This window comes from Acanthochromis polyacanthus, chromosome 4, assembly GCF_021347895.1.
Source record: "Acanthochromis polyacanthus isolate Apoly-LR-REF ecotype Palm Island chromosome 4, KAUST_Apoly_ChrSc, whole genome shotgun sequence".
NCBI lineage: Eukaryota > Metazoa > Chordata > Actinopteri > Pomacentridae > Acanthochromis > Acanthochromis polyacanthus.
Genome location: NC_067116.1, coordinates 37,963,677 through 38,024,838, shown reverse-complemented (window position 1 = coordinate 38,024,838; position 61,162 = coordinate 37,963,677). Strand labels below are relative to the sequence as shown.

The following is a 61,162-nucleotide window of genomic DNA, read 5'->3' as shown; positions in this document are numbered from 1 at the left end:
TAATTATTTTCTGAGGTGATAATAAATATTACAAATGAATACAAAAATATTCAATTTTCCTAACTGCATCCACTTTCCCTCATTAGTTTCTGTCAGATTTGTGAGGCTGTTCTGTCATCATGCATGGCCACTCTGGGGTTCAATTGTTAATAACTGACCAATTCAAGTGGCCACTTCTGGGAATTGTAATGGCCGCTCTTCAAAGAGGCCTGACCTGACACGAGGACATGAAGGTGTCAGAGGTCACACATGAAGACCAACAGGGAGCCAATGTTTGTCCTTTGCTCTGTCAAGCCCCCAAATTAGCACCTAAGTGCTGCAGTTAATTGTAATAAGTTGTTTTGTGTGTGTGAGAGATAGTGGAGCGCTGTGGTGCTCTCAGGCCCCATTATGAACCATTTAAAATAGTCATATTTAAATAAATACATAGCACAAAACGAGATATATTGGGGAGCCATTTCACAAATTGGAATTATTCAGATAAATATGATTGTTGCAAAAATAATTGTGGTTCATGCTCACCTTGACTCAAATGCAAAGAAATTTTAGGAAAATACAATATTTGAGTACTGCACTAATGCAACTCTCATCTGAAAAGACTTTTTTTTGTAACATTATACATCTGTTGATATATTTAAAAGAAAATAAAATTGGTTTTCTTAATCAAATGCTGCTTCAGCACCAAAATGATGGTTATAGGAGGCTAAAAAGTATTCATCATGCTTGAAGATTTATATCAAACATCACAATAAAGGCTTTGTTCTAAATTAATAGTAATTTTGCACCTGCAAGAGAGAACTGAATATTCAGCTTGGCAGCAAGAGTGTGAGTGGCAGTAATAGCTTCCTGCATTAAGAAATATGACATGACCACACACACAACCAAGTGTGCTGCACATGCATTCAGCAGAAATCATCAGTGGAGTTACAGCAGGTAAGATGTCAAACCAGACAGCTCCAATAAAGATGCTGGAAGCAGTGCAGCAAATTTCAAACATCTACAGGTGGAGGCAAGGGAAAAACAACTGCAAACCAACAAGTCTCCCTTCCATGAACAGAGGAAGCAATAGCAAAAAATTTAATTGTTTTCAACTAGACACGATTTCAATGTAATGTCACAAAATATTATTTAAACTCTACAAGAGCTCCAAAAACTCACATTTCAGCAGCTGCTTCTGGTCCTCAGCCTGTGGAGGAGGAGGAGATGTTGGTCCATTCCCCGCCATGTGCAAACAGAGTGATGGTCTTCCTGCTTTCCTGGTTTAATTGGGAACAGGCTGAAGTTTATGCTAATGAGCGCTGACATCAGTACTGGCAGCCTCCGCTCCATAAAAGCGGGGAGCAAAGGGCCAAAGTCGCGCCTCTTTTCCCAGGCAGCTCCCGTCGGTCAAGTTCAAGCGCAGCGCCGGAGCCATTCAGAACATGTGAATGAAGAGAAGAGTGGGGGAGGAAGAGGCCTTCAGATTCATTTGAAAACGTGGAATCTGCTGGAATGCGCTGAGCAGACGATCAATTCGAATATATCAGATTTAGTGAGCTCACGTTATTAATGATGCGGTTTTATTGCAATTTAGCCAAATGAAGAAAAGTGCGCACATTTTCACAAGCATCTGAGGTTCACCATCTAAAAAGCAAGCAACAATACTTCAAATACATTGTCGAGGTAGAGGCCTTCTTAGATGGACAGGTTTCCTTTTCTACTTGCAGGGTTGACAAAACAGTTAAATTATTCTATTTTCATGACTCAAAAAGGCGAGGTAAAAATCAAACGTATCTGCTTTATTAAATCAAGAAGACAGAAGTGCAGATCTGATTAAAACGGGGGAGCCCGTATTTTAAAAGAAGCTATGGCTAATAATAAATACATGTAGTGTCATTTAACATATTTGTTCTTGTTGCACACATAAGTGAAAGAAAATAATGTAAAATACAGTCTGATGGGCCAAAATGCGCTTGCGTATCCCTCGTGCGCCCTCGTAGCCATCTGTGCCAGTGGATGATCCGCGGAATCATCTATGCCACCAGAAACACAAGCGCCCAGTGAAAGAGAATCAGCGCTGTGCATTTGCGTAATTACAGTCCAAGTGTGTAATCAGTCATGTCTCCCAAATCCAGAAACTGTGTGAGGACGAACCAGAGGAGCAGCTTAACGCACATGGACCTAATCTGGAAAACAGACCAGCACATACAGTCAGTGGATACAGTACATATATGAGGCCACATGCATGGTACAGATACAATAGGTGTGCAGCTTGTGCATAATAAACCAATTTATGGGAGAAATGCACTTCTATTGTGGTACACAGAGGAAAGATACATCTGTAGATTTGACATCTTGTGCAAATATTTATGACTTCAAAGCAAAAAAAAAACCAAACAAACACGGCAGACATTCAGACATGCAACAACCATAAATAACGCCTAAATTCTATTTAGCAGCTTCCTTTGTTAGGGTCTTGTGCAGGCAGTTGCATTGAAGAACAAATTGTTAATTTTAATAGCAAAAAATGTGTTTTTTCCCCAATTTGGAAAAAAAGACCAACATGAAACCAAGGTTTACTTGAAGCCATAAATTTGGGTTTAAGTGATGCAAAAATGTCAGTTGTGCCTTTTTTTTTTTCTTTTTTTTTAACAGTAGAAACCTTAAGCTGCTACAGTATGTCAAATTCTTATTGTCAATGGAATGTAACCAGCAAGACTTCCAACATGATGAACACATGCAATTTGGTTGCTGAGAAGCAAAAACAGAAGCATCTGACTGTATCTCGTTTGTGTACAGCACAGGAGGATCCCTTTATGCATTGCCTTCGTAGACTCCTGTGTTCTTTCCTGCAACCCTCCATAATACACGAGTCTGGTAATTAACAGTCATGAGTCCCGCTCCTCTTTTAAATAAATCCCTGTGACAAAGCAGATCTGGCCCTCCATAGCTGGTTCCCACAGCTTCAACCCTCCACCCAACACACTGCAGAGGAGGCAGCAGTTAGGGGAGAGACAAAAAGGGGAAAAGAGCGGGGAAAATGAAGGGAGACGAGAAGAGAGGGGGGATAAAAACAAGAGGGGAGTTTCTTTTGACGGGGCACCATTGCAATATTTGCATATATTCAAATCAGCCGATGAATGGCATGCATGAGAGCGAACAAAGACGAGCCAATGGGAGGCCTGTGTCCCTGCTGTGGGCTCAGAAGCAGCCGCCGGTATCCCAGCAGCACCCTGGGCGAAACACAAGGAAGTGGTGTGGGAACCAAGAGGCCCCCTGAGCTGTGCAAAAGGGAGGCGAGCCACTTGTAGCCCGTAGTGAATTAGCATTTTATTTGTGTCCATTTTCCTCAGTAATTTCTGCCCCGGCACTTCAGCCACAGATGGCTAACATGGCAGAGGGATTAGCATTTGTGTCAGAGATGATAATGATGGAAGTGTTTTTCCAGACCCAGACAGAGACGTTCCTTCTCCCGGTGCTGACTGACGTTTAATGTGGGAGATGATGGGCAAATGTACAGAATACTTCAGTCATTTCTGCATCTGTTTGCAATCAAAGGAAAATGCTTGCGTTGGAAAAGCACACGAGAGGATAAAGCTATAGCAGATAGCCACATGCAAAAAGGTTATAAATTACAAGAGAGGGAAAGGAGCAAGAGACAGAGAATCAGACATTTCTTAAAACGCTGACATGCAAAACTCAAATTCTAATTACAACCTGACTGCTCCATTTCCTCACAATCCCACAAACTAATTGCCTCAAGGTGCAGTCTGGAGTTGCATCAACGCCTCCCAAAGATTAAACGCAGAGTTTGATATCAAGCCGAACAGCTAATTTCACGTGATTTATGTTTACAGATGCTTCGCCCATCGGAGATACCTCTGCTGCTTCGTCGCACAAAGGCTCCATTTGATCAGATTTGCAGCCCCTTATTGAAATGTCACGCTCTCGCGCGCAAATTCACGGGGCAAAGGATCAGACACATCTTCAGCAGAAGGGGTGCCACCAATTAGCAGAAAGCGGGGAATTCAATCAACTTCACGAGACCACCCAAATAACACGGACACACATGCTAAACACATATCTGAATGCCGTGAATGGTTTGCGGTGAGAGATCTTTAGAAGCTGCTTGAAACACTTTGCACTGTTGGGGGGCACGAGGCCTCTGCTTTTACAGAGGATGAGCTGATATTATAATGCACATGCAGGCTGCTGAGTGTGTGTGGACAATCACCGGCGCCCTGAGTGACCAAGCGTAGCACAAATGAAGGATGCACGGATGCACTCGGAGTTCTGTCCTCACGCTGCATCATTCCCCAGACACCTCATGGCTTCGCTGTGATCTGAGGCACAAAGATCATGTTAATACATTAACAAATTACAAAGATTTGTCAGCCAGTGTGAAGATAACCAAGTGTTTCTTATTTTTATCTGTCAAAATGGAAAAATAATGCGTTAATACACGATTACATCAAAATGTGTGCACTCGGTTTTTTTGGACCCGTCCCTGGTGTTCAGTGTTTTAATGTCAAAGCAGAGAGTAAGAGAAGCATATCTGAGACTTTAAGCTTCACAATTTGCATAATGTTTGTTTTCTTCCAATGAAATGTTAAGATACATGATGGTGGAAGCATGAAAGCAGGAGATTATCATTAGTGGGATCACGCAGAGGCATTCGGGGGTACCGAGGAAGAACAAGGAACTAAGATGGATAAAATTTTACATTTTAATTGGAGATGAAGAGTGGAAGCATGTTGGTAAATTAAAACTGTTTTACTGCTATCCTTATTACATATTTTAAATATTTCCATGCTTTGCATATAACAGATGTGTCTTAACTGACGTCTGCCCAAGATGTTTAAAACATACATTTAGTTTAATTGTAAAAGCATCCTGTAAAAAAATGAAAGTTTGTAACTTTGACTTTTTGAACAGGTTCATATTACTCTACAAATTCTCACTGTTTCATTAAATGACAGCCAATAACTAGTGTAGAAAACGTTTGCAGTGAGAAAGGATTCATTTATGAGCTAACTGTTAAACAAAACAAACAAAAAAAACGGCCAAAACGGTCACTATTGTTCACATCACTATCTGCAGTTGTTACTGTAATTAAGTCAGCACAAATATAATTATTTTACAGATGTTTGCCATAAGTTTAAAAATCTGTATATTAGGGACAAAAAAAAATGGTAAGTCATCTTTACTTTACAGATTGTCCCCATTTTGTGAAAGTACAAATAACTAATAATGTAACATAATGAAAGTCTGAGTTTAGTAGTTAAATATAAAAATATCAATAAATAAACAAAAAGCTAAACTGTCAATACACAAGGTGTCCAAATCAGAAATCTGTACTTGCAAAAAAAAATAAAAAATCTGTGAAATGTACAGCAAAATACCTGCAGCTGTGGGTGTGAGACATTCACTGTAAACAAACAAAAAAAAAATTTATTCAATGTATAATACATATACTAAAATATGCCTTTTGGGCAACTGTAAATTTCAGACTACATAACTGCTGTTTTTTTAAGGTAAATTACTATGAAAAACAATTATACGGTAAACCTGTTTATTGCAAACAGCAGAAACATAAACCTGTTTAAATTATTAAACTAAATTATTTTAAAACAAGAAGTTTTACCAAACTTGGACCACCCGGCGACAAAGATGACCCCTGTGACCTTGAAAATGAGGTCACGGTCACCAAATGCGAACTTGACCTGTGTCTTATTATGGTACACCTGTGTACCAAATATGGTGAGGCTACATCAATATTTTATCGAGTTATCGCGCGGAAACCAAATTGTTACAGACAATCAAGCAAGCAAGCAAGACCATGCAGCTGAAAACAATACCTTCCGGAAAACGCAGTTTTTCTAGGTGGTAACAACAGATATAGACTGCAAACTTAAATACACAGACTACTCTGTGATAAACGGTACAATTGTATGATATGTTATATTATTGCAAAGCTAAAATTTACAGTAACTTACCAACAGCTGGAGTTGCTAGAATTTCCCTGCAAAGTATACAGTACAACACATTATGGCATAGATTTTACAGCCAACACCTGCTTGTGATAAAACAAATAATGGTCAATCATTGTATACAAACTGTAAATTCTAAGTTAAAAAAAAAACATTTTTTGCAGTTACACATTCTCTCTGAAAGCCAAACTGATCTGGTTAGTTGTCCATTGCACTCAAAGCAGTGTTGAGATCCTAGCATGTATGCTTATTTATGAAGGGATGAATAAATTTTAAAAAAAATAAAAATAGCCACTTGCCCTGATTGATCAAGACAAATTAGTCAGAGTCCAGACTTGACAGAATAGGGTATTCAACATGGGACAGTCTAACATGACACTCAAGAAACGGAACCTTAAAGTGTGTATTGTCAGCTGAAGGCCTCTTATGCTGTTCATCGACATGCAGAATCCACCATAATCCTCTCTGCAGCCAGAAAACAGAAGTAAAGCAAAAAAGTTAGTTTGATGCAATGCTCTAGCATGACTCCAACACAGAGATAAACTCATCATTCTATTAATACATTGAACTTCAAAAAGTTGGACATAGAAGGAACCAGCACTCTATAATATAGACATCTCATTTGTAAGAGAATCAGGAGGAATGATAGAAACAGTAACCATACCCATTTGTTTTATCTCTGGATGCTTCCACTCACGCAATCACACAATAACAACATTATTGACAGGAAAAGCTGCGAAAATTTTAGCAAATAATGATAGGTGAACTACAAATCAATGAAATAAACAACAATTATAAAAGTAAATATCAAAGCAAAAATGCATTTTTACTAACAAAAAAGCACTAACTGTTTTACTGTTTGCATAAAAGTTGAACTTGTTGGTCCAAATGTGTGGTGATAGTTTGACTGCTTGAATGGGGGCATCTGTGTACTTATGTTAATGGTCAAGAATGAAATAAATGCAGATGATGGGGATGATATTCTACAGCACTGAAAAAAATAAACAAAAATTTTAAGGCAGTACTCGTTCTAAAGACTATCAATTAAATGTACTCACCAAAGCTGAGCGCGGACATTGATGGAGATAAATCACTTTGCTGGTCATCCAGGATTCCTGCACAGTTGGCAGCACTGTGTTCTCTGGTTGAAACGTATTGAGGAGGAAGCCAAATAAATGTTTCCTGTTTACTAATTGCATGGGAAAGTTATAGGAATAGAAAGAATAAATGCTGAAATTTCTATTTCCATTATTCTAAATGACTGAGCATTTATTGTGGGCAGTCTAAGGCACACCTGTGCACTAATCATGGTGTCTAATCAGCATCTTGATATGGCACACCTGTGAGGTGGGATGGATTATCTCAGCAAAGGAGAAGTGCTCACTGTCACAGATTTAGACAGATTAGTGAACAATATTTGAGAAAAATTGTGATATTGTGTATGTGGAAAAAGTTTTAGATCTTTGAGTTCATCTCATAAAAAATGGGAGCAAAAACAAAAGTGTTGCATTTATATTTTTGTTGAGTGTAACTGAGGTGGTTCTTATGAACAACTGCAACCTGTGGACCTCAGAGCACTCTGTAGGTAAGCAGACAAAGCAACACAAGATGGAAGCAATCTGCTGGTTAAAACAAAGCCTCTATAAGGAACACAATAAATCTAAAATACATACATAACATGTACAAAAAAGCTTTACTTTAACGTGATCAAATTCTGAGGAGTGCAAAAACAAATGAAGAAAGAGACTTGAATGGCTGTGACTGGAATGAAGCTCAAAGCTTATGCAAAGCCTAGATTTATACACTGCTTAACATCAGCAATTGCATACAATATCTGAATATAAAGCAGCTAGAGAACACCTACAAAAAGAGATTCTAAAGCCTTCTGTGGATAAATTCACATACACTGAACTGCACAGCAGCTTACCACTTTTAATCCTTGACAAGACTGGAATCTGATCAGAAGAGTTGACTCATAGGACACCAAAGAAGTTGATGAGGTCCATGTCAAGCACAGCAGCAGGAAGACCTGGAAGAAAGGAAAATAAAAGACAGGAGGACATGTAGCACATCCTAAGTGAAAGACAAAATCATCTCAGACATTAACTCTTTCACACTTTTCAAGGCACACGTTAAACACAATGAAGTCTACGCTCCAAAACAAACAGCTGGGTTTCCAAAGTGACTCACCAGGCAGAACATTTAACACATAATGCAGTGGTTGAGGTTCAATTCCAGTTTGGGTCCGTTGCAGCACATCATTCCCTCCTTCTGCACTGTGTTTCCTGTCATCTCTACTACTGCTGTCCAATAAAGCAGAATTGCATTGCCTGAATAGTGACAGGAGCAAAAAAGCTGACCTTTTCACAATTGTAATAAAGACCAGTTTATATATACAAGAGCAGTATGTACACATCAATCCAGACAGTTTACTTGTCTACACAACAGTAACAGTTACAAGAGCAGATCCACTACACCTGTGGTAGAAATTAGCCTTCAAAGCTCCATTTCTACAAAACGTCCGCTCGCAACAAGTGTCGTGCCATAAAGTGATCCTCTGCCAAAAAGTGACTGCAGTCTGTTGGAAGAGATATCATTTTGCTACAGCTATATTCTACCTGCTCAGTGGTCTTGATTATAACCAAACCAGTTGTTTTTACCTACTAAAATAGCTTAAAGGGACCTGTTCAACTCATATAATCCAGTTTTACATTTGTCAAATTGTGAGTGCAGCCCCTACATTGTGACTATAATGCAAAAGAGGCAATTTCTTCATACATAAACAGCATCCATAAATAAGATCAATTACAGCCGAGAAAGAATATTAGAGACACTATAGTCCAAACATTGGGGAAAATACTAAAGTACTGTTTATAATTATCTTCATGTCAGGCTTAATCACACTATTAACTGTTTCATCGCTAAAGTTTGACAAAAGACACACCTTTTCTATGACCTCAGTAATAAAATGATGTGTTTTGATCATTTTTGGCAGGACATCTGTTCCAAAGCACTTAAACAAACAACGTGACAATTTCGACGAAGTTTGTAATGAAGAATGTAAGACCTCCAAGTCTTACACCGACACAAACTATTTAGCAGTTAGCTAGCTAAAACTAAACAACAACAAATCCGCTGTTACTCCAATGTTATTAGACAAGAGTCAAACGTAGCCAACTGTTTACCAAACATTAAGCGAACTATTTAAACAACCAGCCAGTTATAGCTAGGACTACTACAAAACTACAGAAGTTAGTTACGATAACCGTAGCGTGCGGTAGCTACCGACGAAGTAAACCTCTAACGTGACGTTACTACAAATCAAAACGAACCTTTAAAAACACACTAACTCATTCATACTGATACTATTTCTGTTGACATATTTACCCTGATAAAAGAAGTCAATTTCTAGCCAGAAGTTGGGACGTTTAGCTTCAGTTTAGCTCCACAGAGTTACGCCAAAATGACGCCGGTGTCAAAGGTCAACTTCCGTTTCCGGTAAAAATTTAAAAAGTAAGTTCACAACAGTAGCTGCTCTTCTTAGACAAGGCATTACTTTATAATACTGACACAGTAACTATATCGATATTTGCTATTATACTGTCACTTTCACAGTGATTTAAATTTTCATAATATTATTTTTTCTTCATCAAAATTAGATAAAAGGAAGTACACTTCTAAAATAAATGTATGTAAAAAAAATATTCCGTCAGTGTGTGTGTGTGACAGCCCCTCGGCTTATCAAATTAGAGGTATCTGAATCCCATCCTAAATAGAACCCACTTCGACTTCACAGAATATTTTTTTAAGATTGCATGTGGGCCAACAGAGATCCTGCTTTGACCCCACAGATAATTTTACAGGTGATATGTGGACCAGCTGAATGACCTTTTTTTATTGTAAATATATGTGGTATCATGTTCCACTTTTTTAGGTTGTTTGTGGGACCGGAGAGGGTCTGCTTTAGCCTCACGGCTTATTTTATTTATTTTATAAAATGCTGTGGCCCATGGGGTTTATAGATGAATTGAAATGAATTCATTTGTCATTAAGATGGACAGATGCCAGACAAAACACACAAGAGAGCAGGATAGTAAATCATGCTTATGTGTGTGCATTAAAAGCAGGGATGAGACAAATGACGAAAGTTTATCTGCAAGAAAATTAAGAACTGAAAGCAATACAAAATACACGAGAGCTTCACTGCATTATACTCCATTATATTTTGAACTAAACCCTGCATTATGTGTTTTCCTTTACACAAATAAAGGCATTTTTACCTTACGTATGAACAGAAAAGTCACAAACTGGTGCATAATGCTGGATATGAAATACCTGATGCTCAAAATTCACTGTGGGAAAACGTCAAAATCCGTAATTAATGTTCCCTACCACGCTGTTCAAAAGACATCTACGTTCACGTGAAGCACCAGCGTCAGCTATAAGTGCTGGGATTTCCTGAGCTTTAGAGGAGCATCTGAAGGCACCTCGTCGCACGACTCCATCCGGGACATTCAGCTGCTTCACATGTCAGTTGGTTCAGCTGTCAAGACTTTCCTGCACATAAAGAAGAAGCTCCGGCAGCTGCTCTGGTTTTAAACACTTATTTTGCGAGAAGACATGGTAACTTTACTTTCAGCTTCGCACAAATACACCTAAATACTAACACTCTGCTTCGTGTGTCTCTCCGGCGAGCTCATTTTGCTCGTCACTGAGGACTGAGAGAGCTAGGTTGCTAACGGTAGCTAGCTAGCTAAGGCTTGCTGCAGCGTTGACAGGTGGTGGAGTTTAGCTAAATTTAGCACTATAGCCATTTGGTAAGTTTCATTCATTTTGCAGGAGCTTTCAACGCATCATGTGTTTGAGTGTGCTGGAGTTTTTCTCTTGCTGCTATCAGCTTTTTTACCATGGTATTTGAGTTAGGCTCTACTACAGCCTGTAGCTAAAACTGCATTATCTCTAAACTTTCTCTCTTTTTTTTGACACTTTCACTCTCTGCTGCACCACACATGATATTCTCATATGCTAGTTAGGGCTTCACACTTAGTAATGAGTGTGTGTCCTCTGTCTGACAGGCGCTGATGGGAGTTCAGCTGGTGGTCAGCTTGCTGGCTGCCAGCATTATGCAGAGGATGGCTCCGCATTGCTCCTTTGCACGCTGGCTCCTATGCAACGGCAGGTATTGCCTCCTTTACAGTCAGTTCCCACATTACACACTTGCTTTCCTGTGCGCTTTTTACATACATGCGCCTGTTCTTTCCAGTTTGTTCCGATTCAAACACCCTTCAGAAGGAGAGCTGTGTGCGCTGGCTGGAAAGCAGATGCCCAAATTAAACAGAAGAGACAGGTAGGAGATTAGAAGAAGATTTTTTTTTTTTAAATCTTAGCACAGTAATAGAGCAGACTTGCACCTCCTTTTGCAAATGCTCAGCTTCACTTGTGACAAACCACAGACACAACCATTCTAGTATGGCTGCTAATGTATGTCTGATTTCTGTATCTCAACATGGTCCTCTGTGTTTGTTTGTAGGAGACAGAATGGAGAGAGCAAGCCTCTGACTGTACCCAAAGACATTGACCTTCACCTGGAGAAAGCTCCAGTCAACGTAATGGACGCTCTCGGTAAAACAAACACACCTTTATCTACATCAGTCACCTATTGCGAGTACAAACAGTGCTGTAAAGTCAGCTGTTAGCTACTGACCTCACAATACACGTACAGTTATTTTTCAGTATATTTTGCTGCTTCAAAACATTCTAGTAGTAGTATCTGCTTTTTAATTTAGAATTGTTCTTTTTTGTTTGTTTCTCAGTGCTGCGGTTTTTCCTGGAGTACCAGTGGCTTATAGATTTTGCTGTTTATGCAATGGGTGTCTTCCTGTTCACTGAGTGTTACTACAGCGTGGTAGATGCCAGCAAAGAGGTCAATATTGGAGCCATCTGGTGTGTTCTAACTGTGCTTTTCAGTCTGTATCCTTTTACTGTGAAGTAACGGTCAAAACTGTCTATAAAAAAAGCATAATTATCTCATTTTAAGCTGCTGTTTTTTGCATGATTAAATAGCAAATGCTGTGAAGCATCTAGTTGCTTCTTCAGCAGTGCATTATTTTATTATCACAATATAAGCTATCAATAAAAAGTTCTATGGAAATATAACTTGTGCATTGAAGTATAACCTTTGGAGTCTTCAAATTAGCTAATAAGCTAAAGATAAAATGTCCTTGCTATAATATGTCTTGGACAGGATGAGTTGCTTCCACTTAACCCAGAGCCCTCAGAAAGACCCTTCACACTCTGATGAGCCACTATTTCCGCTCTGAAGAGGGCGGCGAGCGCTCAGTTTGCCTTGCCTTTGGTTTTCTGTCTCTGCTCGTGGCCATGCTGGTGCTGGTGGTCAGAGAGGACTACCTGGAGTTTGGCTTAGAGTCTGGATTTTCCAGCCTGTTTGACAACTTGGAAGTTTTTGCCAAGCAGCAGGGCTACGCTGACTGGTCGTAAGTAACTGTCCATGCAAAGACGGCGTATAACTGAAATACTGATTTATTTAGCTTATTTTTAAATTTGATTGACATTGCATTTAGCATTCAGTGACACTGCTTTTATGTAGGACAATGCAGTAGCTGGTCTGAACAAACTGTACTCGTAAATTATGCACACTGAATGTTAAAATCCTGGTTGTTTGTTTTATCTTCAGAATCCCAATGACGAAGCTGACGTTAAAGCTCGGTCTGGCTGCTGTCTGCGCTTACATCGGTGCTCTCCTTGCTTTCCCCGGACTGCGTCTGGCTCAGACTCATCTAGACGCTGTACAGATGAACTCAGACCGCCCACTCATCCAGTAAGAACCATTACATGAGACACTAGTTCTATCATTTTAACAGCATGCTTAGTTTTCTTCGTTGTGTTTCTAATGTTTCCTGACAGGATTTTGCTGCACATGAGTTTCCTGTCTCCAATCATTGTGTTGATTCTGTGGGTGAAACCTATTGCAAGAGACTTCCTGGCCAGTGCACCTCTGGGAAAGACTTCTGTCACAATGTGAGTGCTCATATGTACATATTTGCTCTATATCTACAAGTAACTTTAATGCTAAGATACAAACAGCAATCAAGAAGTAGAAGAAGAGAGCGGCCACCTGGCTAGTTTCTGATCTCTCTCTCTCTGTTATTCTTGCAGAGTGTCCAGTGCAGCGTTTGACAGCATACGTCTGTGGATCATCGTGGTTCTGTGTGTTCTGCGGCTGGTGCTGACCCGCTACCACCTGCAGGCCTACCTGAACCTGGCTCAGAAGTGGGTGGAGCAGATGAAGAGGGAGGCAGGACGTATAGCAGCAATCGACATCCAAAGGAAGGTCAGAGAACACATTGAAAGAGAACTTTGAACAATGAAGAAGAAAATTGTCATTTAACCGTTTAAATTTTGAATTGGATGATTCTCTAGCCAGCATAAAAGTAGAAACTGCCTGTTGGGACTTACCTCAGTACGCTCTTTTTCAGGTGACACGCGTGTTTTGCTACCTGACAGTAGTTACTCTTCAGTATCTGGTCCCTGTTCTTCTAATTCTGTTCTCCACACTGGCACTCAAAGCACTTGGTAAGTAAAATACCCCCACTATTATCATCAGGTACACAGAATTTAAGTGAAAATCCACATTTAATTTTGTGTTTAAACTTTTTCCCAGCCATCCAAATATTAAAGGACTTTGTTTACTGTCCTGCTAAGAATTCGATGCATAGAATTTGGACAGTCAGTCTTTTCCATAACAGGCTAGTTACAGTAATTCTGATACCATTCTACATCAATTTACGTAGATATATAACATTTTTCACAGCAAATCACAAGGGCTTGCTGAAGGCAAACCAGATCTATGCCCTTTTTCAGCCAATTGTAGGACTGTATTTTTTTCTGTATGTTAAGATAAACCAGGGACAAGAGTTAAAAATTTACAGAAGCTATAATCTCGGTGCAACGCATCAGTTTAATGCTTTATATTGGAATTAGGTTAAACTGTATCCTCCCTTTCATTTACAAATAAGTTAAACTGAACACGAAGCTGCAGGAAAGAGACAGACAGCTTATCAATACGTTTGACAACAGGGAAGTAGCTGCTGCTTCTGGCCTAAAATGTTTCCAGCACAAAAGCTTGTCGCCTTTTGACGTGTTACTTTTTGGTTTTAGTACAAATTATATGATAGTTTTGGCGTTCTGTAGGATTTTACTGAATCTGAATCCTGCATAAAATACATTTAACATACCCCAGTCTCTTTAAATCCATAATCCCCTCATAAATAGAGAGATTGAGAAGTCAGAAGCAAGGCAGATTTCATAGCTAATGCATTAATTATCATTAATGAAGCTAGCCTAAATCATTCTTTATAGTTTTAGCACGAGTTGAGCAGCAGAAGATATGAAATGTTGACTGCTGATTGATATTCAGGGCTCTGATCCAGTGAAGTAACAGCTGTACCACCCTAACATTTATGACACATTTTTCATATTCTTTGTGATCTTGATAATGGTTCGAAATTGTCAGTTTAATCAGCACAAAATATTATTTTGGTGCAAAAGAGGTCATATAACAGTCTGTAATCAGCTTTCTTTTAAAGTGAACAGTGAAAACAGAATGTACTGGTGGTCCAAGAGTGATGTGAAAAAGCGATGCTTCTTTTCACTCACAGTTAGCAACAGCTGATATAATCTACTGTTTGATCAGTGGAAAAAGTAACAGTCAGTGCTGGGTACACATGAGAAATTATGAATGTTTCTTGTATGTTTCACCCTTGGTCTTTGCTAATAGCTAAAAAGTGATAAAAGACACTTTGTATCAGTACTTGTTGTGCTTTTTTATTTTAGAATATGTCTTTTATGTATCAGAAAATGATTTTGAAGACAAGGTCAGCATGCGTTGTCTATTTTTCAGTGAGAACCAGAGGTGGGATTTGAATTGTAAGTTTAAGTATTTGTAGCTGATGATAGCCTCCTGGCCTAGAATGTTTTAGCATTGCTCGGAAATGGCTTCCACTGCTCCGAGTAATAGCGTAGTAACTCTAAACATCCTTGTAAATATCAAACATGTTTGATATTAATCAGGACAGTCCTGATTAGACTGGATCTGTAAACCCCTCACATTATCAAATCATCTGGGGCAGACCAAGTTATTTTTCCAATGATCGAGAGGGATGGAAAAGGGACAAAAGCACAAAGCTCCTGTGAGCCCAGTTAAATTGATTACTTGCTGCAGCTGTGTATTTACTGGACAGATATGTCTAGTAAATACACAAGTAGTAAAGTGAATATTCTTTAATTTCACAAGTGAAACAGAGGGAAAAAAATTGTCAATCTAATACCAGTTTGAAGAAATCTAATAAGAAAATGGTTTCTTGCAGGGGACTTCTCCTGGGCTAACAGTGCTGAGGAGACCCCTGGGGTGACACCAGCGCTAGTGATCCCCACAGCAGCTCCTGTCCTGCCTGGTATCCTTGATGACGATGAAGACGTAATGGAGGACATGGAGGAGGACATCCAGGCCACAGTAGCTCGTCTGTCAGAGACCTTCGCAGCGCTCCGGTCCGTCCTCACTCCCCTTTTCTTCCGAGGTTTCTTCGCCTTCCTCACCTGGTGGGTGGCTGCCTGCCAGGTCATCAGCTCTCTGTTCGGCATCTACTTCCACCAGTACCTCATGCAGAACTAATAACGAAGTGCCGTACTTCTCTACATGCAATGCAACTGCAGCTCTCCACTAACATTATGCTGTCGCTAAGGACCCTGCAGACAGCAACAGGGATATTTCATTAAAACACACAACTACAGACAGGTTTCTGGCTGCAACAGGAATTCCGATCATGTTGGACTCAGTCTGTTGGCGGCCTTGTTGTCGACTTTTGAGACCAGCAGGTTACTGGTGTCAATGACACAACTATTAAGAGAGAACTGGGGCCTGTATCACAAAGCAGCTTCAACTTAGTTTGACTCACTCTATTTTAGGTATATTTAAAGAGGTTTGGACTGGCAATCTTGATTAACCTGTAGCACTAATCTACTTCTCAAGAAACATAGTTGATATTTAGCTCGTTAGCATATGCTGCATTTACGGTCCCTTTCAATGCCTCATATTCTGTGCAAAAATACGAACGTACACAAACTAGAACATGCTGGAATAATGTTCATTCTGAGCCACTTCTTTGTTTTCTGTTTATAGTGCCAATACCATATTTTGAACATCATTTTTTTTCAACATACAAATAAGTGGGTTCAAAGGATACTGTATTTTGACAGAATTTTACACAAGCTGTAATTGATTAGTATCACTGACTCTACCTTTAAAAGTGAGTCTGCTAATCCAAGCACATTCATGTTCACTTTCATCATCAAAACAACTGTGATTGGAATATTTAATATGACACACCCCAGAGCATAATTAAACGGTTAAATAAGAAGCTGTGTAAATAGGAGAAATGAAGGCACTAGATGAGTGTAGGAGTTATAACATAGACCCTCCTTTAAGTAAAGCATTTCAAACATACTCAAGAGTCTAAAAAAAGTGACATTTTGTTGCCTGTTAGTCTAATTTTAATCGAACCACGCAGTTTATGAAAGTACAGATATAGAACAAAAATCGAACAAAATAAGTCCCGTATTGAGTCTGTCTGGCCAAAAGTATGTTGCATTTATCATTTACTTAGCTAATACTTTACTTCCACTCTGATAAATAGTGATTACAACAACGCACTCAGTTAATATGGAGCAATAATAGTCATTAATTAGATGGCAAAATGGTGATCTGTTTGTGGAAAGTCTTGTTTTAAACACAGTGGGGCTGCAATTAATGAATATTGTCATTGTCTGTTAATCTGTTGGTTATTTTCTTGATTAATTCTTTCGCCTCTAAATTGTCAGAAAACTGTGAAAAATTGTTTCCTAAAGCCTAAGATGATGTCATCAGATGTCTGTTTTAGTACATAACCCCAAAGATATTCAGCTTACTCTCACAAAACAGCTAAAAACTCATAATAATCTATTTTAACATTCTGGAATCAGAGATTTAAACTGATTAATTGCTCATCAAAAGACTTGATGATTCATTTAATAGCTGACAACTAATTGCAGACTGGGACGCTTCCTTTGATCAAAGTAAGCAATGTGATTTAACTTTTATATGAAATCTTTCTTTTTTGACTTCATTGTGAGCTCAGAACATGCCAAGATCCTATAGAAGTCATGACAGTTTTCCAGTGTTTTTTTTTTTTTCCTTTTCTGTTGGAAAACAGAATTGTATGATGTCGTTTCATGGTAACTTAGCTAGGTCAGCTTCTTGATATCATAAAACCTGAAACATCCCACTGATCTCTCTTTGTGATACAGGCCTCAGTGTCATCTTCCAGCTACTTTTGCAGAACATTTCTCTGCAACTTTTCACATGTATCTATGCCAGTGTTCCCTGAATTGTTCTCAATAGAACTCTGTTAAATGCTGCATTTGAGATATTTAATGGTACCAGGGCGGGTATTCGTACTAGAGACTGAGTAATGAGACAATGTATTTTTGTGAGGGGCCTTTTGTGGCCCTTAAAGAACCGATTCAAGAGTGCTAAATGTTTTATTTCTTGTCTTTTCAGCTATTTTTCTTTCTTATTCTGCAGTGACGTAGTAGAGCTCAGATCGTGTAACGCAGGTGATGGAGAATGAATGCAGTTGTGGTTGTGTGTTAGTGTCTGAAAGCCAAACGCTTAAGAGCTTCTGCTTTTTTTTTTTCTTTTTTTTTATCCGAAGTGCCTGGGAGCTCAGGAATTTTTAGTCTGTTTTAAAGTCTCCCTCCTCCCTGTTCATGCGTATTTAGAACAAATAGAATCTAATATGTTAAAATTAACACTCCAAACACATTTCTGTTGTCTTCAAACACTACTCATTAGCAACGTTTTAAGTTGCAGTGTCTTAATTAGCTTCATCAGCTTTTAGTTTCTGCTTTTTTTTTTTTTTACATATATAGTCTTTTAGCCACGCACATCAGCTTAATCACAGCCTTCCTTCAATCCGTCCTAGTCACTGTTTTATTTATTTATTTATGATGCATCGCCTCAAATAACTTTTGTCATCCGGAAATGATACAGATTCTGTAATTCTGTACATTTCTTGTATTCTGTGTATTTTTTTTTAGATAGCGTATTGAAATCGGATGTTCTGAAATCATTTTACTGTGAAGTTCATATGGAAATTTTTTGAGATTTTTCTGAATGCATGGTGTGCAATTTTTTTTTGTGTTGTAACCCAATTGCTTTTATTATTATTTTCTGTGTGTGTGTGCGACTTAATTAAATCATCTCCTTTTTTTCATGTCATTCTTGATATTTCTCGCTTAATTCTGCCTTCCTGTCAAGGAGCGTGGGAGATATCGCAGATAAAACATTTCCTTTTCAAGAACTGGTGCTCCAATTGACAAAAGACATCATGCATGACAATGGGGTGTCTCGCCGCTGTGCTGGGTCCTGATCTCTGACCCCAACCTCCTGAGAAGATCATGCTTTAATCACTGATAATTACTATGAACCTGATGCCCTGCTGCAGTCTGGGAAGAAATATGTTGTTGGCGGCTGCAGCAGGAAGTGTTACATTTTCTTTCTTTTCCATTTGTTGCAGCAGTTTCTAATAATCCAGACCGGTTTTTAAGCTTTGTGACATTATCAATACATTCAGATCTACATGCCAGTTGTGTCGCTCAAGTCGAGGAACGTGACCTTTCAGAGCTTTCTTGTCTGAAAGCTGACATGATTCATCTGCGATATCATATGACTTCCACGTCCAATCAAAATTCACGAAGCTTTCCTCCAATTTAGGGGCCAAGATGGGCACCTCGGTGTCTTTTTATGCACCGGTGAAGTGCTTCAGTGGAGGATATCGACAGCAAAGTGCACCAGTTAACAACCCCAAACATCTCCAGGAAAAGAAAAAACACTCCTGATAAATAATGTGATTTGGAAGTGTGTGTGCATGAGAAACATCCTCCTTCCAACCACCGTGACCGGTCGAGCTGGGTGAGAGCCTAATGAAGCGAAAGGTGACAGGGCTGACATATTTATATAATCACATTACTTATGTGCATCTGTGCTGCTGGAGGCCTCGGGGCCTCTCCGGTCTGCTCCGTGGACTGCAGCAGGCCGAGTTGGGCGGCAGTGGTTGGCTGTGGTTGCTATAGAGACCGGGATTTGCGTGGGTGTGTGTGTGTGTGCAAAAACCAGGACCCAGACATGCCCTACAGACTGGGCCCAGCCTGGTCTCTGGGGAGCAGACCAGACATGACCCCAGCGAGAGTCTCTTTTCATTTAGGGAGGAGCGACGACAGAGATGGACCGGGCCTCGACTCCTCCACGTTTCTTCCCCTTTGGCTATTAGTTGAAATGGAAAAGGCAGGCAAATGCTCTATTGGGGAAGCATAAGAAGGCGTTCAGCAGGCATGGTAACTGTGAGACAACCAGCTGTGGGAATGAGGCTTTTTGTGCTGAATGTGTTTTTATGAAAAAAAAAAAGAAGAGATATAAAAGTCCCCAGGCTTTTAAGTGGTCCATTCTCGTTGCTCTCGTTTGGTGACGGGGTGGTGAGCTGTCTGACAGGGGCCTGACATGATAATGAGGGAGTGTGTGTGTGTGTGTGTGTGTTCAAAAGATGGAACGAAGGTGAATAAGACGAAATAAATGGACACATGAAAGCTACACAGTGGAGGGTGTTTTATCTGCCTTCAGACCGAATGTACCTTAAAAAAAACACACCCACATGCACAGAGGAAGCAGAATCACATTTTCTCTCCAAAGAAAGATGATAAAATAAAATCTCCTTTGTTGAACAAAAAGGAGGAAAAAAATCAGGCGAGGGCAAATGTACAAATTAAACACTTTTTATTTAAAAGGAATCACAACAAATGTCAAATAAAAATCAGTCTTTGTTCTGTTAGTGAAGCATTCAGCAAAAAGAGAAAAAACAAAATCAATCCAAAACATCAGAATACTGATAACTTGGTTTTTCATGCTGATATTAATTAGCTGCATTTAACAAAAGAGAAAAGAGAGCTAATTCCACAGCAGATTTGAAGACCTCCATCAGCTGAATCAGGGAGTCTCTGCAGCGTTTATCATGATGTATTTGCATCACCGAACCTGTGTCCTGTCATAGAGATTCACTGGATAATTAATAACCGGCAGTTAAAGCTGCACTTTTCTCTAATCAGTGTGATGGCGTGAACTAAGATGACCCCTTGTGGACAATAAGTGGAAATAACCTGAATTCTTGCTGCATTTTGCCATTTTCAGAACAGAATTTAAAAATGCAACACTAAAAACATCCAGCACACAACATTAAAAAGTACAGATACAATGAAAACTAAATGAAAATGTGTTTTAATGAAACATCCTATGAATATTTAGACTCTTTAAATACACAGTGTCCCGCTTATTTCTAAATATCAATAATATCTACAATATGCACTTACTAAATGAAGCCCTTTGGGAAAAAGTTTGCATTTTTTATATCACTGAATTCAGATTTAGACACAAATCTTTGGTGGTTTCAGTGTTTGAGTGCAATGCAGACGGGCAATATTTAAACACTTTGGTCTTAAGTTGAAGCAAGCTGACATCAGTTTTTATTCTGACAATAACATATGAGTCATTTGGAGGAAGAACACAGCTAAAGCTTAGAAGACAAACCTGATAAGAAATCATTTTTTACACTTCCTTAAAAAAAACAGCATCCAGAAGTACATTTTTTCAAGTCTGTCTTAAACAATGTGCTGCTGCTGTGAAAAGTTCCGCCTGGTGGCCCTGAAGTAATCCTGCAGTGAAAGAGTTGCTCTGTATAAAAATGCATGAAGTTAGTTAGACAAATCAAGAGCACATCTTGCAAACTGCTGGTATTTTTAGACCAACGCTCCCCCTCTTTGATACTCTCCAACATTTGCTTTAGTATGAGACTGTGCTCTGCAAATAAACTCCACTGTCACCAGAACAAAGCGCAGCAGTGAAACACTATCTGAGCAAACACAAATAGCATTTCAGGCTACTCAAACCTCCCGTTTGTTGGATTTCAGAGTGCACTTTTACGCCATCTCTCTCATTAAAAATTCATTACGAAGGGACTTTTTCACAGCCAGTGCAGGCAGCAGGTGACCAAAAATAAATCAGCAGTGGTTCAAGACAGACTTGAAAAAAATGACAAGTGCACAGGAACATTTTACTGTTTCCAAACTCCTCCTAAACCTTCTGTGAAATCTGTCTAGTTTTATGTGTCTGTCTATAACATTTATACAAAGACTTCAATGTTGCATAATTTGCCATTTTCCAAATTTCACACCGAACCACAGTCAAGCACTGAACTACTCAGAACTTCTGTCGCTTTCAAAGCCAAATGCAGAACTATTTGCACTTTTGGAGAAACTCAGTTGGTCCCGCTGTGCTGCTGCAGCGATCTAGAACAAAGTCACAGAAACGAAAACAAACACATTTTCAACTGCATTTTTTGATTCACATTAGCTCCACACAGAAAACTAAACCTAACCAAACAAAAAGCGTAAGTCTGTATGCATCTATCTCCTCATGGGATCAAGCAAGTGATGCAGAGAAGAATTTCCTGCTGCCCAGGAGAGACCAGCTCTGTGTGAGGAGACAAAGAGAGGCGTTGCTCTCTGGGATGACGGGGAGACATCCTCCCCATCTGGTTCTGCTGACAGACAGCTGTTGGACGGCAGACGCTGTTATAAACTACAGCAGCCGGCTATCTCTGCCAGCCGTCACTCATCTCTAACTGCCTGAGCGGTTGCCCTCCATCCTCCTCGTCTTGCGGGTAGCTGGCTTTGGGAAACTCCTTGGCGCCATTGGCCGGGCCGCTTTCTGGAGGGGTATGGCGAGCAGAGTCGGGGTTGCTCATTGGAGAATGCTGCCTGAGGTGGTGCAGAGGAGGGGAGGTAGGTGAGGACATGTGCTCAGGAGAGCTGCGCTCCGATTTGATGCTGAGGTTGAGGGAGGGCAGATGTGGAGAGGTGGAGGAGCAGGACTGAGAGGGGAAGGAGCACCCCCCACTGGACATCCTGCAAACAACAAGAGCGAGCATCAGTTCCGCAATTACAGTCAAAAAAAAACCTTACAACATAGTGAATTCAACAATTGAAAATGTACTATTATGGATTAAAGAAGTACAAGGACACTCCCATTACTATTTTTCTGCATATAAATAACACATGAGGCACCAGAAAGTGTGATTCTATATTTTCTGGGAAGAAAATGGACTAATAAATCCCGTAAAAAATAACTTTCAAATGATTAAATGACATTTTTCCACATTTAAATAATATTTGAATAATAGTGTAAATTAGTATTTATTTACAACAGCAGCAGCAACAACAACAACAATAATGGTAATAATAATAATTGAAAATAGACTAATTTGTCCCATAAAAATAGTATTAAATACTTAAATAAAAATTTTCCACATATAAATAGTATTTAAATAAAAATATAAATCATTATTTATTTATAACAGCAGCAGCAACAACAACAATAATTATTATTATTATTATTATCACAAAATAAAAACTATGCCAATAGCAATTACTGTATATTTATACACTATATATTATACCTTTTAAAAAATAAACTCTTGTTTTCTTATCAATTTAGAAAGGCAGCTTGATCATTAATCTCTTTTGTCTTTTTTTATATTTTCTCTAATTTTACACAATCTATTACATTTCCATTTTTTCCCCTTTTATAAGACTTTTATTTTTCTATACAATATTTTTCTCTTCCTTTTTGTTGCTCTGACTATTTAACTTCATTGTCCTCTAAAGACATGATCAGTGTATATTTGCTGTCATTTTAAGGCGTGGTACTGTGTAAATGAAGTGTTGTCTGTTGCTGTTTTGTGCCTGATTAATTGAAATGTTGTGCAGAAAGACTGAAAGCAGAGGGAAACATTGTGAGAGAAAACAACGGTGCAGGCTCAGTTCCCTGATTGATTCCATTTTACCCACACAGTGGATATATTACTTCCATAGTAACATATAATATGCTTACCCTGGACTTATATGAGCCCCGTGGGGCCCGTGAGGCTCCTGAGGCGGCTGTGCTGGTTGCCAGGGGTTCACTGTTCCTCGCTGTAAACTAACAGAGTGATAAAAACCAGGCTGGCCATACTCTGGAAAGAAATAAGAGGCACGGATATAAAACATACAACAGAGATGGATTTAAATAAAACGGCTTTACTTAAAGAATGGAGGGATTATCTCCACTTAACCAAAAGACTAGTTTTCTTGCTGTGAGTAAGATGAGTAGATCGGCACTCTGATAAGACTGTCACCTGAACTTAGCACAACGTACATGCAGAAAGAGGGAGGAATATGACATTTAAGCTCACAGTTTAACATCTTGTATGTTGTTATTTGTACAGTCAGTTCTGTCTATGACTGCTTCATGGCTGGGTGGAGCAACGACTCTCATCGTCACCGTGACGTTGGAAGGAAACCTGCAGAAACTCTTTGAGCTCTCAAAGAGAAGCCTAAAAACAGCCCTGTACAAACCTCCAACTTCATATTTTTACTCTTTGTTGTTGTGCAGATTTCAAAAAAGATTAAAGCTAACTGGCCAATTTGAAGGCTAGTATAAGGACACTCTAGTAGTCTTTGTATCTCTTGTAACTCTCAGAACAAAAGAAAACAAGATTACTTCCCAAGATGCTATGATTTTCACATCGAGCATTCTTTTTTAATTCATGCTGTGTACAGAGCAGATGATACAGGGCAGACAGCCGATCCCTTAAAGAGCCTCTGTGCACAGAACAGTCCAAACCTCCTGTGATATCTGACTAATTTAACGTGTCTGCTTATAACATTTACACAAATCTCAGCACAACTGTGTATACCATTATTTTTAAAAAGCCAACTTTTTGCTTTAAAATACCTTTATAATTGCTATGTTTTTCACATTTAGCACTCCTTTAAATTCATGCTCTACACAGAGCAGACGATGCAGGTCAGACCTACCAGAGGATCCAGGGGGAGGGAGACCGTATCCTCCCAAACTGTGACTCAGCAGCCCTGCCTTCCCCATCGCCACCATGGAGCTGCCGCTGTGGAAGCCCTGATACAGGAGACCCCTCTGATGATCAGAGAGGCAGAAACAGTCAAACTGAAAATCTTGCTGCGATGCCGTGATCTCAGTGCACAAACACGATGTAGAACTTGTGACTATTGTAACTGTGAGAGGTGTGAGAGAGTCAGAGAAACTGTGAAAATGCTTGCACAAGTTTGCAGAACTATGTGGGTTTATTGGCATATTTATTCAGTTTTAATAAAGAAAGGCAGCATTGCATACTGTAGGTCCACTCTAACTCTCATTTCTTCTAAATCAAAGCTCAAGACTTTTCTGTTTGCCATTGCTTTCCTATTATCGCCTAGTTTAACTTGTTTTAAATGCAAATTGTGACTTTATTATTTATATGTCTAATTTTCCTTTTCTTTTCTATGTTTTATTATATTTATTATTTTAATTGTGCTTTTTCATCCTTGCCTGAATGTTTCCAATGCTTTTAATGTTTTAATGTGAAGCACGCCGAGTTGCCCTCGTGTATGAAATGTGCTATACAAATAAAGCTGCCTTGCCTTGCCTTGCCTAGTGTTACAATCACTATTTGTGTTGATTAGGCTGGATACCAACAGCTACTTACAGCAGAGTTGTGGTTAGCACGTGCAGCGCCCATGGCCTGATTAGCTGCATCTGCTCGCAGGTTCTCACTGCCCAGGTTCAGAGGAGGAGGACTCTTCATGTCGAGAGCTCGATTCAGGTTTCCGTGCGAGAACACAGAGTAGCCGATGCCTAACCAGTGAAAGAAAGGAGCAGGAAGTGAAAAAAACCCCGAAACTTACTCACTCACAGAGGAGTAATTTATTCTCTGCGATACATTCCTCACCTCCCTGTGTTGCCGTCTGCAAATGTGGCAAAAATGAACTTCTTCTTTTTGTTCAAATTTGAAATTAGCAGCTCTTTATGAGGTGGCCATCATTTACAACTTATACTGTTTCTAATATTTTCAAATGTGCTGATGATCTGATTGCAAACCAAAAAAATCTATCAGTGTCAATTCTCAGTAAAAACACGATGCTGTATTTAGAAAATACTTTGGATTTTTGTGATTATTTGACATCATAATCTTTCCATTTAAAGACTGTAATAGCGGCTGACATGACAGGCAGGTGTGATGCGTTCAACATGGAAACCACAGAAATGTTATAGCCACTGTTACGCTGGTGGAGGGCCGGTTTCACAGAACAGGCCGACTGCATGTGCGGATTAGTGCGCAGACACACACACTCACACACACACTTCCTGTGAGTTCACAGCCAGCTGCACAGATGGTTGACGGTGCACATGTGAACTTTAGAGCGAGCATTCAGCAAGACAAATTCTTAATTTGACTGATTTTCATGCATAAAGCTTGAGCAATGGTTGCTGGACAATGTTTCAAGCACATGATAAATAGATGTTAAGCCAATAAATTAAGAAAACTATTTTTCATCAGAAGAATTTGTAGATTTTATCTTGCAAGTAATTCTTTTACCGATACAGCGTCAGTAAGAAGTCAAATTGGACTCATAAGTCAGTAAAAAGACACATTAAAAGACTTTGATTTTGTTAAAAAGTGCCGTTTCTGACAGCCATAGCAGCATACAGTAAACAGTAATACAAACTCTATACAAACCAAACGCATGCTTTTCCAGACAGAAGACAATTTCCAGAAAATATTTCCCTTTGTAAATAAAATATTTCTGGTAGTGCTTGATGGAAATATCATCTTTTCTTTTACATTTAAATTGTATTAATTGATGCTTTTGCACATCCATTTTGATGTCTAAGCTGTGTCTTTTCATGGACCTGTCTGTCTGTAACTCAGTGTTACATTATATTGTTATATTGTCTCGTACAGGTTCCTCAGTGCTGTTTGTCAGTGACTCAGTATTGTTTTGTTGTGTTATTTGAGGACAGGTCTCTCTTGAGAATGAGACCCCGTGTCTGAATGAGATTACCTGTATAAATAAAGGTTAAATACATTTAAAAAATTAGTCTGTCCAGGCTCACCTGAGTGTGGGGTCATGAATGTGGTGTGTGGTGCAGCAGGACTGGCAGAACCGGGTCTGGAGCTCAGAGGTTTGAAGCCTGGAGGTCTGTGGGAGGCCATGCTGGATCCGGAGGAGTTGGGGAAACCGTTCTCACAACCTGCAGACACCAGAAACTGTGCCTCCGGTGAGAGCAGAGACGGACCCTGAACAGTAAAACGTAACAGCATAAGTATACGATCTATTTCAGTTGGTTAAAAGAAGTGAAATACACAGATTTGACTTCAGAAGTCAGCTCATAGGTTTTATTTTTACATAGTTTCAGCAGGTTTTTAAGTGTGTTTGTGTTGAAAAGTGTGAGAGCAGGAGTGTGTGCTGACTGACGTAGAAGCGCTGGCGAGCCACAGACAGATCCATGCCCTCGCTCAGAGGATATTTGTCTGCTGCCACCTGCATGCTCTCCTCGCTGTCGAGCTCTGAGCCGTCGAGACCGAGGCCTTTCCTCCGCAGGGTCTGATGCAGAACAGAAAGTACATGTGGAAAATTACCCACAATGATCGCATGATGGTTTAGGAGATTTTCAGTGAAAATGCAACAACCCGTATTCATCTTAGCACAAGCATGCCATTTGAAATTCTTGGTTCTGCTTTCTATCTAAAAATCAAATGATTGTTTTATAAGAAAGTGCATTATGATGACGCTTAATCTCAGTATGAAATCATGCAAGACTTGACTGTCATGTCACAGCTTTGTACACCGCAACCCTTCACACAGTTCCTTTCAGTAGTTTCTACCTCCAGTATGTCCGTGTTGGTGCGACTCTCGTGCGGCTCGCTGTACTCCGTGTATTTCAGCAGAACTTTATCCATGTCGGTGCTGGCGTACTGGAACAGACGGTTGGTGCTGTTGAAGATGATGAGGGCGATCTCACAGTCACAGAGCACGCTCAGCTCGTACGCCTTCTTCATCAGGCCAAACTTACGCTTCGTGAAAGTCACCTATGACAAAAATAAATACAAGTTTGCGGCATTGTCCCTTCTCTTTCAGCCAGCTGCGTGTGAACTAGATTAGTACAGGCGGCTTTAAGAGTGAAGAAGTGCTATTAATTAAGCATGTGGGACAAATCAGCTGATTCAAGTCAACTTAAAAAAGCATTAAAATTCACTTTCTGTGCTGTTAACAGAAATACTATTGATAGAACTGAATTTATTCTATTTTTTAATAACAGCAGAACCTGCAACTCTACTTGCGAACACACAAAAAAACAGTCTATATACGTATATTTCCTAAAATCACAAGTTCAACCTGGTAGGGTTTTAAAATCTGTACAACAAATAACACTGTCTGTCCTCAGACACTTAATTCAGATAAGGAAAAACTCCACAAAAACAGACCTTATCACCAGAAAACATTCAGTCTAAAAGATCAGATATGAGAAATGAATTGTGTTTACCAGATCTTTGAAAATGGTTTTAAAAGTTTTTCTAGTCCTCGATGTGCTTCTTTTTCAGAAAATATCTGTTTTGTGGTTTTATCTACACACATTTATCAAAAACCTGCATTCTTATTAACATATAAAAATTCTATGGGCATGATATAAATGTTTCTCTCACGCGGCAGTACCGTGCAAATGGTATCTTGGTCTGTGGTGTCTGAAAAAACATACTGTATTTAACTTTGGTGGTGCAAGCTGAAGTCAAGATGAAAGTCTACTTGTAATCTGTGTTATCTGATTCATCTTCCATCAAGCTGATAAAAACTTCCTCTAATGGTAAATATATCTTCTCTTCAGACTTAAGCTATATTTCCTCTTTTCCTCTTGGCCTGTTAGCGCACCCGCTGTGTGAAAGAACATAAGTGTTCTTACTGTTCTTTTGGCACCGAGCGAAATATCGTAGTGGCGTTTGGATTTGGTTAAATTTACAGCGGTGGGACATCATGTGCTCCTGGCAACAGACAGCTTGAATTAACACCTACTAGGCGACAATTCTGTCCATAGAAAATGACTCATGCTACAAATATCACAATATATAACTACACAATCTGTCTGTTTCTCACTGCTATCTTTGTGTTTCTCTGTTCCCTTCTCAACCGTGCAACTCCTGTTAACGGGAGTCTTTTCTTTCCACTGTCACCAAGAGCTTGCTCAAAGGCAAATGCTGGGATTCTCTCTGTAATGTAATATTGTTAAGTCTTCATTTTGCAATGTCGTATATGCCAAGATGACTTATCTAGCAATTTGGTGCGATATTAACACGATTTCATTCAACTCAGTCATTCTAAATATCATAATATGGAATTACATCTTTTACTCGCACTACAAAGAAAAGTCCTATGTTCTTGCTGCACAACACGTATTCCATGAGTTTACATTGTAATCAGTGTCACATTTGGTGTTCTGCAAAGACACGCACTGCTGCTGCTGTTTCCACTGTTTCTATCTGTTTCTGTCTTTCTATCTTCAGACTGATTCTCCCAGTACTTGTAGTATCTCCCAGCCGCTATTACTTAACCTTGAAGTCTATAAAATGTCAAGGAAACAGTAAAAAGGTGTCCATCACAAGTCCCCGGAGCCCAGCCAGCTGTCCAAAACCCAATGATGTTCACTTTTCAAATATATAAAACGGAGGAAAGCAGCAAGCTATCACACTGGAGAGGCTGGGACTAGAGACCATTTGGAATTTTTGCTTTAAAAACATTTAACCGATCAGCAAATCAGTCCCTTATTAATTTTTTGTTGATCATCTGCTTGACTATAACTCCAGCATTGTGAGTTTTGACACTGTACAAGCATTGCTGCGGCAAATGTGTCGTTATAACAGGTTCTGAAATAGATGAAATATTGCATTTGGGCTCACCTGTCTGTTCCTCTGGTCAAGAATACGAGAAATTTGTATTTTCTTTCTTCCCATTTTTTCTGCTTGTACACTGACGCCTGTAAAAAAAAAAAAAGAAAACCAAATAAATTGCTTAGAGTAATAATACAAGATGCATTCGTTTTGAAGTTTGACATCAATAAATATGATCTAAAACACTAACAATTACAACTTTTCCTCCTCTTACTGATATGTTTCCAAGCTTTTTAACTATTTCTTGTGAGCGATTTGAGGAGATACGTATCTACATTTCATAGCTAAAACAGAAATTTTCAAAAACAATTCTCACATTCACATAATTCTGGTGGGAAAGTGTCCTCCGTTTGGTTTAAGTGTCTCGGGTCCCTTCCCCTCGGTAGGGGCAGGGTGTTTATTTTTACCGCCACGAGGCGATGCAGTCTAAAGTTAGAGCGGCTCTTGCCGGGCCAGCAGTCCACACAGGCTGACACCCTCGCAGTCTGGGTTACCCCCTGGGCCAACAGCACAGTGCTCGACTGCACCGCGCAGCCCCAAGAGACAGGGTTAAAAATACAGTCCACAGCTCCTTTTAAAGGTTCAGCAGGCAATAGCTGTAACCAAACAGCAGAAGGAAAACGGTGTGTTTTTGAAAGATGGCTGACGCAAAGAAAAAGCCACCCACTCCTCTCTCATGCACAGCCAGGTCAGAAAAAAGCAGGATTTAGAGGGGCAGAAGGCAAAGATGTGGATGGATTGTGGCTGGCTTGAGAATGTCCATTTTTGAAAGTCACACCAGCTGTTTTTCTGTTTTTTTCTTCAGCGAGAAAACTCTTTCCCCCTGCAGGACCATATAGAGCTGGACATTACACCAAAACATCAAATCAAAGGATCCTTTTCACTGACGCTTGTTGCAGCCATTAATTCACTTTGCTGCTAAACTGTACAACACAAAACCAAATGCGTACATACATTTGAGTTATCTCCACTCCCTATCAGTCACACAGCCGCATTAAGTGGTAGTCTGACTCCTCTGACCTGACCATACAGTGCTTCTCCAAAGCCCCAAAGGAGCTTTCACTGGTTTTCCCCCTTAATTCTGGACATGTATTGGACTTCTCTATATTTAGTCGCCTGCCCCTCCTGATGATGCCTGAGCGGATATGGCGCCTGCATTCCCACGACCCCTGAAGTGCCCGCTGTCCCTCAACATAAGCTTGGCACACAAGCATCTGGGGCATTTCTGGAAGAATCCACCTCTTTGCCCTCATGATTACCTTATAAAGTCCTATGATATCTGCCGCACTGAATCCGCTGCAGGGACAAGACGCATCTAGACGGTGGAAGCCGCAGACAAACTCATCGTTGCCATTGTCTTTAGGGTAAAGAGCGCACAGGGAAGGCAAGCAGGACCACAAAAACCATTGTTGGTCTCTCTAACGAACAGCTCAGCTACCACAAAGAATTCACACCAGGTTAAGCTGTTCTGTTTTCTGGACCAGAAGTGAGACAATTTACCTCATATCAATGCATGTTAATGGTGAGGATAGGGGGAAGTGGGACATCTGATCTTAACAGAGCAGACAGATCTTTATCTCAGGGTTTTACCGAAGGTTCCTCTCCTCTCAGATATAACCAAATGACAACTATCAGCGCCACAGACAGCTCTGTTAGAAAACGCATGACTAGCTGGACAAATATAGCAACACCTCCAGTCAAACAGCGCGGTGTTAGCTATAGAACTGTATGTGGTTTAGCAGGTTTGTTGAAGGGCCTAAAGGCAGAGACAGGCAGGAAGAGCCTGGCTGCGCCCCACAGCTAATTTTGGATATTTTCCCATATGACAACTGTCATTCGAGGTCTGTGAAGGCGCAGAACCAGCCAAGCAGCATGAACCCACCACCTGTGACCTTTCACGTCCAAGGTCGCCTCCTGACCGTAGCATCTCTGAGAAAACGTGAACATAAAAAGGAAGTAGAAGAGCTTTATGTTGAGCAGTGTGGTCCCAGGAGATAAGACACAAACGCAGGCAAAATCACCGTCTGTCCAGTAATAGTGCAATAATTGCACACATTTACGCTTGCCCCTGGGTCTCAGGCTTCTACTGGGAAAGACAGCACCTTTGTCAGATGCTTCCCAGAGGCGAGACAGTGGAAAACCCTGAGCAAAGCACCAGTAGCCCTGCTCTCTGACATTACCATGGGTTCTTCTGACTGTCCACACAGAAACTCACTGGACCAATGTCGCACAAGACAACTCGCAAATCCACAATCCAGAACGTTTTCTGATCAGTTGCTCTGATATTACTGATTAACGCTGCAGTGGATGATTTTTGTGCTGCAGTGAACTATATGCATGAATGAGAAGGGGAAAAAAAGTAGGCCATTTGTCAAGTATTGGGGGTTCTGCTTGAGCGGTTTTCTTTCCATGAGTCATTCAGAGCATGGTGGTCGGTAAAAGGTTCAACAACATGGTAAACACGTGTAAACACATGAAGCAAGGAACCCCGATGACTTATTATGTGGCAACAAAGCACTATTAGTTGTCAAATAGGGTAAAAAACCAAATGAATGAAGTTGCAAAAAAAAACTAAAATACTGAGACATGTTTTGAGAAAAAGGTTTTGCCTCTACTGCAAAATATTATTTAGTGTATGTTTTGTTCAGTTATGTATTAATTATTCAATGACAGGCATGCAGAAAGAAGCTGAACCAAACATGACTAATGTGTTACACTAGTGACAGCAGCAGTGCTGTAGGGTGACATCTAACAGGACTTTCACTGTTTCAGTCATTCCTGAAATCAAAGTTAAGAGAGTAAAATGTGAAACTGAGCAGAAAGCTGTCTTCAAAAATAACCCCAATAAATACAATACATATACTAGCTCCCAAACTCAAGCTAAAAATGTTTAGGGTTCAAAATTATAAGTGAAATATCTGTGATGTAGTCGCACTTATTCATTTCAAAACAGAAACATATTTTAAGCGGAGGAAGGCCTCAGGGTAACAGTTTCTCAGAGAATTTATCACACTTTACAGTTCATGATGCAGGTTTGCATAGCTCACATTGCAACCTAAAGAATGCTATTTGTACATCAAAGCACGAGCAGCTCTACTTACTCTGGGGGATACACAAATGTCTGCATGTGTGTCATCTTCGGGGGGTCAGACGGTTCGTGTGCCTTTGGAGAGCAATGTTGAGGAAATATTTGTCTAATTTTAACTGGAGATAATTGAATTGCCTTGATATTTTTGATAGAGCCAGAGTGGTCATGGTATACATGGGCGTGACATGAGCATTCGATGCTTCCAGAAATAGAGGGAAAAAAGTTTTTCAGGAGTTTAGAAAGACTCTCTGGAGGAGCCACTACATCAGCTTCGAATGACACAGTGGGGAAAACAGACTTCCCTGCAAAATAAGGTCATCTAGAGCCAATAAAGCCACATTTTTAAGAGAACAACAGCTTCATCAATGCACATTTGGAGGGAAACCTAGAGAGCAGTTGACTGAGGGCAACAGGTTGAAGGGATGAAAAAATGAACTCTGTCTATTTATCTATTAAAATCTATATTTATTAGGCAATGAAACGCAGAGGAGGAATTATGCAAATACTTATAACAGAAAATTAATAATACATACATAAAAATGGAATCTGTTGAGCTGAGATGCTTCCAAAAGTCGAACCGGTCACCGCTGAAATGACTCTAAAAGTGATGTGCCTGCTGCCCAAGGACGCAGATTCAATTTGCACAGCGAGCTATAAATAAAAACTGTAAAAATACATAGCTTAAAAATGTTTGTGAATAATTAGTCCCGATAAATTGCTGACGTCATTCAAAATAGGCCGTTTAAGAATAGCCCGTCTGTCCCCGGGTTGCCAAGCTCCTCCGTCTAATTTAGCCTCATCTATAGGCAGTCCTCAATAACACAGCAACAGGTACGGAACTCACAGCTGTGTCATGCAAGCTGCCACACAGGAAAGCCCCAGGAAACTTTGCTCATTTGCCTTAAAAACCGAAATTGTGTCGAAAAAAGCGCACCGAACACGTGCGTAAAAACCAAAATAGAGCATCAGTTCTCACCTGTTCCTCGATCTCCTTGTTTACTTCTGAGGTGCAGACACTTGATCCGGGGCCAGCAAACAGGGAAAGCCGGGAAGCGCAGATGTGTAAAGGAGCAGGAGGAGCGTTTGTCTCTGGTGCCGTGTGCTGATGTGCAGATATTCACCTGATGCAGTAGCAGCGGATGGTTCAGGAGCGCTGCTTTCCAACAGCTGGCTGCTGCTGCTGCTGCCCGCCTCTCTTCTGTCACCATTCACCGCCTCCTCAGCCGCGCCATTGGACACACTCCACCGCCTCCCATCCGCCTTCAAACCCAGCCGTCGACTGAAGCCTGTCAGCAAGATCACAGCAGAAGTTGCACTTAAACTTGCAATTTGGCTTCTTTATGTCTAATTAATTGGCTTGAATGGGTTTGAATTGAATCGCAGGGCAGGAGGAGTTGAGGGGGAATGCCAGAGGGTTGTGAAAAATGCTGATGCACAATTTGCATATTTTCTACTCCCACCTACCACCCAACAAGCTGAATATTTGGTATAGGAAATGTGAAGCAGCATTTAAACGCTGAAAAAGTGTAAATTTGTACAGAAAGTTGAGCCATTCTTTGTTAAATGGAGAAAACATGAAGCTCTCCTTTAAGATTTTTAACACATCCAGCATCTTCTCAGTTCTTTCCCCCCTAAATGTTAAAAAATATCAATGACAAATGAAATAAAGGCCTATAAAATCAGACTATTGTTGCTTGTGCTTCTTCAGTAGTCTACTTAAAAGTTCTTGTCGTAGGCTTGAAGAGTTGTAAGCAGTCCAGAGTGATTTTTCCCCTTTTAGGCTGCTTGACCTGATTATGTGAGGCCCAAGGAGCTAAAGCTACAGCATGATCGATTCAATAAAGAAGAAGCAAAGATGACAAAAAAGTAGAAAATAATCATGAAATTTCTTATTTTTATTCAGACAAATACCTCGGTCATCCTCTGTAAAGGGAATGTCTATGAAGAGGTTGAGAACTGCTTCTCTAAAGATACATCCTCTGAGGTGTGTTACACTTTAATGGCATTTTGCACTGACATGAGATTTGTTTTCATGATCTTAAAATTCCAAAAAGGTCAGCTAAGTTGCACTAAACTCATCATGTCAAAGTGTGTGAAAATAAAGGGCTGTTTTATAGGGACTTTAAACTGCAACATCTTTTGAAAATATTTTTTATAGGGTCTCATTTCAATTTAAATTCAACAACAAAAATAGAATTAAAAAAAACAGTGAATATTGGTTTTGTGTGTGTCTTATGCAACATAACAGGCTTTCATTTCTCAAAGCAGTAATATTCTGAGAGGAAACCCTTGAGTTATTTTAGCCTCTGTGCACATCATGGTCAGTTAAAGAAAAGGTTATTGCATGACAAAAATAGAGAAGAAGCTTCATATTGGTGGAGATTTGCTCCACTAAAGTGCCCTTTGGCAATTTGCTGAGTACCACGAGTGTCTTATATGTGTCATATATGTTCACTGCTTCAATGTCATCAGTAGATGATGTCATCAGTAGATCACAGCAACACCCAACTTTGATGTGAAGCCATAAGTGTAATGTTGTACATCGCTGCACATATGGGATGCAATGACAAGGCTGTCGACCATGATGCAATACAACATCACCATTAGTTAGAAAAACACCACAATTCAATGGCCAATTCTCAGGTAATCTCGACTAAAAGTTCAACAAAACCTACAGAGGAGAACAGCTGCTGTATTGTACAGTATTGTGCAGTTGTTACTGTGTTCAGCCGCAGCACAAAATGAACCATGAATACATCAATGATACATAATCTTTCAGTTAGAATGCCATGTGTCCCAACAGCTGAGGCAGATTTGCAGTCGTTGTGTATGTTTATCAGCCGAGAATGGGTGTCTCTGATGAAAGCACGGAATAGAAAGCAAACGAAATGAGGAAATAAAGGACTAAACACAGAAATAAACTGAGCAAAAGCAAACCAAAGACGCTCAATGAACAGCAGACCATACTGTCAGCTTAATAGATATATTTAGAGGTAATAACTAAATCACTGCGTGAGCTGCATTATTGACTATTTTTGGGGAGTGACACAATGCACTCCAAAAATAATACGGTGTCAGTTTATTAGCACAGATCATCTGAGTAAGCGTGGATAACAACTCCATTTCTCTCCTCACACATAGACAAACACATCAATCAGCGGACGTATAGACACAACGAGCAGCGCGCACGCAAACGCACACTCGGTTTGAGATCCCAAGAGCATCTGATGCAATAGTTAGCAACATCCCTGCAGATTGCCACAGCCTTTACCTCCAGGATTCATCTGCATGGGCCCAATAAAGCCGACAGAGAGTAGTGCAAATCCCTATCTGTAAATACAGCGAGCTAATCACCTGCAACAAAGGGGAAATTATGTCTTAAGTGTGGTGTTTGTGCAAGTGTGTCCTTTGCACTTTTCTCGTAAACACTGTTTGGAGCGTCATCATCAGAGCAGAGACTGAAGGTGGAACCGCATTCACACATTATTCAGAATTACTGATAACTACACAAGCCACGAAGTAGAAGCTGTAGAAAGATAAAGGTGCCTTTGAGAACTTTCCGTATTTTTTTTTCATTTTCCTGAAACTTCTCACTTCTGCTTTCGACAAGATCAGCCACGACCCTTTTAGAGCATGTGGTGAGGCTGTCGAATTCAGAAATAGCCTCTATGGTCAGTGTACATGTGTGAGAGCAATTGTTCACATTGTGTATCTTTATAGCTACAGTCTTATCTACATCTCAACAGAATAAGCGTTACACCTTTACCTCCCCAACAGCCCCCAGCCTCTAACAGAACAATAAGGCCTCTGTGGTGCAATACGAGGACTTTAAGTATGTCAAGGTGCTTGTGGTCCAGCAGTGTGTTTTTGAAGTGCAACTTTAGTGAATATTAATTTGAAGGCAAATTCAGGACAAATAACTTAGTTGCAATACACACATTAAAGTAAAAGCACTGACAACAGTTTACTTGATGAAAAAAGTGCATATCTGTTAAGCTGCACATGTTTCCAAGGCAACTAGTGAAAAGTTAATTGGATTCAGAGAGTCCAAGAGGCTGGATTCATAGTCAAAGGGATACTTTACAGTGAACAGGGGTTAGTTAAGGTGGCTGCTCTGCTGCAAATTCCTCAGACATTTTCTGTAATTACACCTGCAACAATCCTATTTGGCTGAGGAGGAATTTGGGAGAAAATATGCAGTGTGTAAAGATGCGAGAAAATCTATAATATAAAATAAATAAATATGAAAATACAGTGCACAAATGACCTATGTAAAAAAAGTACTTGAATTTGTAAAATATAAAGCATAAAATAGAAAAATATCTGAAGTCCACTTAGAACCAAAGTGGTGTGCAATAAAAACTAGCAACCTATTAAATAAACACAATGACTAAAATATGACTTTGAATAAAAACACAATAAAATAAAGACAAATAAAGGACACAGCACAATAAAACATGAAGTCAAGGTAGCAAGCGCTACTGGATATAAACATATATGTATATATATATATATATATATATATATATATATATATATATATATATATATATATGGAACAGTCTCACAATACATGTAACATCTGAATAGAACCTATAAATTAACTATTATTTTTATCCTGTTTATTTATCACATTCTATAGTATGTATCAGCTCTCTTCATCAGCAGACAGTAAGGCTGCTGTTGGTAAGAGCGACAGTAATCCTCTAATCACTTTATGATTATGGTAGTTTACATTACAGCATAAGAAGTAGGCTAATCTTAAGGAAGACACACCACTATTATCAGCTGAACAACTCTGCATGTGAGTAAACCTGGGAATTTTGCCCCTACAAGTTTAACATCATTTTATTTAAATATATATATTTTTTCGTCAATATGATATAATAATAACACACATAACAAGAATTGTGTCTAAGTGAACAAATTTAAAGGGTAGTTAAATAAAATTAATTTAGTAGTCCTTTTGAGCAATACAAAATCTGTCACTTAAACATAAGATTAACTATATTCTCAAATGCTGATGCAACTCTGACTTTAACTGCAACAAAAATTTTAAGATCAAAATTATTATTTTATTGAAACACTTAGATTATTGCCAATTAATTTGCAATTGAGGATCCCATAGGACAAAAGTTATATGTTCAATTCATTATCATTGATATTTGTATTGATAATATAAAAATATTCTCAAATCAATAAGAATGTTTAACCTAGCTAACATAATACTAATGATAATGCATTTTTTTTACTGCTTGTTAGCTACTACTTTACTGTATTAGATGATGATGTACATAATTTACAATTAAGGGGCTTCGTAGAACAGAACTTATAACTTTTTAAAATTATCATTTAAGTTTGTATTCATGAAATAAAAATGTTATCAAATTAGCAGTAATATTTAGCATGTTGTAGCTAACATTCTAAACTAGCTAGCTAGTGCTATAGGTACCTAATATGACATAATGCTATTTGCTAAACATAAAACCAGCTAGTGAACCTCGTTAGCCTAGACAGATAATTTCTACTGCTAGTTAGCTATTATACTACTGTATTGGATGATCGCGTCCATAATTTACAATTGAGAGGCCTGTAGGACAGAAGTTCTAACTTTACATTTTTATTATTGATATTTAAATTCATGACATAAAAATTGTGTTAAATTAACAAGGGATGTTTAGCATGCTGTAGCTAACTTGCTAGCTAGTACTATAACAAGCTAATATGGCATAACACTACTAGTTTAACATAAAGTCACCTAGTTGGCCTTCTAGACAGATCATATTACATTTTAAACTGCTAGTTAGCTATTTTGCTACTGCATTAGGTGATAGTGTACATAATTTACAATTGATGGGACCTGTGGGACAGAAGTCATAAATATAATTTCAAATCAGCAAGTATATTTAGCTGTTGCTAACATTTGCAGCTAGCTAGCTAGCTAGTACTACAACATGCTAATATAGCATAACAATATTAGCTTTACACAAAGCCAGGTACAATGTTACTGTAATAGTTTATGGTATATACTGTATAATTTATCAGGATTCTAACATCAGCAGGTCCAGATTTTTAAAAATCATTGCTGGTTTTATACTCACACATTTTCACATATTACTTTTGTGATTTTATTTTTTATTATTGTTCAAATTAAAGGATCACCCTCTACATGACCATAATTTTAACAAAAACTAAAACTTTGTATATGTATATTCTGATTTTTAAAAAAAATCAGCAGATGAGTCAGTTGACTGTTAGAATATCATTATCAACTTACCTCATAAACACTTCTTTTGATTTCTTCTCACCAGTAAAATTATTTGACTATTATTTGAAGATTAGCAAGGCCTCTTTGCACTACTTTTCATTTTTAAGAGTTATTTTAAAATTGCCTTTAATACATATTTACGCACACTTTACATAAACAATGATCTCGCTTTAATTACCTAATAAAGGGATAACTGGGGTGTTTAATGTCTTCTGTTCTGTCCGGTGTTTTTGTGTTTGCTCAGTGAGCTCTGCCTCTCCCACAGCACGTCGAGGCATTGTTTCCGACGATCCAGGAGAAAAAGTCCATTGTTGTTGCGAACTTTTTAATCTGGGGATTTAAAGCCCATCACATGCTCAGACGGAGCTACAGCACCGAGGAGGAAACCATTCATCCCGACAGGACTGGGAAACGCTTTTTTTCTTTTACGTACTGCGATGCCACTTGGGCACCTTTTGGGACTTTCGGATCGTTAAACTTCCTCTTTTCTCTGGAGAAACATTGTTGGATAAACATGACGCACAAGTACAGCCAGCGGTCTCTGATTGTACTGTCTTTACTGGGGATTTTATCCGCCATCATGTCGGTGTTATCGGTGATTCTGATTTTCCAGCTGCAGTCCCAGAAGACGGCGGTGAAGGAGTCTCCCCCGTCCACGTCCACGCTGGTCCCCGCTCATGTATGGGCCGTGCTGCTGCCGGTGTCCACGGTGCTCTCCGCGCTGTCGCTCACCCTCAACCTGAGCTCCGTGGTGGTGTGTTTGCTCCACAGCTACTTTTCCACGGAGGTCTGCAGAGGAGAGCAGGACACGGAGAGGTATTTGGCCCTGAATGCGACGCAGCTCTTCCAGACCCTGTCAGAAAACACCTGCAGCTCCACAGAACTCTGGTTCTGGACAGTTAAGGGCATTATTAGACTAGAAAAACATCTGTTTTGTAGAGAGAAATAACCCATAATTCTCCTCCTACAGCTGCAAAGTTGAATTCTTTTGCAATAAATCCTAGTCATTACTCAGTATAATACAATCCATAGCTTCTGTGCTGCCACCTCACTTGGTTTGGTGTGACGAGTTGCCTTCAAACCACTCTTGTAGGCCTTTAATGGACATTAAACTACTACATTTGAGCTTTTTCCATTATTCTGTAAATGTCACTTGTTGCCACATTAGGTACAGTTATGCAAAACTGTATAACTTCACCACTTTTGCAGAGAGAAAATACAAAAAAGCCCATAACCTCCTCTTATAGCTACAAAGTGCAATTCTTTTGCATAAAATCCAACATTTACTCATTCCAATACACTTAGTTTCTCTGCTGCAACCTGAGTTGGTCTGTTATGACCAGCTGCCTTCTAACTACTGCTGGAGGCCGTTAATGGACATTAAACTACTGCATACTCCCATTATTCTGTAAATGTCACTTGCAGCCACAGTAGGTACTGTGATGCAAAACTGTATAATTCCACTTTTAACGCTTCACTAAGTGCATGAGGAAAGTAAAACCAGCTCTACGATGTAAAGAAATCCATTAATACAGCAGAAAAATAACACTTTTGCAGAGAAAACTATTAAAAAAAAACCTTTATCTCCTCTTATAGCTGCAAAGTTTAATTATTTTGCCATAAATCTCACTCTTACTCATTATAATACAATCCTATAATACAATCCATAGCTTCTCTACTGCAGTCTGACTTGGTCTGTTTCAACCAGCTGCCTTCTAACTGCTGCTGTAGGTCTGCATTTTAGCATTTTCTTATATTCTGTAACTGTCACTGCAGCTGCAAAATTGTATAATTCCACTTTAAACTGCTCGCTAAGTGCACAAGGAAAGTAAATCCAGCTGTACAAAGTAAAGAAATTCAACACAGCTGTTTATTGTTGTTGCAACAGTGTCAAAAATTAGGAACTTTATCCTTTAATTTGGGGTTGTTGTTGGAGATGCAGTTAGTAGATTGTGAGATGATTCTGTCACACACATATATTTCATTCTTCATAAAGACAAAGCGAAACACTAACACAAAAAAACATATCACATAAACCCCAGAATTCAATTAGTGCCTTCAAAAACATAATATTTTAAGTACGGTAAAATTTATTATAAGGTTATAGCTTCAGGCCATATGGGTTCCTATTTTCTAATCACAGTCGGTGCACAGCACTGTTGCTAAAAGTGGGAAACAACCTTTAATCTGTTTAGTATGCGTTTCGCCTCTTGCCCACACAATCTTCTTTTATTGTGAACTCTGTAAAACCGCAGCCTTATCCTGGATATTATATTTAACTATTCAGTTTCATTAAAAGAATAACACAGTTTCAGAAGCGTAAAAGGGGGCTACCTTATGTGTCAGAGTGCAGAGGCCCGCACTGCAATGTTGTTGGCCCACCCCCTCCTCTCCACACTTACGGATCCTATCTAAACAATGGCCTTCCTCTCATTATGCACCCGGCGCACGGCCTCTAGCTGGCCCTTTCCCACGTCGGTATTCAAATCCAGCGTGGCTCAGGACCTCCCTACTGACAGAGGGGACATTCCAAGAAAATGTGAATAGTAATGAGGGTCACCAAATTCCTACTATTATCCTAGGAACCCCTAATCAAGCGTTTTACATTACTTTAACAGTGCACACTCAGAAGAGGGGCAAGAATAGTTTAATTGTACAGCAAGAACAAAATTTAAGTTGCTTCCAGGTGTCTTAATTCATGCACTAATGCAAACATAAATACGAACATTCAAGTGTAAATTTGTGCGAGGAATGACATCAAACTTGTGATTTTTCCTTCCACAGAGCAGACTGGTTCCTTTTGGACAGCAGAGCAGTACGACATGTGGCTATTGGACTCTTCTGCCTGGGAGTTTCAGTCTACTTGGCAGGTACAAATAAAAGAAAAAGAAAAAACATGAAGATTTTTTTACTTTTTGAGAGTTTGCACTTTTGTGTAAGCATGTGTTGCCCAATCTGGCTTGCAGACCACTTTTTACACATTAACCTTTAACAATAAACTCACAAAAGCCTGAAAACTAGTGTCCAAAACATTGGCAGTGCAGTGGATTTTCAACAGCGGAGGCAAAAAAACATCACTGCTGCTTTCTCGCTGATCCGTCCAGCGAATCCCAGAGAACAATGCATTCTTTGAGCAGCCATGACTTAAGTGTTTTTAATGCTGAACCTGGCAGCGCTGGTGTGCTCTGTTCCACTGAGTGGCTTGTACTGGGGGTTCAGTGGAGGCAGTCACTCCATTGTGATGAGGAGGTGTCGCTCTTATGACCCCACTTCAGCTGCAATCAATAGGTAGCAGAGCAAGACACTGTAGAGCCAACGCAGGAAGTCACGTCACATCCCAGAGCCGTGCTTTTCTCCCCCCTCCTTCAGCATGCCTGAATCCACAGTCCTTTTCCTGCAGACAAATACACAACAACTTAGAAGCTAACAGGAAGTTTCTGTGTGTGTTTAATTTACATTTATTTAGCCTTGCAAATGCACATGTTTGCTAGCTAAAGAGAAAAGCCTTTTATATACATATCTGTCTAGATTCATAGTCATCTAGGTTATGGTAATTCTAGCAGCTTCAGTAGAAAGCAACCACACTTTCTTTTAGCCAAGAGGATCCTTCAGTTCTGAACTGAACTGAAGGAGCCTCTTGGATGAAAGGTGAAACATCTTCAAGAACTTAAAAGAGAAATCCAGTTGCTCTCTACTGAAGCTCCGAGGTATTTTATCTACAGTATCTGTATGTAGAAATTCTCTGTTTTTCCACACACTCTTCTCTGTCTTGGCAGCTATGTCCATCTTCATGCTCCTCATATTTGAGATGGAAACCGGCATTGCCAGTGCTTGCGTTCTCTCTTCTGGGATCCTGATCCTGCTGGTGGCTGTGATACACTCCCTGGTCAAAGCTTCCCACACAGCCAAGCACTGTCACAGCGACCGCCTGGACACTCTCTTTCAGAACGACCACGGCAGCAGCAGCACGCCAGTCTCTCGGCCCTGTGAGCTGAAGATCGGCGTGGACAAACCGCGGATGCACCGCAGCCAGTCTCACCTTCAGCATCAGATCTCCTTCTCTCAGTGCGGCAACCCGAGACAGCGAGAACTGTATCAACAACAGCAGTATTCCCCTGCAGGAGGTTCACAGGGACACGCTAGTGATAAAGATGGCTACAGCAGCGGCGGCAGCTGTCCACGAATGCACAGGACCCTGTCTACTGAATCTGGTTTGCTGCAGGCCCAAGTCAAACCCTGGAACGGGGTCAACAATGAGATGAGGAGTGTCCTTGCACGCAAGTCAGGGATTTCTGCAAAAGACTCCACTCTTGTGTGACACCAAACAAGCTGAGCTCCCGCTTAAACACAACAGTAGCTACAGAGGACTGATCTCCTTCCTTGATCTACTTCATGTGGATGCCAACAAGTGAAAACCAAGTGCAGATGTACAACCGTCATTTTGTATTTTTTCCATGGAACTGATTGGAAAACACACCCAAGTTTTTACTTTTAAACACGTATTTTTTTTGACTTGGTGGAAAATATACTGTATCATTTGTAGTGTTTTGTATGAATGAACTTGATTTAAATCTCTTATAAAAACACCAATGCCACCCAAGTATCAACTGGGCAAATTTATAGCTTTCCTTGTAATGATGTAAATAATTTATTCTGCTGTATATAGCGGCTTTCTGCCAAATATGTGCTCAATGTGCAGATGTGTTTCATTTTGTGCTGTTCAAAATTATGTCACAAAAATCTTAAATTTATTCTGGAAAACATAACTTGATGTCAAAATTAAAAGATTAAAAGACTGTTCATGAAAGTTTGCTATCTTACAAAGGTCATTTATATGCACATTAGACTCATTTCAAGTAATTCAGACTACGTCTTGTTTGGAGAAATTACTAACCTGGGACACCTTTGAGCAGAGATCATGAGGATGGGGCATGTGGAGTGGAGACAAGGGGGCTGGGAGAGGGAGTCACATCATGTAAGCTGCATGCAGGTGTCAGGGGGAAACAAAAAAAAAAACACAACATAGGCAAGAATAACAGGAGCTTCCAATAAACAACAAAAAAAAAAATCACTACAGGCCTGACATTTATTTGTAATTACTGGGAGGAATACAACAGCACAAACTGAAAGGAAAACCAAAACAATGATAAAAAAAAATACCTTAAGAATTATATAAAATAGACAGAAACGAAGATTATATGTATACAAAGGTATGATGGGAACCAAAAATAGGAAGCAAAAAAAGGAACTTCAGACACTGAGTACAAGGATCAACAAGCGCATACGTCACACTTTTGCAGGGGTTGGTGTTCATTTTTTGTCTTGAAATATGATTGCGCATGAGAACACACATCAAATTCAATTTAAAGCTTAACTCACTTTTATCCTATGGTTGTAACGTCATCTTATGTCATCTCCAGATGCTCCCATTTTGGTGGACTAATTCACTTTAGCTTTCAAGTGTTCTATTTATTATTCATCATTTCACTATTTTTAAAAACTACTTTTGGTTTCATTCATGTCTACGTTTCTTATTTGTGTGTCTGCATCTTTTGTTTAGTTCTTTACTTGACTATACTGCAAAAGAATCCTCCATATCTCAATGTGTTCTGAGGTAGAATGAATGAATGAATGAGTGAGTGAATGAAAACAATTGAAGATATGGATACTAAGATGAGCTTTAAGCAAAATAAGAAATGCTGTTGTAAAACCTTTAAATCTGAGAGAAATATGTAGCAATGGGTGCTTTGATAGATAGATAGATAGATAGATAGATAGATAGATAGATAGATAGATAGATAGATAGATAGATAGATTCTTTATTGATCCCACAGCAGGGAGTAAAAAGTACAACTGCGGCTGTTTATATAAATAATTTTTACATTTTTTTTACCTACACGCATCACATTTACATTTACGTTGTTCAAATTCACAAATGGACTTAAATTCCAACTGTTAGAGTATTTTTAACGGTTATTAGCGGGCAAAGACCGCCAAAGCTCCTATCCAATGAGTTTACAAATAATGCAATAACTATCCTTGATGGCAAACTACGGCTATGTCAGTATATTCTGCAACAGCATATTATCTTCCACCTATACACTTCGTCCACCACTGTGTGTCCGTGAACAGATTCGCTGCTGCCTCCTACCTGCGTCCTTGAGAGTTACTGATCTGTTCCTTCATGCTGATGGCTTGACGGAGAAGGCTGTCAATGTTTTTGAAATACAGGCTGCTGTTTGTCATGCTCTTCACGGCACTGCAAGAAAGAAAACCCAGCAGATTAATGCAAGTGTTAACAGTCAGACCCATAAATAGGTGAGGTTCTTCTTACATGAAGGTTTTAAAGAAGGCAACACCTCACCTGCATGCATACTCTACAGTATAGATGGCTCCTTGGCTTTGTTCCTCCCAACTCTGCATATCTGTCTGTGAGCAAAATTTGAGCAAATATTTACAGGAAACAGTTTTGGTGCAAGGTATGTGGTTGGCATATGGAACAGATACACATTAACAGTAAAAATTAAAATCTTTGTGTTAAAATTAATAAGAATACAAACTCCACTCCAATGCATTTGTTGATTTATACATTACATATATTAAATGATAACTTTTGACCATTTATTTTTCAGTGATGACAGCTGGGTTTAACTTGACACATAACCAGTTATATCGTGTTGTTGTCAGGACATTGTTCAAGACCTCAGAGTGATTACAGCTAGAGAGAGGCAGCTGCATCAGAACCAAAGTAGCACATTTTTAGAAGTACTTAATTTATTAGAAATTGCTTTAAAAAAATATGATATGGATAGTGATAAAAATTCCCAATTTTGGAAAAGTTAATCAGTCAAACATATAATTAGTTGATTCTTAATAGTTTACAGTGTCCAGTGTCTGTCCAGGAAAAATAAATTACAGCCTTTGATGTCAATGCAGATGTTTTACCAAACAAATGATACATGCAATCTCATCCCTTATTCAGCATAAGAGAACCTTTCTAGGCATGAAAGCTGATGGGAATGTGAAGATGAATACAACAGCCTCTTATCTAACAATGTCATTCATGAACCTTCTTAAAAGCAGCTGTTTGTTCCTTGACAAAGCTCTCTACCTGAGATCATTAGAATAGCAGGAGGACTATTGTCTTTTCTAGTGTATTTCATTGTTTTTGTCACAAATGTTTGTGTGCAGCAGTGTGATACCTTGTGTTGCACCAATTCAGGCAGCGACCTCCTGACGTGCTCCTGCAGCCTGTAGAGAGCCACAGACGGCTCGTTTGCCAGCACGTACATGCTCTCCGTGAATTTGTCCGTCACTGTAGTGTTAAGGGAATACAGACAAATATTTAGGATACATGAGGCGTGTTATCAAAAACTTTTAAAACGGATAAAATTAACAACATGATACGAGGACGAGTGGCAACATAACTAAGCTAGCATTAGCTTACGGCTAGGCTAGCGTAGGCGCAGCACTGCAAGCTAAAAATGAGATGAGTACATTATTTTATTCTTTTTTTATACCTCGTCTGACTTTCAGTTGCATCTCCTGGTCCTCCATAATGCGATGATTTTTTTCCACCGTCAGAAACTAAAAACCAAATGCAGCAAGCGGTGTCACCTGATTCCTACTTCTTCCGTATTATTGTTGTCGTGTGCCACGCGAAATATATTCCGGACAGAAATATCGATCAAGGAACACAGTTCTTCCTTCCAAGAGTGCCAGATGCGGCGATACGTTACTGATTCAAACGTCTTTTCATTTCCTTTGTTAAAATAATTGCTTTACTGAGTAGCTAATCAAGTGGGCGACCAGTAATGTCGTCGCCCAGATGTCCGAAGACAAGCAAGATTCAGTGTGCGATCTGAAATGATTTAGTTTCAGTTTTCTCAGGAGGAAGTTAGCGCAATTTTAGACTGTGAGGCTGGATGTGGTGAGTAGGAAATGCAATTTCCTTTTGTAAACTAACTTTCTAGTGTAATAGAGGAGCCAGATTGTTTAGTATTTGCTATATTGTTGTTCTTCTTGCAGTGATCATGGAGGCCAGAGGTGATGATGAGGTTGCAGATGGCCAACATGTTCAGCCAACCAGCGCTAACGCATGTCCCTCCGAACCAAGACAGGACAAGTCCACTGGTATTACTCCTGTTTTCTAATATGTGATCACTTTCTTGACCTTTTATCTATTTGTGTGCAACACCACAAGTCACATGATGTTTACCAGTTAAACAGTAAATATCTTGCCTCCCCCCTCACATGTGTGTCGGGCTCCAGAGAACTTGGATGTGGATGAGGATGATTTGTTCAAACACTCCACCACTCTGACCAACAAGCAGCGTGGGAATGAGGTTACAGTGCGTCCGGCAACATTAGACTGTGAGTAAAGGCGAAGATGCTCTGGTTTTGGTCGTGCATGTTCGCTGTCTGACCTCATTAAACTTTTTTCTTTTACTCTCATCAGCTCTGTCTATACACCAGCTGGCTGCTCAAGGTGAGGTTTCACAAGTGGCTGCACACCTGAGCAGAGGTGAGAAATCAGGACCAAGCAGTATAACACAGTGCATTTTGTAAGCAAGTATTAAACCAACTAATTAGCCTGTTCTATCTTGCAGACAGTTCGCTGATTAGCAGACAGGATGATCGGGGTTTCACGCCTCTAATGTGGGCAGCAGCGTTTGGAGAGAAAGCCGTGGTGGACTTTCTCCTGGAAAAGGTATGAAATAAGACATACACATCTTAATAACTAAATGCACTCCCTCACTAATGTTTATGCAATTTGTGTTTTAGGGTGCAGACCCCAAAACTATTGCGAGGGAGCGAGAGAGCGCCCTGACACTGGCCAGCTCTGGAGGTTATGTGGACATTGTTGAGTCTCTTCTCAGACATGGAGTGGACATTAACACCTATGACTGGGTACAGACGTGCCTTTCTGACTTCCAATGATAAATCTGAGATGTATTCGAAAGAAGTATAGGGTCATTCCATCTCAAATTATCACAATTTTACAACAGTCTGCTTGATTATATAAGATTGACCTGGAATATTTATAGCATAAAATATAGAATTTTTGGCTTGACATCAAATACTTACTAAGATATACCTTAAAAAAACACTGCCTTTATCTTGAGGTCCTGTTTGAATCACAATATCTCAGAAACTATTAAAGATAAAAGCCTAAATTTTTCATTTTGTCTGATCATGCAATTAATTTAGAATTTGCACTATTTGAGATCAAGTAGATCAAGTGATCTCTATGGCTGAGTTGAAATCTGAAAGAAGAAAATTTAAGCCATCGTGGAAAGTCCAATCTTTGAGCACATATTAGCAAAAAAATGGATTTAGCAGAAGTCAACTATTATTTTTGAATATGCAGTTCCATGTCACAGTAATACAAAATAATACATATAAAATCCTTTTCAATATGAAATACATAGTTGAAATACATACTTCACTTGGATGAGGCTATCTAGCAGTGTTCTTGCTTTTGTGCTGCAACTTGTCCTCCTTGATCATTTGGTTCCAAGAGTTCAGTTAAAACAACTTCTTTATATTGCTTTCTTTTTTTCATATTGCAACTAGAAATGGTTCAGAAAACATCACAAACTGACTTCTGCTTTGTCATTTTTTTGTTAAGATGAGCTCAAAGATTAGACTTTTTATGTTGGCTTCTTTTTTCCTCAAGATATTTTAACTTAGTAGTTTACTACTTTAACATTACTAGCATGTGATTTGCTCATGCATAATTGTTGATTCTAAATTATTGGCATAAGAAATATCAGTGAGAACATCAGGCTTTTATTTTCAATAGTTCCTTTGTTGTTAAGCATAGTCTGAAATTACAATTTGTGAAAATATGAGCTATAAATTGTCTTGAGATGTATCAGCCTAAAATTTGACAGATTCCATGAAACAAGTTTGAAGCACATCAGAGATGGTTGTTCAGAAGGCCTCTGCTGATTTCAGATGGAGTAACTCCATATTAACAAGTAATATAAAACTACAAAGTGATTTTTCGTACTGTTTTTAATGACCGCTTTATAATTTGTTCTCAGAATGGTGGAACACCTCTTCTCTATGCTGTACGAGGGAACCATATAAAATGTGTAGAGGCACTACTAGGTACATTGCACATGTGAATCATGATAAATTCTGGTTAACTCTGTATAAATGTTTTATTAATCCCCACTGCTCTGCTTTCTTGCAGCCAAAGGAGCAGATATGACCATTGAGTCTGACTCTGGATACAGTCCGATGGCTTTAGCCGTTGCCCTTGGACACAAAAAAAGTATGTGTTGTCTGACAAATACATTTTCTTTTTTTAGGAGCAGGCTGTAAAACACAATTTTCTGAATGATCTGTGTCATTTCTTTGGCTTCCCAGTTCAGAAAGTGTTGGAGGACCATATCCTGAAACTCTACAAGCCACCAACATGACACTAGTTGAGGACTTCTGTCACCGCAGCAGATCAGTGCATATGTAGAAACATTCACACAGAAAACTGCATTTGTTGATTTCTGAACTGTTTATTCCAGTAGTATGCATCACTTTGTATGCCCTACAATGTAAAAAAACAACAACTTTGAATGAACAAGGACTAAATGTGACAGCTGTGCAGCAGCAAATAATGGCAGTAAACATGTTTTAATAAAAATTTATTTTTATACTGGAATGGCGCTTTAACTCAAAGGCACAATATAGGTGTAGCGAGCAGATTACAAGTGCTCTTACCGATTAAATCTGCAGCCAAAACTTTGTGTGTGTGTTTGAGTAATGAAGAGTGAGATCGCCTGACAGATCCCTGAATGCGTTCATACCAAAAAAGGCCACATTCGCGTCAGTTCATGAGGTGGCATTATAGATGACATGTTTCCTGAGTGCCACCGCACCACCCTGCATCCTGCACTTTACCCAGGGGTCATTTCCTGTCTCATGAGGGGATTTTAAAAAAAAAATGTTCATGAGGCTCTTTCCCCCAGGACATCCAGGGAATAAACAATAATTCTCCCAAAAAAGTCGGCACTATTCTCAAACATTATTTTTACTTTGTCCACTGCAGGGGCCTCCTGTATGGGAAAGCTGTGGGTGTGGAGTTAAGAACAAGATAAGCATGGTAATAATGAAAAGGATGTCCAGGAAAATATTGTCCAATGCCTATTATGAACCATCTAGTGCAGAAACAGGAAACATGCTGTGTTCCCTGAGTGACAGGTGCTGCTTGAGCTGCTGTAATATCCTCACTGTGGAGTCCCAGACTGAAGTTAGAAGGTATCAGAACAAAATTGCATTTGTTATTACATTATCTGTAGAAAAGTCTTCAAGGAATACCAGTTTTGCACAGCATAGCAGCTTTGTTGAGCTCTTACATTATTTACAGCACACATCAATGTCTAAACTGTGACTTAAGTATTAATGTGATTAAATCACTAGTTAAAACCATTTAATTCTACCTTTACAGGTGCTGGGGGAAAAAATCTGGTTTATTATTGCCAATATTTCCTTCCCCATTTTCCAATAAATTAAAAAAAAAAAATCCACCACAATTTCAGACTAATTTGTGCATCATACCTTCTCCACTTATCAATCAAATGTCCTCATGTAAATGCTACAGAGAGAGAATAAAGGATATCTGCAGAGAATTGTTGTCCTCTGGATAAAACTGACTGAGAACTGCAGAGTCTCCATCTTTTGGGCAACCTGCAGAAAGCACAAGTGGAAAATTATTCACTTTATTTTGTCACAAGTGCAAAAGAAAGCGCCAAATATGACAAGGCAGTGGATAATTACATCAAGATATGTGAAATCCTACCTTCTAGTCTGCATGTTTTTGCTGAGAAACCTCCCTGGAATTGGACCTTCAACTCTGACACTTTGACAGATTTGGGGAACTCCAGGGACACCCACTGACATTCACCCTGTCAAGGTACGATATTAATGATGGTGACTCACTGTGATGTGTGTAGTTTAACATTACGGTGGCTGTGGAGAAGCTGGGAGAATTCTTTGAACATTTCTGTATCTCTTTATACCATTCAACATAGGAACTGTAAACAGAACTGCAACACTTAGTTCACAAACAATAGAAGGAAATTGATGGCAACTTTTTGTGATAACGGTCATTGAGCAAAAAATGCTTTGGTCTCAAATTAGAAATGTTCCTGCTTTTGCCCGTCTTATGTTAAAGTAAATTTAAAATTTTGATGTTTTCAATTCTTGGTCAGGTGAAAACAACACATTTAACAACATAAGCTGTTGCTGTGGGAAATTCTGATGGATATTTTTCACTGTTTTGCTACCAATTGGCACTACACAAGGTAACACGACTATACTCAACAGAAAATATAAATGCAGCACGCAACGTATTTTTTCAGTTCTATCCATTCTTGTTAAAACGGGGGAATAGGAATTTGCTGCTCCACAAATTACATTTCTACAAGAGAATGGTGAGTGTGCACTATATTACAAGTGATAATTTAAAGATCAAGAGGAGTCATAGACTAGAAATCACAAATCAGTGATGCGTTACACACCTGCAATGCATAAAGTGAATGAGGTTGTTGAAGTTTGACTGTGGATCAGTGTTGCCAAGTCCACTTATTATAAGGAATTTTGGGCTTGTTTTTCTGTAAAGTTGCTTGCAAATCTCATCCGATGCGGATTTTTGGACTTGTTTTCGAAAGTGTAGTTGCTTATGCATCATGCTGTGTGTATATTTTAGTTAAGTATGTGATAGTCTTTAATACCGAACAAGAGAGGAGCAATATAATATCAAAAATGAACTGTGGTAAGTGACCAAACTGATTAAGAAACAAAACTATTATTTGGTGAGGATTAAGCACTGATTGATTGAGCATAGTTTTAATCATATCTTGCCACAAGATAGTGAAGCTCAAGTATGTTGATTTCTTCTTGTACAGTAATAAGAGTAAACTGTGATAACTAGCATATACAGTGTACAATAAGTAATATAAAACGTATGATTTTACCTGGTCTGAGTTCCAGCACGTCTCCTCATTACAATCAAACATGTACTTCTTTCCATACTGCTTAACATCTCTGTTTAACACCGAGCTCACTCTGAAATTAGAGACAAAAGCCCAAAATATTAGTTTCACAGCTCGTCTGCTAGCATAAAGAGGCAAAATTAAAGAGGAACACGCTCGAAAATTAGACACTGTCGTTCAAACAAGACAGCTAAACCCACTAGAAATGTCTTCGTGGGGGGATTTCATTCATATAACGCCTTTTTTGTTTACCTGCTCTGTGTTTCGCTGCAAATCAACGAGGAAGCCATGCCGATTGGTTTAAACTACACTTTATCGTAAAGCGTAGCAGCCGCGCGTTGGTATTTTTACGACAGTGACGTTCGCCTTTTTTTTTCTCTCGACCACTAGATGGAAATCACGTTCTGCGGGAATATTCAGCGTTGGAGTCCAAACAAACCAAAGCAGGAGGTAAAGGCATCTTCATGTAACATCCCCACGGCTCGCAATTAATAATTAAGCGCATAAAACATTCAGCTTAATTCGGCGCTGTGTCCGGTCAGGTGTTGCATTGTTCTCCATCTTTGTTTTACTCTACAGCGTGTCTCACTGCGGTGTGTCCACGCGAGATTCAAAGGTCACAGAGATAAGAATCGATTGGAAAGAGGGGGACCAGAGTCACTAAAGGCGAATCGATCAGTTGCAGCCTTCAAATGTAACATGCGAAAAGGAGAGGCAGGCCAAAGATGTTGCATGCGTGTTCCAGATGAAAGTATTTGTGTTGTTGTTGATTCACAGCAGATTGGGATAATCTCATAAAAGAAGCAATATCAGCTGGAGCTTTTACTACTGCTTTTATTAGCAAGCACATCCCTATATCTCTGTTTCATAACCAGGGAGCCAATAACATAGGAGAGGCGTGTGTGTGTGTGTGTGTGTGTGTGTGTGTGTGTGTGTGTGTGTGTGTGTGTGTGTGTGTGTGTGTGTGTGTGTGTGTGTGTGTGTGTGTGTGTGTGTGTCTGTGTGTGTGTGTGTGTGTGTGTTTGTGTGTGTGTTTGGCACATGGTTCATTGCAGATGGAGAACTCCTGCTGAGGTTTTGTCACAGTGCCCCCTCACTGCAGATAATCAATAGGTCTGAAATACAAAACCTGATGAAACCCAGCCTCCGTGAAAATTGCGCAGGGGTTTGGGGGGGAGAGTGACTGTATTATAAAGTTTGGACACCTCCTCCTCCTTCCCACCCTCACGCCCTCCCCCACCCTCACCCTCTGCAGGTTGTGCACGCTCACGCTCACTTTACAGTTTGTGCTGCAGCTCCTGCAAAACCTCCGTTATGAATTTGAGTGTAAAATGGCAACCTGAAGCTGCAGTGAGAGGGCAGCATATTTAGAGTTTTTTTTTTTGTTTGTGTGAAAGTTGCTACTCACAAATGATGCCTTAACAATTAATTTGCACGCCAGAACTAATTTTGTGCCCCTTTTGGATGCCATCCTGGCCAACACTCCCACGAGGGGCCTCTCGTGGGTGAGTGATGAGCTGGCGTCAGGAGCAATAAAACTGTGCCCATGTGGGCCGCTAATAATGCCAAGGTGGGCTGCGAGCGGGCCAGTCATCCTCAGAAACCACATGAGCTCTTTTTGTGTCCATTAAAGGACCAGTTAAAGACTGTGAGGTTGCCAGGCAACCAGCGGGGGACTCCAGGAAGTCAGTGCCACACATAACTGGCATGAAACCACAACTTGTGATTTTTACACTTCAGGTAGTGTGCACAAAATACAAACAAGAAAACAGATTTTGTGAGCTTAAAAGGTGCCGGTAGGTTTATTTTTTTTAACCACTGCATGGAACAAAGCTGTTTTTCCTGCCTCTATTTTTTAATGCTAAGCTAAGCTAAACTGCTGCTGGTTGTGGCTGTATTTCGTATACTATATGATTGTTGACCTAACAGCAAATTAATGTTTTTGTCTGCACTGTGAACAGAATGATGTGGGATTGTCACAACTGTTTGGGTAAAATAAGATTTGATAAATATGACAAGAGCAGATGAGACAAGATGAGATGAGATGAAACTTTCTTAATCCTGAAGGAAAGTTTTGTACCAGATATTGCAAAAACAAACTCAAAATAACATAAGAAGTGCATTGCCGCATAAGTAGAAAAGCAATAAGATATAAGTACAATACATTACTATAATAACAAGTAAATCATCTTAAATAAATGTAGAATGGGAAAGTGAAAATAACTCTGGCAGTGATACCCACATGATAGTGAAGTATTGCCTACTGTATTGACAGTGCTGTACATGTAAATGAAATGTTACACATGAAATTGACCTATGAGGCTAATTAAACTCTTTAATATTCAGTGATTTTGTTGTCTTGTGGAAGAAAAAACAGCTTTTGTTTGCACCTCTGTTCTGGTCACTTTTCATTCCTGTGACACATTTCTGGCCTTTGTCGCTCACTGAGCTTGTTAGAGGATTATCTTCACCTCTTGTCACTGATACGGCTTAAATCCTGGCGTTGCCTCCCTCAGCCGTCTTCGTCACTCTTTCACCCACGCGGCTGCTGTTGCTCTGTTGAGCTTTTCTGTCACCCCTGTTTCTGGGTTGTGTCCCATGAGGCAGGATTAGCGGTTAGCACACCAACTTTGGGCTTAACCCCGGCTCGGGTTTGTGGTCTCGCTGCAGTGGCTCACTTTTTTCCGCTATCACCATGGCAACTTGGGCGGCTCACGTAACCGGCAGGCTGGTTCATTGGATCCAAGTGTGCAGAAGTTCTGAGTCCTCGCCAATTCACACTCGGAGAATGGAACCACTGTTTTTTTTAAATGTTTTGTGCACAAAAGTGTGTCTTTTTGTATTGAGCCTCTTCACCTTTACCGGTGATGCTACAGTGTGTTTGCTGACTTCAAAGAGCTTCTACTAAACCATTGAAAGCATTTATTAATTAACAGCGAGGCTTCATGTTATTCAGTTTATTTTTTTCCCCACCTGCAGTGAGGCCGTCCTTCTAAGCAGAAAATCTTTTCAAAGCCTCAACATGACCATTAAATATGATTTCACTGAAAAGCACACCCACTGCGTCTGGATGATGAAGCGGAGGCATTTTTCCCTTCTTTAACTTATTTAAAATGATAAACATTTAAGTTCCACTATCTGCAGTTTGCCTCCAGCAGTCCTTACTAGATTTGGCAACTGAATCAGGATCATGCTTGACAGTTATATTGCTCATTTTTTATTCATTGTAATAGTTTTTTTTCTCAAAAAAGAAAAAAAAAATCTGTTTCTGAGGTGCATTTTCCCTTGTTTGCAATTTCAATTCAATTTCTTGTTCAGCACTGTATTGAAAAATCCGATTTCCTTCTTATTATTCAGAGAAACATGAAGAAAAACAGTCACTGGGGTAATTCAGTAAACTATGAAACTATTCAAGGTGAACATTAAGTAACCTCCTGACTGGAAGTGCAGGAATGTTACACCAGAAGGTAAACTGATGTTGACGGATTTTGGTGTAAAAGGTTTAAACTCAGACTGTAAATACGGATGATGGATATTGGAAGTCATGGCACTGTGAAATGGCTCTGTGGGTGAGTTGACTGTATTGGGGTAAATAAGCTGATGCTTCGGGAGGTAAAACAGTCTCTGTGGTCCATTCCAGACTTTATGAGCTGTGGGTGCTTGTGCAGATTGCCTTAATGAGTTGGGTGATTAATGCTTCAGAGGGACACAGTGTTCAGGCTGCACATGGAGCTCTCCTCCTTTTGACTGATTCTCTGACTTTCTGCCCGGAAAGTTAACATTTTCTGAGGTGATGGTGTGAAAATAGTCACAGCGATTGTGCACTTTGAGGCTACACTTAATTCATCTGCAGCTTCCAAAGCCTCCATTCAATTTATATTTATTTTTTTCCTATATTTTTTTCCTACAAATCTGTACTTGATGCTAGTTAATGATTAAAAAAGCTCAGCAGCTTAAAAGCTACAGACGGCATCCTTTGTGAGCTCGTCGGAAATTAGAATGACACGATGCCGCTTAGTGGTCGTAAATCATTTAGTTTAGTGAGACAACATTTGGCATTCTTTGGGGTCCAACTAATTTTAATAAAGCAGGAAATGGGCAGAAACGTGAGGCACATCTGTCGGCTGCTGCAGCAATTAGCAGGATCTTGAGTCGCGGTGCCGTTTCCTGGCAGGGCTCCTCTGCTCATCTCCATGTTGAAATTTTCTGCTCCAGTTTGAGCGAGGTTCTCTAATTAAGTCATTAAAAAGCAGAGCATTTGCACAATATGCTCTGCTGCCTTCATTACAAAGCACAATCACTTGTGATTTATTTGAAGGAGCGACGGATTTCGTTTGCCGTCTGCAGATGTGTTTGTATGAACACCGGGCGAGCTCGCTTACTTCTCTCCGTCTTGTGTTGTTCTTGCTGGCGGTGTAGAGGTGGACATTCATGCCTTCACGGCTTTAAATTACTGAGAGATTGATGGATGACTGGAGCATAATGGAACTGTGGGATTACTAAGTGTTGAGCCCAAGAGGTTGGACACAGTTTGCTGGCAGAATTTGAGACAGAATATACTGTAATTGCGTACTTGTGGACAGCAGCAATACAAGGTGACACACAAATGTAGACCATGAATTTCAGATATTAGTTTGAATAATTCAGAACTTGTTTACAAAGGAGAGATCTAGCAGTGTAATACTTGCACTGCCTGAAGACAACAAGCTATATTACAGGTGTATGTCCACTATAGCGTGCAGCATGTATGGACAGCAATGTCTTTGTTTCCCCAGGCCCACTAACCCCGACCATGTGCAGTCCCGCTGTGGGCAGGGTTTATGGAGTGTAGCTTCTTCTGCTTCATGCATCAGCAGTCAGAATCCCTGCTTGCTCATGATGTGGTTGGAGGCCCACAGGACATGCCTCGCTCAGCCCCTGCTCAGTCTGCAGTCTCACTACCGCAACTGCACGCCCGGCCCTCTGATATCTGAGCAAGGACGCGGGCCTGTAGTAATGACTGGAGCTCCAGCACGCCTCACAGGAGACCGCGGGGTGAAGAGAAGCCGGAGCGTATCGTTTTGTGCTGAGGTCGTGGGGATTTGTCCTGAGGAATAGCAGGGAATCTCATGGTTCAGGGAATTTCATGTGAATGTGCAGGTTCAGTTTGTAGTGTGAGAGTAGAACAATAAAAAAAATTCTGCTGTTTTTACACAATGCTGGTGGATTTTGCCAGTGCACGCCAGCTACATAGCAACTCATGTTCAAGACAAAACAACCAGCGCCGGTTTTCTGTTCTTTGAAGTCAAACACGTGGCTGTTTTCACCTCTCCTCAGCTCTGGCTGTCTAGACGAGGAGGGGAACTAATCCTCATGCTCTGTATTCCAGCGAGCTAGCCTGGGTGCTTGTGAGACCCAACCTCCCATCCTCTTAATCTCTTTGTCTCACTTTATTCACAGCAACACACCTTGTGAACATGAGCAGCCAAGCATCAGAGCGGCACTTCACGGGCCGTCCTCCTCCCCGTCCTCTCAAGGTAAGAGGAGGAAACGCACTACATCATCAGAGATCACTCTGCACCATTTGTCTGTTGTTGTTTTCCCTGTCAAGCTTGAAGGCTGGGATGGGGCGATGGTATTTGATTTCCTAAATACTCGCTGTCAGATGAAGCAGAGAACTTGAAAGCGCGGATCCTTTCCCTTTATTTATGTGCTGCGTCTGACAATGATGGGGTGCGATTATACTAATCCGAGTTTACCACCACTGGAAGGGAACTGCATCAGCCTCTGCTGAGGATGTACGGTGATGCTCCTGCCTTAGCAACAGCCTGATGCACACTCTTAATTACCCAATTTCTGTCTTAGTGCTCTCCCTCCGAATTCTCATACTATACATGGAGTAGTGTGAAGGCTGGGAGAGGAAAAAAAAGAAAACTGTTTGATTAAAAAGAGAGAAAGTCAAAGTCACAACATCACAATGAAAAGGTGAAGGCTGTTTCCAGCTACTGCAAAGCCCCTGAGGCTGGGTGTTGCAGCTGCAGTATATACAGCAGTATCTCACTTCATGACAGGTAGAATCAGTGCTGGTTTGTTGCCGTCGTTTGTACTGTCACAATCTTAAAACAATGCTGCAGAGTCATTCACCTGAACATGAATACACTCCCACTGTGCATAATGTGACCACTCCACCACCACTATGCACAAACAGTTTATGTTAAATGTTGTGTTAAGATATTTTAAATTGATCTTCTCCAGACGCACAGAAATGAATGTTGTCAAATTAAAAATACCTGCACACTGCTGTGCCATGTTCTGCTTCAGTAATTAGTATTTTAATATTAATAATGAAAGAAATAAAGCATGAACAGACTTGCCTTTGAATTTTAAATCTGAAATTATACCCGGGGAGAAACACTGCATGTTATATGGCTAAATTGATCAGTGTGCTGAGTGCACTCTACCCGCTCACCTTATCAGCTTAAGTGAAGAATAAATAAACAGGAAAAAAGCATGTATTTGCATCATATTAAGTAATTTTAATCGAGTTATTTTATCCTGAAATTACAACAACAGATGAGTATGCAGCTGCCCAAGTTAACATGATTTAAAATAAAACTAAAACTGTATCAATATATGATCCCAGCACTGGAAGCATTGAAGAATATAACACTGAGATTTTAGCTTAATGGATGCAGACGCCGACTTTCTCCTCTATTTCCGCTATCTGTGTGTTACTGTTTTCAAAATGCTGTTCACAACAACCTCCAGGCAGCAATCTAGCACAACGACGACAATTTCAAATTTTGCTAAGGATTTGGATCATGCAATAAGGCGGCACTGCTAGTTTGTTTTTAGCAAATTATACATTTTAATGACAGTGCTCATGTCCCTCGGTGCAAATGTTCCACTAGAACAATTCCACCCGTCCCTGTTTTGAGAGAACACTGAAGCCACATCCTTCGCTTAAGTTTGCTTGAGACAAATGTGACTGGTTTAAAGAAATAAAGACGAGAGAGCATTTTCCCCTCTTTAGCAGCATGATACTGTGGGTTAACTAGACCACTACGCTAAGCGAGACTAGATGATTTGCCATGCCACGTGCTGAAATGTGAAGTGCAAAACTGCAAAGTTGACACATAATTTGTTTTACCAAAGTACTGAGACACTGAGATACCCTCTGTGACACAGTGTCAATTAGCTTAGAGTCAGCTCTGAGTTAAAATGAAGCAAATGTTCAAGTAAACCCAGAGGTCTATATTAGGTTAGGTGAGTGCAAAAGTGTGAAAACGCGGGGTGTTGACAGGTAGTCTGCTGTCAAAACTAAAGGCAATTCATGTAGCACTTTTCTCCTTATAAAGCAACACTGGTGAGTGTGTATATTTAAAGGGTTGCTTGGAGTTACAAGTTGTCAGGTAGCTTGGCTGTTCTGCTCTGCACTGTGAAGCGCTGTAGTCTCTTTCAGCATTTCTTTAAGGTTTTATTTTCCACTACTGTAATCTCTGATTAGTGTTGTTTCCAGACACATCTAACAGGTGTTTTCAGTGCTGTATTTCTGGTAAACTGAACTCCATCTGCCAATCACCACACAACAGATTAACTAAATTATCCACATCTTTTGCTGTTTCCATACCACGGTCCTCACTTTGTCAATGAGTTTAACCTCATTCCATTCTGAACCGGTGTCACAAGCAGTATGGTTCATCCCACGTTTTCGTTTGTCAGTCTCGATTGAGATTAACAGTTTTTTCAAGCTTGAGGCAGTTATTCACATGCAAAGCACATAATGATGTAAGAGACAGGTGAGTGAATGATGAGGATATAAGAAGACCTAAATAGAGAGAAAATTAGCCTGCCCTCTCCAGGTTGTGTCTTGGAGGACCTGCCACGGATCGGCTACGTGAGCTGGAAAGAACAAAAAAAACCAAAAACATTCGAGCAGCTGCAACTGTGCACCTAAACAGGCAAGGCTATCTAGTTTAACCCCGGCAAATTGTTTCTACAACAATTAAAAATGATGGCACCTTCAATTAGGAGCTCTCACTCTCATTATGGCTTGTTGTGTCTTGCTGGATGTGACAGACAGCAGTGGCAAAGACGTGCAGGTTGCTGTGGGGGGGATTCGCTGCCACGTAGGTGTGTGTGTACAGTCGATAGGGTCAGGGCTGACAGATGTGTGTGTTTCCGTGTGCCGCGTAACTTGTTATGCTCCAGAGCAGAGCGGATACATGTGCAGATGATTGTGTGTGGGTTGATGCGGGTGAGATGTAGTATTTGCATGCACAGCGCAGTTTGTGTGTTGGTGTATGCGTTTTTAGCTGCTGTCAGATGGGCTTCCTCTTTAATCTGTGCAGACAGCTTTGTAATTGGAGCACTGCACGGAGAGGGGAGGACCTGCAGCTGATGGTGCACCCTCAGTAGGGAGGATGAAGAAATAATAGAGGTGGAGGATGGGTGCGCGTGTTGTTGGGGGTTTGTGTTTCTGGGGTTGTTGGGGTTGAGAGCGCAGGGACTGGCGGCGGCGGGATCAGGAGGTTGTCGGTCCGTCACCGAGGCAACAGCATCATTGTCTGGGTCGATTCACTCGATCCTCCACCTGTTCGCCCGCTCAATCTGGTCAAAACCAATTGAGTGGCTGTCTGAATGGATTCCAAAGGCAGCCGTAAGAGTCTGCCCGATTTTCATTTCAATGCCTCTCTGATGCATTTCAAACAGTTTCGCTTTCAATTCTCCCCCATCACGGGCCCCCGCCATAATGTGGTCTTCTGCTCCGGCCCCAGCCTCCTCCCCCAAAGTACACCCGCCGCACGGGAGATGAACTCACCAGACAGGTGCCATACTGCTCAGAATGACAATTTGCCTTTTGGAAATCAGCCCCTGGCTCCATTGTGTTCCCTGAAATTGAGTTAGCCCATCAGCAGACACTCAACAGCTCCCTCCTGTCCCCTCCCTCCCTCCCTCCCTCTCTCTCTGTCTCTGTCAAGCACTTTAATGTTAAAGCTCGCAGAGGAGAGTGCTTTCACTGTTCACAATAGGAGCATATTTCAAATTGGAAAAGCATAGCATATTATGCAACTGTTAGGGGAGATGTCTGTCATAAAAGTCGTAATAAAAAGGCCGGTCCATATGCAAGTGAGCAGGCAGCAGGTGTTCATTTCGTGAGCACAAATGGTATCAGTGCTGTCTTACCACTCATCTTTAGATGGCACCAAATAGACGGGAAGTGCTGCAAAAAAAAAAAAAAGCTGTACTTCTACAACAATAAAGAAATGTCTGTGTGTTTCAAATTAGCATGCTCCAGCGCTGTTGCCTCGCTAAAATAATATCCCATAGACTCATAAAGCCACCGACTTGCTTGTGTATCTCCAGTAGAGCTGACTAGCAACAACTCTCACTATTTATGATCAGGTCAGAGGGTTCCTGGTCAAGCCTAATTAAATGCTGCGTCTAAAAGCAAATGAGTTATCCATCAGGGGAAGCGGCTGAGAGATCCATCCATCCCAGCTCTATCTGCAGAACATGTGGTCAGACCTTTTTAATTACACTGTATTGCACAGGTAGCACAACTAACCTAGTTACTGTTGCAGTTGTGCTGCAATGGCAGGAAATCAGGAGCGGGAAACCAGAGAACAGCTTCCGTTAATTGCATGACCAACTATCTGGAGTTCAATTATTTGCAAGCACTCGCAGCTTGTGGTATCTTGTTAAACACTCCTCGCTGAACAGTGACAGATAAGCATACAACATGAAATTCATACGCTAATAGATGTCTTATTAAAGGCTTTCTATCTCGGTTTGTTAAGACAGGTCAGTTTGTTGAACTCTATTTTGCTGCTGTCACTCATTTCCAAGGAGAACAGAGCGGTTACTTTGCTGTTTACTCTTTGATACCACTAATGCACACTTCATTTACAGAAAATACACAT

General features: G+C 40.0%; 6 protein-coding genes across 8 annotated transcripts; 3 read left to right on the top strand and 3 right to left on the bottom strand.

Annotated features, from left to right (window-relative positions):
* The first annotated feature begins 10,456 nt into the window (after positions 1-10,456).
* On the top strand, positions 10,457-18,296 carry tmem161a (transmembrane protein 161A). The gene is made up of 11 exons (XM_022191910.2): positions 10,457-10,592; positions 11,045-11,148; positions 11,233-11,316; positions 11,500-11,591; positions 11,783-11,939; positions 12,248-12,463; positions 12,664-12,807; positions 12,894-13,007; positions 13,146-13,320; positions 13,466-13,562; positions 15,356-18,296. Exons 1-11 carry the CDS (start codon positions 10,590-10,592, stop codon positions 15,658-15,660), a joined length of 1,491 nt encoding a protein of 496 aa, XP_022047602.1. The 5' UTR covers positions 10,457-10,589; the 3' UTR covers positions 15,661-18,296.
* A 1,541-nt stretch (positions 18,297-19,837) lies between these two features.
* Positions 19,838-38,553, bottom strand: mef2b (myocyte enhancer factor 2b). Its single transcript, XM_022191924.2, has 10 exons — positions 38,441-38,553; positions 32,971-33,280; positions 28,916-28,992; positions 26,852-27,055; positions 26,442-26,570; positions 26,080-26,263; positions 24,671-24,819; positions 23,988-24,102; positions 23,023-23,143; positions 19,838-22,037 (listed from the first exon to the last, which is right to left on the bottom strand). Exons 2-10 carry the CDS (start codon positions 33,200-33,202, stop codon positions 21,725-21,727), a joined length of 1,524 nt encoding a protein of 507 aa, XP_022047616.1. The 5' UTR covers positions 33,203-33,280; positions 38,441-38,553; the 3' UTR covers positions 19,838-21,724.
* Positions 38,554-38,614: 61 nt separating this feature from the next.
* Positions 38,615-43,058, top strand: tmem221 (transmembrane protein 221). The gene is made up of 3 exons (XM_022191938.2): positions 38,615-39,078; positions 41,047-41,132; positions 42,039-43,058. Exons 1-3 carry the CDS (start codon positions 38,615-38,617, stop codon positions 42,578-42,580), a joined length of 1,092 nt encoding a protein of 363 aa, XP_022047630.2. The 3' UTR covers positions 42,581-43,058.
* borcs8 (BLOC-1 related complex subunit 8) lies at positions 40,115-45,936 on the bottom strand. Of its 3 annotated transcripts, none has more exons than XM_022192009.2 (6): positions 45,783-45,936; positions 45,465-45,577; positions 44,627-44,691; positions 44,414-44,521; positions 43,157-43,242; positions 40,115-41,656 (listed from the first exon to the last, which is right to left on the bottom strand). In XM_022192009.2, the coding sequence occupies exons 1-5, from the start codon at positions 45,817-45,819 to the stop codon at positions 43,179-43,181; spliced, it is 387 nt and encodes a 128-aa protein (XP_022047701.2). In that variant the 5' UTR covers positions 45,820-45,936; the 3' UTR covers positions 40,115-41,656; positions 43,157-43,178. The 3 variants fall into 3 exon arrangements, with proteins under 3 accessions (XP_022047701.2, XP_022047710.2, XP_022047692.1); XM_022192018.2 differs by having other exon boundaries at positions 43,157-43,215; XM_022192000.2 differs by lacking the exon at positions 43,157-43,242.
* Positions 45,928-48,920, top strand: rfxank (regulatory factor X-associated ankyrin-containing protein). Its single transcript, XM_022191951.2, has 9 exons — positions 45,928-46,192; positions 46,291-46,395; positions 46,534-46,635; positions 46,721-46,786; positions 46,872-46,972; positions 47,047-47,172; positions 48,312-48,378; positions 48,464-48,544; positions 48,640-48,920. Exons 2-9 carry the CDS (start codon positions 46,296-46,298, stop codon positions 48,690-48,692), a joined length of 696 nt encoding a protein of 231 aa, XP_022047643.1. The 5' UTR covers positions 45,928-46,192; positions 46,291-46,295; the 3' UTR covers positions 48,693-48,920.
* On the bottom strand, positions 48,895-51,615 carry nr2c2ap (nuclear receptor 2C2-associated protein). The gene is made up of 5 exons (XM_022191989.2): positions 51,513-51,615; positions 51,243-51,333; positions 50,066-50,171; positions 49,886-49,953; positions 48,895-49,337 (listed from the first exon to the last, which is right to left on the bottom strand). Exons 1-5 carry the CDS (start codon positions 51,548-51,550, stop codon positions 49,215-49,217), a joined length of 426 nt encoding a protein of 141 aa, XP_022047681.1. The 5' UTR covers positions 51,551-51,615; the 3' UTR covers positions 48,895-49,214.
* Between the last annotated feature and the right edge of the window lie 9,547 nt (positions 51,616-61,162).

Bases quoted from the DNA above. Each gene is read 5' to 3' on its own strand.
- rfxank (XM_022191951.2), top strand. From the start codon at position 46,296: ATGGAGGCCAGAGGTGATGATGAGGTTGCAGATGGCCAACATGTTCAG. The intron at 46,636-46,720 runs GTGAGTAAAGGC...TACTCTCATCAG, and splicing joins GCGTCCGGCAACATTAGACT to CTCTGTCTATACACCAGCTG. The intron at 46,973-47,046 runs GTATGAAATAAG...TTTGTGTTTTAG, and splicing joins TGGACTTTCTCCTGGAAAAG to GGTGCAGACCCCAAAACTAT.
- tmem221 (XM_022191938.2), top strand. From the start codon at position 38,615: ATGCTCAGACGGAGCTACAGCACCGAGGAGGAAACCATTCATCCCGAC. The intron at 39,079-41,046 runs GTATTTGGCCCT...TTCCTTCCACAG, and splicing joins GGAGAGCAGGACACGGAGAG to AGCAGACTGGTTCCTTTTGG. The intron at 41,133-42,038 runs GTACAAATAAAA...CTGTCTTGGCAG, and splicing joins AGTTTCAGTCTACTTGGCAG to CTATGTCCATCTTCATGCTC.
- borcs8 (XM_022192009.2), bottom strand. From the start codon at position 45,819: ATGGAGGACCAGGAGATGCAACTGAAAGTCAGACGAG. The intron at 45,578-45,782 runs GTATAAAAAAAG...TTAACACTACAG, and splicing joins GCAACTGAAAGTCAGACGAG to TGACGGACAAATTCACGGAG. The intron at 44,692-45,464 runs GTATCACACTGC...TTTTGCTCACAG, and splicing joins CTGAATTGGTGCAACACAAG to ACAGATATGCAGAGTTGGGA.
- mef2b (XM_022191924.2), bottom strand. From the start codon at position 33,202: ATGGTGACAGAAGAGAGGCGGGCAGCAGCAGCAGCAGCCAGCTGTTGG. The intron at 26,264-26,441 runs GTCAGTCAGCAC...TTTACTGTTCAG, and splicing joins TGGCTCGCCAGCGCTTCTAC to GGTCCGTCTCTGCTCTCACC. The intron at 24,103-24,670 runs GTAAGTAGCTGT...TCTGATCATCAG, and splicing joins GTGCTAACCACAACTCTGCT to AGGGGTCTCCTGTATCAGGG.
- tmem161a (XM_022191910.2), top strand. The intron at 11,149-11,232 runs GTATTGCCTCCT...TGTTCTTTCCAG, and splicing joins TGGCTCCTATGCAACGGCAG to TTTGTTCCGATTCAAACACC. The intron at 13,321-13,465 runs GTCAGAGAACAC...GCTCTTTTTCAG, and splicing joins CAATCGACATCCAAAGGAAG to GTGACACGCGTGTTTTGCTA.
- nr2c2ap (XM_022191989.2), bottom strand. From the start codon at position 51,550: ATGGCTTCCTCGTTGATTTGCAGCGAAACACAGAGCAG. The intron at 49,954-50,065 runs GTAGGATTTCAC...TGCTTTCTGCAG, and splicing joins AAAAACATGCAGACTAGAAG to GTTGCCCAAAAGATGGAGAC. The intron at 49,338-49,885 runs ATATCCTTTATT...CTCCACACCCAC, and splicing joins AGGACAACAATTCTCTGCAG to AGCTTTCCCATACAGGAGGC.